Source organism: Lolium rigidum, chromosome 5 (assembly GCF_022539505.1).
Source record: "Lolium rigidum isolate FL_2022 chromosome 5, APGP_CSIRO_Lrig_0.1, whole genome shotgun sequence".
NCBI lineage: Eukaryota > Viridiplantae > Streptophyta > Magnoliopsida > Poales > Poaceae > Lolium > Lolium rigidum.
In genome coordinates, this window is record NC_061512.1 from 143,296,598 (window position 1) to 143,368,686 (window position 72,089).

General features: G+C 45.1%; 2 protein-coding genes and 1 non-coding gene across 3 annotated transcripts; all 3 read left to right on the forward strand.

The window, feature by feature from the left end:
- Positions 1-30,158: 30,158 nt before the first annotated feature.
- LOC124656504 (peptidyl-prolyl cis-trans isomerase FKBP43-like) lies at positions 30,159-34,661 on the forward strand. The gene is made up of 12 exons (XM_047195233.1): positions 30,159-30,211; positions 30,313-30,386; positions 30,827-31,062; positions 31,153-31,340; positions 31,730-31,909; positions 32,356-32,556; positions 32,997-33,324; positions 33,414-33,615; positions 33,866-33,950; positions 34,038-34,079; positions 34,174-34,222; positions 34,312-34,661. Exons 1-12 carry the CDS (start codon positions 30,199-30,201, stop codon positions 34,391-34,393), a joined length of 1,680 nt encoding a protein of 559 aa, XP_047051189.1. The 5' UTR covers positions 30,159-30,198; the 3' UTR covers positions 34,394-34,661.
- A 2,714-nt stretch (positions 34,662-37,375) lies between these two features.
- LOC124656505 (protein NRT1/ PTR FAMILY 6.1-like) lies at positions 37,376-39,322 on the forward strand. Its single transcript, XM_047195234.1, has one exon. It carries the CDS (start codon positions 37,376-37,378, stop codon positions 39,320-39,322), a length of 1,947 nt encoding a protein of 648 aa, XP_047051190.1.
- Positions 39,323-40,361: 1,039 nt separating this feature from the next.
- TRNAR-ACG lies at positions 40,362-40,434 on the forward strand. The gene has a single exon. It is a non-coding gene; the product is annotated as a tRNA-Arg (tRNA).
- The last annotated feature ends 31,655 nt before the right edge of the window (positions 40,435-72,089 follow it).

Consider the following 72,089-nt stretch of genomic DNA (forward strand, 5'->3'; position numbering starts at 1 on the left):
GCCGTGTCAGATGCACTTCTTTCTCGACAGCAATGGAAAAAGACAGTCAGGACACTTGCAAAAGGATTGCCGAAACTTCCAGGCAATGTTAAGATGGGCAGGACATGCAAATGCTCAGGCAGCGCACATAAATCCTCAAGGACCTAGGAGTGAGATTCACTTGCCACCTCCTCCCGCGATTACAGATGAAAATCGACATCAGCTCAGAATAGCGGCAGCACCTGCTCCACCGCCCTATGTTGATCCTAACTCTAACGGAGCGGTGTCGATGATTCAGAAAGGCAGGCCATCCAATAGAGCTCAGAAAGTAATCTCGCGACAGGTGTTTATGGCAGAGAAGATGCCACCACCAACAGTCGAGTACCTTAACTGGTCTGGGCAAGATATTGGCTTTACAATAGCTGATCATCCACGAGCAGGTTCCTCGACCGGGCGGTCAAGCACTTATCTTACCGGCAGTAATTGCGGGATTTGACGTATCTCGAGTGTTTATAGATGGCGGCAGCAGTTTAAACCTTATGTACGCAGATACGCTAAGGAAGATGAATATTTCCCTCGCAAATTTGAAACCAACCGACACACGTTTCCACGGTATCACACAGGAGAAGCCAAGTTATCCGCTGGGGAAGATCAATCTCGACGTTCAGTTCGGGACCCGAGAAAATTACAGGATCGAGAAGCTGGAATTTGAAGTCGTGGATTTCCCGTCACAATATCACGCCCTGTTGGGACGGCCAGCATATGCCAGGTTTATGGCAGTACCACATTACACATACTTGTTGTGGAGGTTACCTGGACCTAAGGGACCAATTACAGTCAAAGGAAGTTTCGCACTAGCCGACAAATGTGACAAGGATTTTCATCGACTGTCAGAAACTTTCGGGATGCAAGCAGAATACATGGAGTCAAGGCTCACGACTGATTACGATGTGCTACCAGATGTAGGGAGACCTAATAAAGAGGCAACCTTTAGTACGGCAAAGGACTCCAAGGAGGTACAGATTCACCCGACAGATCCAAAGAAAACGACGTCCATTGCGGCAAACATGGACCTCGCATAGGAAAGCGCGCTCGTCGAGTTCCTCCGTGAGCACTGGAAAATCTTCGCATGGTGTCCAGCTGACATGCCAGGAGTACCCAGGGAACTTGCCGAGCACCACCTAAACTTGGATCCAATAGCGAGACCAATCAAACAACCGTTGCGGCGTTTTTCGGAACCAAACCGCAAAGCCATGCTGTCAGAAATTAATCGACTGAGAGAAGCGGGTTTCATCAAAGAGATATCTACTGAGGCCACTTGGGTAGCTAACCCAGTGATGGTGCCGAAGAAAAACACGAAAGTCCTTCGCATGTGTGTCGACTTTACGTGCCTCAATAAACATTGTCCAAAGGATCACTTTCCCCTCCCAAGGATCGATCAAATTATCGACTCCACAGCAGGATGTGAACGTCTTTCCTTCTTGGACGCATATTCTGGATACAACCAGATCAGATTAAAAGAAGACGATGAAGCCAAAACAGCGTTCATCACACCGTATGGCGTATTTTGTTACAAAACAATGCCTTTCGGGTTGAAAAACGCGGGAGCAACATATCAACGGATGATGCAGAAGTGCTTAGCAACACAGATTGGGAAAAATGTACAAGTATACATCGACGACGTCGTCATCACATCAAAAAAGGGGGCAACGTTAATCGAGGACTTGAAGGAAACCTTCGACAACCTCGACAAATTTTGCCTCAAACTTAATCCGACGAAGTGTTCTTTCGGCGTCCCTGCAGGAGAACTTCTCGGGTTCCTAGTATCAGCAAGAGGGATCGAAGCTAATCCCGAAAAAATCCAAGCTATCGTAACAATGAGGAAGCCAACAAAGTTGAAAGAAATACAACAGCTAACGGGGCGAGTCGCAGCTTTAAGAAGATTCGTCGCCAGGCTGGGAGAAAAGGCGTTACCATTCTACGCCCTCATTAAACAAGGAGACAAGTTCCAGTGGAACGAAGAAGCAGACAGAGCTTTCGAGGATCTTAAACGGGCAATCTCGACACCACCGATCTTGGTGGCGCCAAGAGAAAAGGAACCTCTCCTGCTGTACATAGCGGCTACGCCTCAGGTGGTCAGCACGGCGCTAGTTGTCGAACGAGAAGAAGAAGGAAAACTCCATGGCGTGCAGAGGCTAGTATATTTCATTAGTGAAGTATTATCGCCTTCAAAATAGAGGTACCCGCAGTACCAAAAGCTAGCATATGGAGTATTCACAACCGCAAGAAAATTGCGGCACTATTTTTCGGCGCATCCGATAATAGTGGTTAATGAGGCGCCTTTATCCAACATACTCAACAATCCAGAAGCTACAGGCCGTGTCTCCCTTTGGGGAATAGAACTTTCTCCTCGGGACATCACGTATGAAAAGAGAAAGGCAATAAAGTCGCAAATTTTACCAGACTTCATCGCAGAATGGATGAAATTGCAAAACACAGGACCTCCGGATTTATCGAGAACCTGGACTATGAACTTCGACGGGTCCAAAAGGTTAGAAGGAGCTGGAGCAGGGGTGATACTCATATCACCTGAAGGCGACAAATTGAAATACGTCCTGCGGATGACGTTCCCAAACGCATCTAATAATGAGGCAGAATATGATGCCCTTATACATGGGATGAAGATGGCGAAAGCCTGCGGCGCGACTCGACTAAAAATCTTTGGCGACTCACAATTGGTAGCACAACAAGTTATGAACCAATGTGACGCAGTCAATGACAGCATGGTGGCATACAAGGAGGTGTACAACGAGCTTGAGAAGCTGTTCGATGGATGCGAAGTAAATCACATTAGTAGGCTGAGCAATGATGAAGCCGACGTTCTCGCAAATATCGGGTCACAGTGCCTCCCAATCCCGCCAGGGGTGTTTTGGGAAGAAATAGCTGAAAGATCTGCAAAGACAAAGGCGCAGAAGAAGACGAAGGAGAAAACTTCGGCGCCTCACAAAGAAGTTCGAGATGAAGAAGAGGATCAGGAGCTGGTGATGATGGTAGGCATTCCATGGATGCAAGCATACATATCGTATATCCTACGGAAAGAAATACCTGACGACCCAATTGAAGCAAGACGAGTTATTCGACGATCCAAAGCCTTCACAGTGGTCAAAGGGGAGTTATACAAGCGCAGTATTTCGGGAGTGCTGCAAAGGTGTGTTACACCCGAAGAAGGAAGAATAATTTTAAAAGATGTACACGAAGGAATATGTGGCCACCACGCAAGCAGTCGAGCTATTGCAGCCAAGGTTTTTTCGAGCTGGATTTTACTAGTTGACAGCAATTGAGGACGCAAAGGAGATAGTGCGAACTTGTGACGCATGTCAGAGATTTGCCGCAAAACCCCACTCTCCGGCAGCAGAATTAATGCCAATACCCTTATCCTGGCCCTTTGCTCAATGGGGTCTCGATATGGTGGGAAAGTTACACAAAGCTTCGCCAGGAGGATACGAGTACATGTTGGTTGCTGTCGACAAATTCACCAAGTGGATAGAAGCAAAGCCGATAAATTCACCAGATGCAGCATCAGCAATAAAGTTCGTGAAGGGTATCGTTTTTCGGTTTGGAGTACCTCACAGCATTGTTACAGACAATGGCAGCAACTTCACGTCGAAGGAGTTCAAGGCATACTGCGCAGAAGTAGGCATCAAATTGCACTTCGCGTCAGTTGGGCACCCGCAAACTAACGGTCAAGTCGAGAAATCCAATGGTATTATCTGCAATGGTATCAAAAAACGCTCGTTAGGACCGCTTGAAAAAGCTCGGCATACCTGGCCAGAAGAGTTGCCAAGTGTTTTGTGGAGTATTCGAACAACACCAAATACGGCGACGCAAGAAACTCCGTTCTTTTTAGTCCATGGAGCTGAAGCAGTATTACCGATCGAAATAGAGCATGACTCCCCAAGAGTCACAGAGTATGACGAAGAAACTTCAAGAAGAGCTTTAGAGGACGACGTAGATGCACTCGATGAAGCTCGGGATGAAGTGCTCTCACGAGTCACCAAGTACCAGCAGGACCTGAAAAACTACCACAGTCGACGGTTGCGGCCAAGGTCTTTCCAAGTGGGAGATTTGGTCTTACGGCTCAATCAGCAAAGTACTGAAAAGCTCGAGTCACCATGGCTGGGCCCTTACGTCGTCACAGAAGTAATCGAAGGAGGAGCATACAGAATCAAGGACAAGAAGACAGGGGTTCCCGAGAAAAACCCCTGGAACGTGGCGCAGCTCAGGCGTTTCTACGCCTAGAGTCGAAATATAGTCCTCCTTTGTAAAAATACAATGTACTGAAACGCCCGCGAGTTTTCAGACGCACTCTTTTCCTTGTCAGGGCACCGAGTGGGGCTGGAAAGGTTTTTAATGAGGCGGGCACGCGGTGCTGCAATATAATAAAATATAGTGATGAGATACACATCTTTTCGTCGACATACTCACGGGCTTACGCCTCGAAGTTACAGCACATACACAACATAGATAAATCCAATGTGCAAGAAATATTTCGCCTTGGTATCAAATACCTCACCAAATAAAAAGAAAATGCAAAATAGCAATCAGCAAAGGAACAAAATACTCGGGGGCTTATACCCGTAAATATAGTATCTTCAATAAAAAGTTGGTTGCCTTGGTTTACAGCCTCGCATATACAACAAAGAGGACCAATCACCGAGACACTCGGGGGCTTGGAGGAAGAAAAATATACAACTTACAATATAAACACAGCAAAGATATAGTCCCTATCGATAAGATACAAACTCAGTGGTGACCCAACAAGTCGTCAATATTTACTCTAGCTTCTTCGGGAGCAGCACCCAAAAAATCAGCATAATGGCCGTCTGAGAAAAAGTCGGCATCCATCCGAAGAAGGTCATCAATTATTTCCTCAGCTACTGGAGTGATCCGCGCATTGATTTTATCAACACCTCTTCGCCGTTCCCTCAGCTTTGTATGAACAGTTTCCACCACCTTTGTCATATCAAGTTTGGGATGATAGATTTGAAGCATGATAAGGGTTACCTTGGCGCCAGCTATCAGTTGAGCTTTTACAAAGCCATGGATTTTCTGCACATCCTTAAATTTCTCCATAATTTCGAGGAGAGATTTTGGCTGAACATTCCGAGGAAACATAGCATTGAAAATCTTGGACAAAGTGCTTGGAACAAAACTCAAGAAATCCTCGAACTTGGCTCGAGCGGTCTTGGAATCTTACAATCTGTCGAGTACGTTCGAGCGTAGCCCAGAAGAGGACACCATGATCAAGACCCAAGTTAACAAGAAAATTTGATCTTGTATCTACTCTTTGATCCTCGGCCTCAGCATCTAAAAAGGGACCTGCTTGGTGACAATACATCAGTTAAAGATAGATAACAGGCACAGTAGAAAAAGGGAGAGAAGGATCAAGTCCAAAAAATATACCCGCCATTTCTGAGCTTGCCTCAATCATTAATTCAAGCAGGAGTTTTCTCGAGAAGCAGCTTTCACGGCTTCATCTAAGGCGGCTTCCTTAGCAGTTATGGCATCGCGAGCCTGTTGAAGTGCCACTGTTTCTCTCTCGGATGATTTTCGAAATTGCTCCATTATCATAAGTGATTGTTTCTTTAGAGACTGGAGCTGTTGGCGAAGTTCTTCCAGATCTTCTGTTGAATGTTTATTCGAGAAGTCTTCAAATCGCTCGACAGCAACAGGTTTCTTCAAACAGGACACATGAAAAGGATCGGAAGGAGGGGTCGCAGTATAGTTGTCAAAAATCAACTGAAAAATAAAGAATCTCGACATCAATCATCAAGCAAAGATAAATTTCCATTAATTCTTCAAATATATACAAGGCTGTTACAAAAGAGGGACTCCTAGTGAACTACTGAAGTAGTTGTCGTCAAATCTAGAAAGGCAACAGCGCCAACAGAGAATTAAAACTAGAAGCAAAAGGAAGGTGGTCTACTTGACCTCCGGCTTCGACGAGCTAGGCGCAGAAGTTGGATCATATCCAAGATAGGCAAGGATCTTCTTCGAGTTAGGCTTGGCAGCCTTAATCAGCGCCTGCCACTTCTTCGTCTCCATCTCCTTTGTGCCGCCAACTTTTGCCCAGTCGACGTCTTGCTGACTGTCGGCAACCAAGGCAATGGTACCTTCAACTCCTACTTTTAAACCCTCTTGGCGAAGTTGGAGTCCAAGGTTGTCTTGAGAACTGAAGCACTTGGCAAGAGCAACAAAAGTTCCAGGCACTTCTTTCTTCTTGAAAAAAAATGGAAAAAGCCGCGACATCCCAATCTTTGCCTCAGTAAGGCCATCGCGAGCCTCATCACAGTGAATTTCCAGAAGAGAGAATGCATCAAGGAGTTGGTCACCTTCGGCACCCTCTAGCTCATACTCTTGACCGGTTCTCCCTGAAGCAAAAATGGAAATTGTCCAAATGAAAAGGAAAAAAAACACGACACAAGGAAACAGCAAGGATCTGAACACTTACTGATAAAACGTCGACATTGCGACTCTAGGCGAGAAAGGATCTCCTGTTCACGCGCAGATTGTTGAGTTATGTTTTCACTCAAAGAAGTTTCTGCGTCGTGAAGTCTTTTTCGGAGTTCTCCGACAATGGCGGCATCCTCCTTAGCCTTCTTGGCATCTTCTTCAGCTTTTTCGCGAGCCTTTTCGCTCTGCTCTAACCTAGCAGCAAGAGCGTCAGCACGCTTGTTGGCATCCGCAAGATCTCCTGGCAAAATAAGCGAAAGTCAGACATCATGACAAAAAATAATGGTACATATGCCATAGAGGAGGAAAATAAAAGAAATACCTTCCAGCTTTTTGGTATGGTCACGGTACCCGATGAATTGAGTACCGAGACGAATAAATTCCTTCATCAAAGGCTAAAGGGACAACCAAGGGAGAATGGAAGTCAATATAGTCAGAATAAATTTGATAACACCTAGCAAAAAATAAAGAGGAGATGGAAGCATTAAAAGGCGTGGAACCTACATCATTCAATGAAGGTGTCGACGAACTACCAGGGAATTGGATAGTTTCCTTGGTTGGCTCGACCCTCGCTCTTTTTGGAAAAGAAGCTCGGGGGCTTTCAACTAGTGGTAGCTGCTCGACGTTTTGTTGAGGAGGCGAAGTTTCGTCCCCATCAGGTCGAGATTCAGAAACAACTAAAGTGCGGGACGTGCTCGTTCGAGCAGTCGCATCAATAGGAGTATCTTCATCTTCCTCGCCACTACAAAAATAAAGCGCCAAGATAAGGAACATAGGAAAGCATTATCAAAAAATAAACAAGTACAGTGCATAAATACTTACGAGCTGATAAGAGCAGCCTCGTAAGGATCAAAGGTTTTCTTTCCAGCATCAAGCGCATGCCCTTTGCCATGAGCAGCACCAGCCTCAGAGGTGCCGGAATCAACAACGTTCTCCTTTTTTCTCTTATTCTTCGGGGAGCAGTCTGGAAGAGAAGAGCGTGTCGATTCGGTGGCTTCAGTTTCAATCTCTTTTTCAGAGGATGCCGCAGATTTTCGAGAACCTGCGACATCACTCTCAAGGCGAGAAGTACCTTGGTTGTCGTCGGTGACAACGGCCCGTTCTTCGACATCTCCACCTTCAGGAAGGGGAGGAAGAGGTGATGAAGTGTCATGATTCTGCACAACATAGAAGTGTTTTCGACATGGATTCGTATCAGTAATAGCAGTTCAAAAACTAGCAATACCAAAGAGGAAAAAGAAGGAGTTTGTAATTAAACATAGGACAAAGATATATCACCTGAGGAAGTGCGTTGGTGGCGCTGAATGGCGTCACACGGCAAGTCGAAGGAACGATATCTTTCTTGTTCAACGACGAGATTTTTCGGACAAGTTTCTCTAAGTCCTTGACTGATAAATCTGTCGACAAGCGATCTATATCTTCGGCGCCAGTATACATCCAAAGGGGATTTTTTCGGGCTTGCAGAGGCTGCACCCTGATCCTAAGGAAGTACGCCGTGATTTGGATACCCGATCACTATTGTCCTCGGGTGTTTTGAAGCTGATGGATGCGTGTCATCAAGGCCTCCGTCGCCGTTTTTTCTTCGTCGGTAACCTCTGCATCCCAGGAACGGCGGCGACAAATTTTCTCGGTGCCATCAAAAGGAGGGATATTATCTTCGACAGAGCCATGATTCTCTTCGTGAATGTACAACCACTTTTTGCGCCACCCTTGTACTGAGTCTGGGAACTTGACATCAAAGTACTCAACATCGGGGCGGACGCAGATAACAACGCCACCGATGTTATAAGAAACATTGGCAGAGCCATTACGGCGACAGAAGAAAATGCGTTTCTAAAGAGTCCAGTTAGGCTGGACTCCCAGGAAAGCCTCGCAAAGTGTGATGAAGATGGAGATATGGAGGATGGAATTGGGAGTAAGGTGGTGAAGTTGCAGTCCATACATAAAAAGCAACCCCCGTAAGAAATTGTGGATGGGGGCAGAAAGACCGCGGATGAGATGGTCGACAAAACTAACCCGGTACTCCATTGGAGGGGTTGGATAGCTTTCCTCACTGGGGAAGCGAAGCGCGTCCTGCTTCTTGCTAATCCCCAGTTTCTTCAGCAGATTGATGTCTTGTGAGGAGATTTTGGATCTCTCCCACTCTGTGTTCGCCAGATCTTCAATCGCCATCTTTGATTCGGGCGTGCTGTGCCTGGTGAGTCTGCGCGGAGGCATCAACAATGGCGCCGGAGTAAGGTGCGAGTATGGTTGAGCTCAAGAGCTTTGCGGCGCAAGGGAGGATTTGTGACAGAGAAGAACAGAGGAGCGGCGCGAGCGAAAGGACTAAAGGAGGAAGACGACGCCCTTATATAGGGGTGCGATGAACCGTCACACCGTTGGATTAACAAGTTACGCGACAGATGGTGTACACGTGGACAAGGGGTAAAAGGTAAATTCATATAGATGAGAAAGTGCAGCAACTACAGTACGTGCGCCAGGAAAAGCGGAGGACGTGTGTCCCCCACTTGCACGACGTGTCAATATGATGTGGAGTTTGGGCCCGCAAGGCAGTAAGAGAGAACATCTCACGATTTCCAGATACAGTGATCATGGCTGTCGTCAGCAATGATGTCACCTAGACAAGAGAAAATTTCGGCTACGAAGGTTTGTAAAGAATGGAGACAGCAGAAGACTGATGGATTATTTCAAGAGCCTTTGATCAAATACAAGTTTTTGCCCAAATGCTGGGGGGCTACTTTGGAAAAAATGAAAAGTTAGAGAAATACAAAATAGAAATGGTGTGAGCCTATGATCAAATATAAAATATTTGCTCATAGCCTCGGGGGCTACTCCCATCGGGAGCGCTATTCGCGCACCCGAGATATTTGAAAATTTCGGGAGAGAAAGAAAATATAGCGGCATAAGGCGTGGAGCCTACACCCAAGCACAAGTCCTTGGCTGTAGCCTCGGGGCCTACTCCCATCGGGAACGCTGTCCGCGTGCCCGATGAAATTATAAAAAAAAAGAGAAGAGAGAAAGATAGAAGAACAAGAGAGTATATTTCGAGTTACAAGTAACTCTACATATACTCCCATCGGGAGAGCAATATAAGTCATCCGTTGACTCAATAAAATGTGCCATTCCAACAGCCGAATAAGCACTCGACAATATATTCTCAGAACGCCAAAGTTGCGAATAATTTCTGAATGCCGCAAAACTTTGCGAAGGTAAGACCCCGGATCCGTTCGAGTGGCGTGGCGCCGTCTCCGACGTCGGTTTGCTACTTTTATCCGTATCAACAGATACGAAGAAAAATCCTAACGGACGCGTTAGGTACCCGATAAATATGACAGGGACTCGACAGAATGGTAAGACCTTAAGCGGCACCTGTCGAAGTTTACACCAGTATCCCGAGATCATGTCCGGGGACGTGATCTTGAAGTAGGTTTTTGCGGATTGCCACTAGAGCAGTTAACTAGTACCTGATCCGTCAAATGAACTAGCCCCAATTACCATTATCCCTGTACAATATAGAAATTCATATGAAGAAATATAGAGAAGTTTAAAGTTGTCGAGTAAATATAAACAGTGGAGATTTTCCCTGACTCTGCGATTCAAGCAAAATCTCGGGGGCTACTGACATAGGCATACCCAATGGGCCTGCAGAATATGGTACCCAGGGTTTACTGAAGGCCCATTACCCGAAGAATAAGAAGATTCGGAAGCCCAAAATACTATTAAGGAAAGCTAGAGTTGTAATAGGAGCCGTCATTTGTAATCTTGCGGGATGGGTTGGAAACCCTCCCGGACTCTGTAAACTTGTGTATTACGAATCCCTCGGCTCCGCCTCCTATATAAGGGGGAGTCGAGGGACAAAGAGAGGATCTAATTTACTGTCAACACAACCCTAGTTTTATATTCGTCGAGTACTTTTCGGCTGAAACCTTCGAGATCTACTTGCCCTCTACATCTAACTAAACCCTAGTCTACAATCCGTAGGCATTGACAAGTTAATCCCTTGTCACCCACAGCCCCCTCTTGCCTCCTTTTCTTCACGTACGTCTTCGTCCCGAAAACCTAAGCCCCAGAGGATAGTCGCGAAGAGACACAGCCGCTTCTGCGGGGCGGAGAACACCAGAGAGAAAAGAGCTCTCCGGCAGGCTGAAATCTGCCGGGGAAATTCCCTCCCGGAGGGGGAAATTGACGCCATCGTCACCGTCATTGAGCTGGACATCATCTCCATCATCATCACCATCATCATCATCATCATCATCACCGCCATCTCCACCGCTGCACCTCGTTACCGCTGTAACAATTTGGGTTTGATCTTGATTGTTTGATAGGGGAAACTCTCCCGGTGTTGATTTCTACTTGTTATTGATGCTATTGAGTGAAACTATTGAACCAAGGTTTATGTTCAGATTGTTATTCATCATCATATCACCTCCGATCATGTTCCATATGATGTCTCGTGAGTAGTTCGTTTAGTTCTTGAGGACATGGGTGAAGTCTAAATGTTAGTAGTGAATTATGTTGGTTAGTATTCAATGTTGTGATATTTAAGTTGTGGTGTTATTCTTCTAGTGGTGTCGTGTGAACGTCGACTACATGACACTTCACCATTTATGGGCCTAGGGGAATGCATCTTGTATTCGTTTGCCAATTGCGGGGTTGCCGGAGTGACAGATACCTAAACCCCGTTGGTATATCGGTGCAGGAGGGATAGCAGGATCTCAGAGTTTAAGGCTGTGGTTAGATTTATCTTAATTACTTTCTTGTAGTTGCGGATGCTTGCAAGGGGTATAATCACAAGTATGTATTAGTCCTAGGAAGGGCGGTACATTAGCATAGGTTCACCCACACAACATTTATCAAAACAATGAAGATTAATCAGCTATATGAAGCGAAAGCACTAGACTAAATTCCCGTGTGTCCTCAAGAACGTTTGGTCATTATAAGTAAACAAACCGGCTTGTCCTTTGTGCTAAAAAGGATTGGGCCACTCGCTGCAATTATTACTCTCACATTTTACTTACTTGTACTTTATTTATCTCGCTATATCAAAACCCCCGAATACTTGTCCGTGAGCATTTACAGTGAATCCTTCATCGAAACCGCTTGTCAACACCTTCTCGCTCCTCGTTGGGTTCGACACTCTTATTTATCGAAAGTACTACGATACACCCCCTATACTTGTGGGTCATCAAGACTATTTTCTGGCGCCGTTGCCGGGGAGTGAAGCGCTATTGGTAAGTGGAATTGGTAAGGGAAACTTTTACTGTACGTGCTGTTTTTATTTCTGCCTGCTGCTATAAATTATTATGGAGAGGTTTCTCTTGAATTACTCTTTGGGAAATCTACTACTACTGCAAAGGTAGTGGATGAGGCGCCAGGTGAGAAAGAGGTTCCATACAAAATACCTATGAAGATTATTGAACGTGTTGTGGATAACCGCTATGAAGGGGATGGAACTGTCCATCCTGGTGATCATTTACTGTTTTTACATGAATTATGCGGGTTATTCAAATGTGCAGGTATTGATATGGATGAAGTTAGGAAGAAACTATTCTCTATATTGCTGTCTGGTAAAGCATCGCACTGGTATAAATTGCTGAAGAATAGGGATTCTCTTGATTGGGATGACATTGTGCCTTTATTTTATTCCAAATTCTATCCTCCAAGTGAAATTCACAAAGATCGGAACCGCATATATAATTTTTGGCCTCATGATGGAGAGAGTATTGCCCAAGCATGGGGGAGATTGAAGTCTTTAATGCTCAAATACCCCATTCATGAGCTTCCTGGTAATATTATTATTGATAATTTCTATGCAAGATTGTCTTTTCAAGATAAGAATTTGCTCGGATACTTCTTGTTCCGGATCATTTACACGCAATAAAGAAGAGTTTAAAAGGGACCTTCTTGATCGGATCCGGGAGAATACCGAAGGATGGGAGAACGACAAAGATAGAGAGTCGGTATAAACTATGATTATAAATGCATTGAAGTTTTTATGGATACTGATAAATTTCGTAATATGAGTGCTACTTATGGTCTTGATTCTCAAGTCGTTGCAAATTTTTATAAAGCTTTTGCCTCTCACTTTGAATTGCCTAGGAAGAATTTTGATAATATCATGAACCGTATAAAGATAAAATTGATTCATCTATAAATAAATGTGCTATAATTGAAACTGTTGATCATATTCTTCCTGAAGCTTATATTGAAAAAACTCCTTTCCCTGCTAAAATGAAGGAGTACTCGTTATATCTAGTGCGGTTAATAAAAGTGCAAAGAAACCTATAGAACCCGAAGAACAAATTAAGGTTGAATCTCGTCGTTGCAATAGTTAAAGATCTTGTGACTGAAAATGTGGAAGATGGCCATATTATTTTCCGCGAAGATGCTTCTAATATTGTTTCGCATCCTAATAAGTCTAGGAAAGCTAGTGTTCCTATGCTCTCTGTTAGAATTGGTGATCATTGTTATTATGGTTTATGTGACATTGGTGCAAGTATTAGCGCCATTCCTTATGAGCTTTATACGGAGATCATGCATGAAATTGGTTCTTGTGAACTTGAAGATATTGATGTGGTTATTCGGCTAGCTAATAGAGAAACTATCTCTCCTATTGGTATTATTCGAGATGTGGAAGTTCTATGTGGTAAGATTAAATATCCTGCCGACTTTCTGGTACTTGGTTCTGCTGCTAGTAAGTATTGTCCTATTATTTTTGATAGACCTTTCCTAAATACTTGTGGAGCTGTTATAGATTGCAAGAAGGAAAAAATTATGACTAAATTTGCTGGTGAATCTTATGAATTTAATTTCTCTAAATTTGCCAAAACTCCTTATAAAGCTGATTTGCCTAATAATGATTTTAGAGTTGAACAGCGCGCGTCTATTGCTCTTGCTCCTAATAATTCATTGCAACAACATTTGGAGAATAGTGAGAGTGAAGTCTTTAGGGAAGAAAGAAATGAGCTTGATGAAATTTTCCTTCGTCAACCTATTCTTAAACATGACTTGCCAGTTGAAGATCTAGGTACAACACCACCACCAAAGGAAGATCCTGTTTTTGATTTAAAACCATTGCCTGATAATCTTAAGTATGCTCATATTGATGATAAGAAAATATATCCTGTTATTATTAGTTCTAAGCTTTCGGATATTGAGGAAGAAAGGTTATTGGAAATATTGAAGAAACACCGAGGAGCTATTGGCTATACTCTTGATGACTTGAAGGGGATTTCTCCCTCTATTTGCCAACATGCTATCAATATGGAAGATGATGCAAAGCTCGTTGTTGAACATCAACGTCGTCTAATTCCGAAGATGAAGGATGTGGTAAGGAATGAGGTATTAAAACTTCTTGAAGCTGGTATTATATATCCTATTGCCGATAGTAGATGGGTTAGTCCTGTGCATTGTGTTCCTAAGAAAGGAGGAATGACTGTTGTGCCTAATGATAATGATGAACTCATCCCTCAAAGAGTAGTTGTAGGGTATAGAATGTGCATTGATTATCGAAAAGTTAATAAGGTTACTAAGAAAGATCATTACCCTTTACCCTTTATTGATCAAATGTTAGAAAGGTTGTCTAAAAACACTCATTTTTGCTTTCTTGATGGTTATTCTGGGTTTTCACAAATTGCTGTTAAAACTAAAGATCAAGAGAAAACCACTTTCACTTGTCCCTGTGGAACTTATGCTTATAGGCGTATGCCTTTTGGTTTATGTAATGCTCCTGCTACTTTTCAAAGATGCATGTCTGCTATTTTTCATGGCTTTCGTGAGAGTACTGTAGAGGTATTCATGGATGATTTTTCTGTCTATGGGAATTATTTTGATAATTGCTTGCGAAACCTTGATAAAGTATTGCAGAGATGTGAAGAAACTAATCTTGTTCTTAATTGGGAGAAATGCCACTTTATGGTTAATGAAGGAATTGTATTGGGACATAAAATTTCTGAGAGGTATTGAAGTTGACAGATCTAAAGTTGAAGGAATTGAGAAGATGCCCTATCCTAGGGATGTTAAAGGTATTCGTAGTGTTCTTGGTCATGCTGGGTTTTATAGGAGATTTATTAAAGACTTCTCCAAGATTTCAAAGCCTCTTACTAATCTTCTTCAAAAAGATGTACCTTTTGTTTTTGATGATGATTGTAAGGAAGCTTTTGAAACTCTAAAGAAGCCTTAACAACTGCTCCTGTAGTTGAACCTCCTGATTGGAATTTGCCTGTTGAAATTATGTGTGATGCTAGTGATTTTGCTGTGGGCGCTGTTCTTGGACAGCGAGTAGATAAGAAATTGAATGTTATTCATTATGCTAGCAAAACTCTTGATGCTGCTCAAAGAAATTATGCTACAACTGAAAAATAATTATTAGTCTGTAGTCTTTGCTTGTGATAAGTTTAGATCCTATATTGTTGATTCAAAAGTTACAATTCATACTGATCATGCTTGCAATTAGATACCTTATGACAAAGAAAGATGCTAAGCCAAGGCTTATTAGGTGGGTACTTCTTTTGCAAGAATTTGATCCGCATATTATAGATAGAAAAGGTGCCGATAATCCCGTTGCTCGATAATTTGTCTAGATTGGAAAATATTACTTATGATCCTGTTCCTGTTAATGATAGTTTTCCAAATGAACAATTGGCTGTAATAAAGGTGAGCTCGCGAGATAGCCCTTGGTACGCTGATTATGCTAACTTTATTGTATCCAAGTACTTGCCTCCAACTTTTTCAGCTCAGCAAAGGAGGAAATTCTTTTATGACTTGAGGCATTATTTTTGGGATGACCCACACTTATATAAAGACAGAGTGGATGGTATTCTGCGAAGATGTGTTCCTGAATATGAACAACAGGAGATATTGAGTAAATGTCATGGTAGTGTTTATGGAGGACATCACGCCGGAGATAGAATCGCGCAAAAGGTTCTACAATCAGGTTTTTATTGGCCAACTCTCTTCAAAGATGCAAGGAAGTTCATTTTATCTTGTGATGAATGTCAAAGGGTTGGTAATATCTCCAGACGCAATGAAATGCCTATGAATTATACTCTTGTTATTGAACCATTCGATTGTTGGGGATTTGACTTCATGGTTCCTTTCCCTTCTTCAGAAGGTAACACTCATATACTTGTCGCTGTTGATTATGTTACTAAATGGGTGGAAGCCATACCTACAAAAAGTGCTGATGGTGAGACCTCTTTAAGAATGCTTTTAGATATTATTTTTCCTAGATTTTGAGTTCCTAGATATATTATGACTGATGGAGGTTCTCATTTTATTCATGGTGGTTTTAGAAAAACTCTTGCTAAATATGGTATTAATCATAGAATTGCTTCTGCTTATCATCCTCAAACTAGTGGACAAGTAGAATTATCAAATAGAGAGATTAAATCTATCTTGCAAAAGACTGTTAATAAATCTAGAAAGAACTGGGCTATTAAATTGAAAGAAGCACTATGGGCTTATAGAACTGCTTATAAAAATCCCATGGGTATGTCACCGTATAAAATGGTTTATGGGAAAGCTTGTAATTTACCTTTAGAACTAGAGCACAAAGCTTACTGGGCTGTGAGAGAACTAAATAAAGATCCTAAACTTGCCGGTAAGAAAAGATTGCTACAATTGAGTTCTCTAGATGAATGGAGAAGTGAAGCGTATGAAAATGCTAAACTCTTTAAAGAGAAAGTTAAGAAATGGCATGATAGAAGAATTATCAAAAGAGAATTTAATGTTGGAGATAAAGTCCTATTGTATCGGTCTCGTCTCAGATTTTTTGCAGGGAAATTACTTTCAAAATGGGAAGGAACATATGTCATTGATGAGGTGTATCGATCGGGAGCAATTAAAATTAGCTCTCCGCAAGGTAATGCCACACAAGTGGTGAATGGACAAAGACTCAAGCATTATATCTCGGGTGATTCTTATAATGAAGATGCCGATGTTATTCAAGTGGTAACTCCGGAAGCTTTCATCAAAGGCCAAGTTGACGAATCCTGCAGAGTTCGACTTTGAATAGGTAACAGTTCTGGTAAGAAAAAGTCCGCGTTTAACTTTCCGAACAATGTTTTTGCAACTTTTGGAAAATATGAAAAATTACGAGATCGAAACAGAGTTGAGGAGACGCACGAGGGCGTGCCCCCACAGGCCGGCGCGGGCCCCAGCCTGGCCGCGCCGCCCTGTGAGGAGGGCCCCTTGTTGCTCCTCTCCGACTCTGGTTCGACCTGGTACTTCCCTTTTGTCGCGAATTTTTTTGCTATATAATCCCCCGGACCCCTGGAGGTCCGTATATCGTTTTCTCGACGTGTTTTGTTTCGAGATGTTTCTGCCAGGATCTACGTTGGATCTAGAGCCACCATGTCTTCATCGGGAACTCCGAAGGACAGCTTCCTTGAAGACGTCGTCAACCCGTACATGAGCGAGTTGAAGATGCACCCCAAGGAATTGTTGCTCGTCAATGGTGAGTTGCAGATTGAAGATGTCCGGGGTCCTAAGGAAGAAGGAAGCTTGGAAGACAGGATGGAGAAGCTAGAACAAGAGGTCTTTAACTACAAGAAGATGGCTGAGCGTGAAGTGGACATCTTCCACAAGATCGTGTCTGAACTCATTGATGAACATGAGAAGGAGACTGCAAAGCTGTGGAACGACATCCTCTCACTTCACGACACCACCAACAAATTCCAAGCTCAACTCTATGATGTTCAGAATCAAAGCGGTGAGTATGAAAACAGGTTTAAACACATAAGCTATGCTGCTAGTTTCAGGATCCCTGAGACCAAGATGTCGTTTGTTGATGGAGAGCCTCTTCCTTGGAAGTCTGATGATGGGAAGAATTCACCACCGATGGAGGAGTAATTCATTATCGGTATTGGCATCCCCTTGGTTTGTTCCAAGCTTGGGGGAGTGCCGCGGTATCACATCATCACTATCTTTTATCTTTTTACTTTCAAGTAGTGTCATATCATGAGTAGGGAAGTTATCATATAAGATGTGTTGCGGTATGGAAGTATCTCTCTTTAGTTGGTTATCTATGTATCCCTTGGTGTGAGTTATCGTTATGGAATATTAATGAGAAGTCTTATCATTTACATATTGCACATCTTATTTTAGTTTGCAATCTCTATTATATGATTAATCTTGTTGTTAGTATTGGTATCACTTTGGGAGCATTGAGTAAATCTATTTGGTTTTGGCAAACTTAGCATTGGTCAATAGCAACAACACTTTGAGTCTTAAGTAGAGAAGAGGAAACACATGTAGATATGTTATTATCTTTCTTGTTAGTTCCTAGCTTAGTATTCTGAAGTTAAAATTGTTTGTGCTTACAAGTAAGATGCATGATTGTTTCTATCACATGTATATTTGTTGTTTCCCTCAACTCTTATGCTTGCTAATCAACCTTGCTAGCCAAAGACCTGTACCGAGAGGGGAATACTTCTCGTGCATCCAAACCCTTAAACCAAACCTATGCCATCAGTGTCCACCATAACTACCTACTACGTGGTATTTCCCTACCATTCCAAGTAAATACTTCATGTGCTACCTTTAAAACAATTCAAACTTTATTACTTCTTATTTGTGTCAATGTTTTATAGCTCATGAGGAAGTATGTGGTGTTTTATCTTTCAATCTTGTTAGGCAGCTTCCACTAATGGACTAGTGGCTTCATCCACTTATCCTATAATTTTGCAAAAAGAGCTGGCAACGGGGTTCCCAGCCCCAATTAATCAACTTTCATTAATAACTCTCTTCACGTGTTTTGCCCTGATTCATCAGTAAGCTTAATTTTGCAATAGACACTCCTCCATGGTATGAGATTGTTGGAAGGCACCCGAGGATTCGGTTAGCCATGGCTTGTGTAAGCAAAGGTTGGGGGGAGTGTCATCCTTAAATAAACTAAAGTACATGTGTAAACAAAAGAGAAGAGGGATGATCTACCTTGCTGGTAGAGATAACGTCCTTCATGGGAGCCGCTCTTTGGAAGTACTGTTTGGCGAGGGGTTAGAGTACCCGCTACCATTCGTTGACAACAACAAACACCTCTCAAAACTTTACTTTTATGATCTCTATATGATTTCAAAACTTAAAAAGCTCTAGCACATGATTTAATCCCTGCTTCCCTCTGCGAAGGGCCTGTCTTTTACTTTATGTTGAGTTAGTAAACCTATTTCCCTCCATCTCAAGCAAGCATTTGAGTTGTTGTGATCAAACCATTTATATTGTGATCTATTTCATTATGCCTTTTACTCTTCCTTGTTTAGTACAAGTTTTATCTGAATGAATATATCTTTGAAAGTTATCAATGATTATGATGAGATTACTATGATTGAGTATGCAAGTTTACCATAAGTTTTAATATGAGAGCGCTGCTCAATAGATGAGTATAATCTGTTAACTGTTCTCTGACCAAGAACAAAGTTTGCCATCACCAATTATGATTCCTTATGCACCTTTATTTGTGATTACCTTCTACTTGTTTCAAGTTGAATTATATGAGGAAGTTGTTCACTAGAATGTCTTGTGTGAATGAATATGATGCTTCTTGTCCGTATTTTATTTACCGACTCTTCACTCCATAAACATGTGGTCTTGTTTACCGAGTTCAGTTTCGCTTGGGGACAAGCGAAGTCTAAGCTTGGGGGGAGTTGATACGTCCATTTTGCATCACTATTTTGTATCATAATTTGCTGTTATTCATTGATATATTTCATATTTGGAGATGATACTTATGTTATTTCATCTATTTTGCATGTTTCATGATTATTGGAGGATCGCGCGCCGGAGTCATGATTCTCGTTGGAAAAGCACCGTCGAATGCGATATTTCGGAAGATCAACGAGTTGACGGAAATTATATGAAAAATCCTATTTTTCCAGAAGACGAAGGGAGCCAGAAGGGGGAGCCGAGGGGACCCGAGGTGGGCCCACCTCATAGGCCGGCGCGGCCCAAGGCCTGGCCGCGCCGCCTTGTGAGGAGGGGGCCCACAGCCCCCTATTGCCTCCTTTTCTTCGCGTACGTATTCGTCCCGAAAACCTAAGCCACAGAGGATAGTCGCGAAGAGACACAGCCGCCTCTGCGGGGCGGAGAACACCAGAGAGAAAAGAGCTCTCCGGCAGGCTGAAATCTGCCGGGGAAATTCCCTCCCGGAGGGGGAAATCGACGCCATCATCGAGCTGGACATCATCTCCATCATCATCACCATCATCATCATCATCATCATCATCATCACCGCCATCTCCACCGCTGCACCTCGTCACCGCTGTAACAATTTGGGTTTTGATAGGGGAAACTCTCCCGGTGTTGATTTCTACTTGTTATTGATGCTATTGAGTGAAACTATTGAACCAAGGTTTATGTTCAGATTGTTATTCATCATCATATCACCTCTGATCATGTTCCATATGATGTCTCGTGAGTAGTTCGTTTAGTTCTTGAGGACATGGGTGAAGTCTAAATGTTAGTAGTGAATTATGTTGGTTAGTATTCAATGTTGTGATATTTAAGTTGTGGTGTTATTCTTCTAGTGGTGTCGTGTGAACGTCGACTACATGACACTTCACCATTTATGGGCCTAGGGGAATGCATCTTGTATTCGTTTGCCAATTGCGGGGTTGCCGGAGTGACGGAAACCTAAACCCTGTTGGTATATCGGTGCAGGGAGGGATAGCGGGATCTCGTAGTTTAAGGTCTGTGGTTAGATTTATCTTAATTACTTTCTTGTAGTTGCGGATGCTTGCAAGGGGTATAATCACAAGTATGTATTAGTCCTAGGAAGGGCGGTACATTAGCATAGGTTCACCCACACAACACTTATCAAAACAATGAAGATTAATCAGCTATATGAAGCGAAAGCACTAGACTAAATTCCCGTGTGTCCTCAAGAACGTTTGGTCATTATAAGTAAACAAACCGGCTTGTCCTTTGTGCTAAAAAGGATTGGGCCACTCGCTGCAATTATTACTCTCGCATTTTACTTACTTGTACTTTATTTATCCGCTATATCAAAACCCCCTGAATACTTGTCTGTGAGCATTTACAGTGAATCCTTCATCGAAACTGCTTGTCAACACCTTCTGTTCCTCGTTGGGTTCGACACTCTTATTTATCAAAAGTACTATGATACACCCCCTATACTTGTGGGTCATCAAAGACCAAGTGATTCCTCGAAGCTATTTTGAGGATATCGAAGCCTGTCGCAAGCAACGAGTTGCCAACACATTGATAAGAAGAGGTCACACCCTTTACAAAGTTGTTGGTGATTTGAGGAAGCAAATGACCACCCGGAGACAACTAGCCAACTTTAGTGATCATCAAGCTTATATCTCCATGGTGGAACCGAAGAAATTCTTTGATGCACTTGACGATCCGGATTGGTTGGATGCTATGCATGAAGAACTCAATAACTTCAAGCGCAACAAAGTGTGGAGATTAGCAGAGAATCCCAAAGATTTTCGCAATGTTATTGGCACGAAGTGGATATTCAAGAACAAGCAAGATGAACATGGTATTGTCATTCGGAACAAGGCAAGATTGGTGGCTCAAGGTTTCTCTCAAGTGGAAGGCACTGACTTCGGTGAAACCTATGCTCTCGCCGCTCGCCTTGAGTCCATCCATATCCTTCTTGCATATGCTTCACACCATAACTTTAAATTGCAACAAATGTTTGTTAAAAGTGCATTTCTTAATGGACATCTAAAAGAGTTGGTCTTTGTTAAGCAACCTCCCGTGTTCGAGGATCTCGAGTTCCCTAACCATATCTATCAACTCGATAAGGCACTCTATGGCCTTAAGCAAGCCCCACGTGCGTGGTATGAGCACCTTAAAGAGTTGTTACTAGACCGTGGATTTCAACTCGGGTTAATCGACCCCACTCTTTTTACTAAGAGGGTTGATGGGGAGATTTTCATTTGCCAAGTATATGTTGATGATATTATCTTTTGCTCTACTAATAAAGCTTTCAGTGAAGAATTTTCAAAGTTTATGACCGACAAGTTTGAGATGTCCATGATGGGTGAAATGAGGTTCTTTCTTGGATTTGAGATCAACCAATTGAGAGAAGGAACATTCATTTGCCAAGGCAAGTACATTCAAGACATGCTCAAGAGATTCAATATGAAGGACTTGAATGGTGCACAGACTGCAATGGCAACCAATTGCCATCTTTCACTTGATCCCGGTGGTAAGGACGTGGATCCAAAGGTATATCGCTCCATGATAGGCTCTTGCTTTACCTTTGCGCATCTAGACCGGATATTGTGTTGAGTGTAGGTGTACGTGCAAGGTATCAAGCCGCTCCTAAAGAAAGCCACTTGGTGACCGTCAAAAGAATCTTTAGATATTTGGTTCATTCCCAAAGATTTGGACCATGGTACCCAAAGGGTTATGGGTTCTCACTTATTGGCTATACGGACTCGGATTGGGCGGGAGATAAGGATGATAGGAAATCAACCTCTGGGGCATGCCAATTTCTTGGTAGGTCCTTGGTGTGTTTGTCTTCTAATAAGCAAAATTGTATAGCTCTCTCTACCGCCGAATCCGAGTACGTGGCGGCCGCTAGTGGGTGCACACAACTCTTATGGATGAAGCAAACTTTAAAGGATTATGGTGTCACTTGTGATAAAGTGCCTCTTTTATGTGACAACCAAAGTGGCATCAAGATTGCATACAAGCCCATACAACACACAAGAACGAAGCATATTGAGATTTGCAATCACTTCATTCGAGATCATGTCTCCCGGGGTGATATTGAGTTGTCATTCATTGATACCCATGACCAACTTGCGGATATATTCACGAAGCCTCTTGATGAAGCAAGATTTTGTTACTTGAGGAATGAGCTAAATATCATAGATTCAAGGAGCTTGGCTTGAACACTTTGCATACATACCTATTCCTCAACTTCTATTTGGTTTAGGTGTGGGCATGGAAATAGGGGGAGTGTGGTTTAAATTATTGAGCTATCCCTCCCCCCATAATGCCAAAATTAAGAAATCATTCTCTTTCTATCATGTTGATATGTGAGCTTCAGTGATGAGTATTGGTTTTGGACCCAAGATATATCTTCGCGGTGCCATACTATAACACTCATATATGGTGGCCTAGGCCACCGACCTCTTATTGTGAGAGTTGATGTTAGTTGGATCTTAATGAGTTTTTTATTTGTCTTACATGTTCTTATGGGAATTGGCTCAATGGTTGGCTTTTCTTGTTTGATCCTTGCAAAGTTGAGTCCATAGTACCATATCCACTCTTAATAGTGTCTATCCTAAGCCATTCGCTCATCTCTAAAACCTTCTATCTATGCACAAGCTCATTTTAAAAAATTCATATCAAAAATTTTGTTGTCAAAGTCCACATTTTTTTAAAAAAAGCAGTTGTATATCCCAAAACCTTTGTTTTTTACAACAAGAAAACAGCCCAATTTAAAAAAAGGGTGAGGGAACGTGGCTGGCCGACCCGGGCCTCTACGGGCCGGTAGTACCGCCGCCACCTGGTCAGTACCTCCGCCCGGCTTGGGCCGGTAGTACCGCCGGGGCCTGGCCGGTACTACCGCCGGCCTCGGGCTGGTACACTTACCACGGGGTGCCCTGGGGGTTGAGCTTAGCCCTTCCTCCCAGTGCCCCCCCAACACGCACGCACGCACACACCCACATCCTTGTCGCATGTTCCGGCCGCCACCGCCGACCGTCGGCCCTCCGGCCACCCTTCCTCCAGATCGGCTCTGTGGGGATCTTCCCATCCCCACCTCCTCCATGGCCTCCGGTATTGGCATCCTTCCCCGCGTATTTTGGTCGTATTTTGAGTTTCTATGTGCATGGTTCTAGTTTATATGTGCTCAGATTTTTGGCTAAATCTTGCAATGGAGCTAGTATAAATTGATGATCTATACCTACACTAGCTTGTTGTACCCTTATAACCTTTAATTTGTGGCCAAAACTTTTATCATCCTCGTGTATTTTAGTTTGGGTCAAGATTCTTTTTGCTTCTCAAATAAATTAGGTTGTGCACTTATCCCATATGTCCCTCTATGCTGCTCTATTAATTCACAGGTGCTAGTGGACCGGGTTCGGCGAGACCGCGCAAGAGAAGAGGGGTTCCGTCTGTTGAGGACGAGTTTGTTGAAAACGATGAAGTTTTGCCCCGTGCCACTACTGCTCGTGGTGTTTCTATGGCCAATAAGAAGAAGGGAAAGAAGACTATTGTGTCCTATGCCAAGATGCGCCTTCATGAGTACATGGCTCTTCGCTCCACCAATCCTTATGAGGGGCCAAGGGCTGCTCGAGTCCGCAATCATCACTTCTACACCGAAGCTCAAGAGAGGATATTCAATGAAGTATACCCTTCCAAGGTCAAAGTGGTTGATCAACGGTATATCGACATTGGCCATATGGAGAAGTAGGCATACTTTTATGAAGCACTCATGATTTGCCAGGAGTTTGGTTTGCTTCCCCTTATGACTCTCCCAACTATGATGTCTATCTTGTGACTCAGTTTTATGCCACAGTCTATTTTCATGATGATAAAGCTCGGTCCATTACTTGGATGACTCGTGATGAGGTACTCACTACCACTTGGAGCAACTTTGGACACATTCTAGGTTATACCATTCCGGAAGAATGTGAGGAGGAAACTAGTAGTTGGAGGTTTCATGAAGAAAGTAATGCAAACACCAAGGACGTACTTGAGCCGCTATATATTCGTGGGAAATGCAAGCTTTGACCAGTATATGATATCATGCTTCGCATCTACCGTGAGACCATTGCCGTCAAAGTAGGTAACATTGATGAGATTCACTCCTTTGTCATTGACTTGATGCTTCATACACACCTCTGGCGGGGCAAAGATGTGCAGATGGATGTGATGGATTGTCAGTGGAACCAGATTTATCAGCGTATGGTTGAAAAGAGGTCTCCTTCATTGGCTCCCTATATCATGAAGCTCATTTATGAATTATGGAATCCGAAATTTGATGGTACATGCCTTGAACCGATTTCACCCCTTACCGAGCATCCTAGCAAGAAGCTCCTTATCAAAGATCATGGGCTCCAAACTCCAGCCACATCAGCCTATATAGCAGCTCCCGCCACGACCACAACAGCACCTACAGCAGGTCCTACAAGTCCTTCCGCTCCTGAGATCGATGGATTTACTGTTCATATGGGACTTGGGACAAATCCCAACTCCATATATGACCCTATACTCGAGCCATCTTGGTGCAAGAAGCTCAAGATAAAGGTGAAGAAGACCTTCTGTCTCCAACTGGATATTCAGGAGCGTATGTATGACTCCTATGTGGCCGACAAGAAGCTTGGCGCCGCCAGAAGAGCATGATGAGCAAGCTTGGTTTGGAAGTGTCTCGTCCAGGATCTGAAGAGAATATCATTTCGAAGCCCCAATGGATCTCTTCTCGCATCTAGTGGTCTGATAGTGAAGCCGGACCCTCCTACAGTGTCGACTCTTCTCACTACGATGATGTCGAGAACCTCCCTTGAGTCTCTCGGGACGCTAGCATCGCTCTTCAATCTTTTTGGTGTCTTGATGTCAAAGGGGAGAAGAGTTCTATTAGGTTGGTACGGGATTTGCATGGGAAGTCACAAGTTTGCGATTTATTTGAATCTTTATGATTGTGACTTATGGGTATTAGTTGTATTGATGTCGTTATGTTTTATGGACCTTATCTATGTGTGTGAGACATAGGCTATCTATTTATGTGTGATACATTTGCTATCTATCTGTCTATCTATGGTAAAGACTAAGTGGACTACTTGTGGTATGATCTCTAAACTCAACACTTGTCTTTACTTACATATGCTTTGTCTCTACTTAAGTGCAAGATACGAATTTGATTGTTTACTCCTTGCATCTTGCACTTGTTGGTTAGCCTATAAAATGTGAGAGTATTGATCCAAGATGGTGTGCTCCCTCTTCAAATGCAATGTTAATTGGATGCACATGTCTAGGGGGAGCTTATATCCATTTTATAAGTTATGCTCAATTTCAATTCTTATGCAAATCTTATGTGGTCATCAAGAAACCAAAAAGGGGGAGATTGAAAGAACATATCTCCTTAAGTAAGTGGTTTTGGTGTTGATGACAAGGTTTCTATTTAACTAATCATTTTGTATAAGAATTGAAGGTGTAGCAATGATCATATTTACCCAAAAGTTGAAGAGCTTGAAGATGTTATGGCGGGTAATGGAATGATCTTCACTTGTGGATTTGGATGGAAGAAAGAAAAGAAATAAAGAAAAGAAAGAAGAAATAAAGAAGAAATCAGAAATAAAGAAGAAGAAATGGAGAAAAGGGGCCTCAGGCCGGAGGTACCGCCGGGTGCGGGCGGTACCACCGCCTGACCGCGGCCGTAGGCTCCGGGGCCGGTACCGCTTACGGTACCGCTAAAGTGTCCAACCTCGTAGTACCCTTCCAGGGAGATTGGAGCGCTCACCGGTACCCCGACCGGTACCGAGGCCGCGGTACCTGGCCGGTACTACCGATCACAGGATTCCAACGACAGGTTCCCCTCCTGGGGGGGGGGGGGTATAAAATACCCCCTTCTTCTCCAATGGACACAATAAACGAAATTGCAAATCTGAGACCACCATTGCTGAGCTCAAAACACCTAGATCTCTCTACTCCTCCACTCAAACTCCACCATACTTGAGGATTTGGTAGAGATGACCTAGATCTACTCCTCCACCAAAGGAATTTGTCTTTCATCAACATTCTTAGTGGATCTTTGTGAGGTGACCTCGAAGATACTCTTCGTGTAAAGCTTCATGGTTACATCTTGGGAGCCTCCAATTTGGTTGCGGATGTGTGCCCCAAGCTTTGTGTAAAGTTGCCGGTGCGACCTCAAGGCAACCGCTTAGTGGAGCGTGGGCTAGTCCTTTGTGGCGTTGCTCACCGGAGAACTGGGGGAGCCTTCGTGGCGTTGGTTGGCCTTCGTGGCACCACACCCCTCCAAACGTAAACGTACTTCCCTTTACAAGGAAGGGACTACGGGAATCATATCATCGCCTCTTTGTGTGCTCCACCTCGGTTACCTCTATCCTCTCACCGTCTTTACTACTTGTATCTTGTATTGTTGCTTGCATCTTGTCATATAGGTAAATTCACATAGTTGCATACCTAGAGAATTTACCTTTGTGTCAAGCCTAAACTGAAAAAGAATTAAAATTTGAGGTTACACCTATTCACCCCCCTCTAGGTGTCGAGGGTACTCCCCGGCAATGCCCTCCGTTTGGGGCTTAGGGTAGATGGAATGATGTAGGATGACACGAGACATCGGTTATCAAACAAGCGGGGAGAGCGATTTACCCAGGTTCGGGGTCCTCGATGAGGTAAACCCTTACGTCCTGCCTGTCTGATCTTGATTACTGAAAATATCGAGTTACAATGGGGTGCCGAAGGTTTCGGCTATGATCTCGTCGAGAGACTAAGTTCTGTGATGACCTAGCTCTAGACTTGCGGTGGTTATGGCTATTATGATTGTGTGTCTCGACAAACCCTCTCATGGCCCTTATATTGGGAGCCAGGTCTCGAGAGGCCTGCTCGAGTACAACTAGGTTACAAAGAGTCCTATGTCTAATCTTTCCTTGCTTTCTTCGTTTTCTTGCCTTGCTTTCCAAGACTCCTTTCTTGGAATTAACGTATCGGCCCACCTTGGTTGATGGATATCCTTTATGGGCCCCTGGTTGGGCCGTAAGAGGTAGCACACGACTAGTTACCCGAAGGGTAATGCCCACATCACTAGGTGTCACAGCAGTGAAGCACTTCTTTGAAACTAGGGTGATGCTGGCAGGGATAAATGCCACGGCTTTGGTTTTTATTCCGAAGCTGGATGATCCTAGGAGGATGTCTGAGTTTAGGCCAATTAGTATGTGTAACATTTACAAGGTTGTTTCCAAATGCCTTGTGAACCTTCTACGACCGATCTTTGGAAATATAATTTCGGAAGAGCAGAGTGCTTTTGTGCCTGGAAGGCTACTTACTGATACGCCTTACTTGCATTTGATTGTCTGCATCATATTCATATTGCGAAAAAATCTGATGATAATTATTGTGCTTATAAGCTTGATCTTTCAAAGGCGTATGATAGAGTTGATTGGGGTTTCTTGAAGCAAATGCTGCAAAAGTTGGCTTTGCTCGCCGGTGGGTTGACTCGATAATGACTTGTGTCACCACGGTGAGGTACTCCATCAAATTAAATGGAGCCCTTTTGGATTCATTTTGCACCGTCGCATGGTCTTCGGCAAGGTGATCTCATGTCTCCTTTTTTGTTCCTCTTTGTGGCTGATGGCCTATCGGCGCTTCTCAAGCGTGCAATGCAGATGAATGAGGTGGTTCCAGTGAAGGTGTGTCCAAGGTCCCCGGGGGTGTCTCACCTCCTTTTTGCCGATGACACTCTATTGTTTTTCAGAGAAGGCCAAGAGTAGGCAGCAAAAATAGTGGATGTGATGGATTCTTATGCCGCGGCAACGGGCCAGCTGATCAATAGAAGTAAATGTTCTATAAGTTTTGGTGATCGCTGTCCGGCTATGATCCAGGAGCAGGTCAAGAGAATCCTCCAATTTACTGTTGATGGAGGTCAGGAGAAGTATCTTGGGCTCCCTACACCAGCCGGTCGCATGCACAAGGGGCGTTTCTCAAACTTGCAGGAACAATTGATGAAAAGAATCATGAGCTGGGACTATCCATCGCAGGGAGGCAAGGGAATATTAATCAAGGCTATAGAACAATCTATTCCAACCTACCTCATGGGAGTTTTTAAATTACCTATGGCGTTTTGTGATGATCTAATTCGTATGGTTAGGAAGTTTTGGTGGGGCTCTAGAGATGGGAAAAGGAGAACTCATTAGAAATCTTGGGATGTTATTACAAGACCAAAAACTCAAGGAGGCTTGGTTTCCGTGACTTCAGGGTTTTCAATCAAGCATTTCTGGCTCGGCAAGCATGGAGGCTAATTTCCACGCTTGAAAGTTTATGTTCTCGTGTTTTAAAGGCAAAATATTATCCAAATGGACAGCTGCAGGATACTGTTTTTACTGGCAACACGTCCTCGACATGGCAAGCTATCCAATATGGCCTAGAACTATTGAAGAAGGGCCTAGTGTGGAGAATTGGAAACGGGAGAAGTGTGAGAATCTGGAGGGACCCTTGGATTCCCAGGCCGGATACCTATATGCCTGTTTCTCGGCAGGGCGACTGCCGAATTCGCAGGGTGTCGGAGCTGCTTGATGAGCGGGGTGCCTGAAATATGGTGTTATTACGACGTCATTTTATGCAGGCGGATATTCAGTATATTTTCAAGATCAAGCCCTCTCCAAGGCTGATGGATGACATTCTTGCATGGGCTCCTATGAAGAATGGAGTGTTTACCGTCAAAAGTGCGTACTGGTTGGCGATGGAGGAATGCCACCGGCCTTTTATAGGCACCAGAAGCAGGGCACCGGATGGCCATCGTGTCATCTGGAAGGCATTATGGGGGTGCCCTATCCCCCACACGGTACACATTTTTGCATGGAAACTTGCTACAAATGCCCTAGCTACTTGGGATAAGAAACAAAAACGCAATATGGAAACATCTAACATTTGTGTACTATGTGGTGTTAAATGGGAGGACAACTAGCACGCCTTCTGCAGATGCCCACTGGCGATAAACCTTTGGCATGCAATGTCAGAGGTGTGGGAGCTGCCAGACCCTTTGACGATCCCAAAGGTGGGGTCCGAGTGGGTGCTGCACCTTCTCCATGGGAAGATGAAGCTGGAGCGCTTACGGAATGAGGTGGTTCATCACAAGCCAGCGTTGCCTGCCGAGGCCTCGAGGCGGTTCCTATGCAGCTACGTCGACTCGCTGCTTACGAGCAAGTATTACCCACATGACAGTGGGGTGAAGGGGAAGGCGCTAGCTGATCAACATGCAATATCGAAGGGGGTGCATAATCATGTGGCGGCAGGTCCTTCTGCTGACAAGGAGAGATGGACACGACCCCTAGCGGGGTGGGGGAAGCTCAACATTGATGGCTCTTATGTGGAGGCGACGAAGGAGGGTGGAGCAGGTATGATTCTGCATGATGAAGCGGGGATCATCGTTTTCTCCTCTTGCCGATATATTCCTTCCTGCTCTTCTGCGCTGGAGGCGGAACTAGCGGCATGCTTGGAGGGTTGCACTCTTGCGTTGGAATGGAGTACTACGCCGTTCAACTTTTCGATAAGGAGTATATATTAATATTAAGAAGATACCAACTATATCTAACCTCTATAACAACGCAATACTCTAATAGCATTATTCTAGGTCATCAACCTAGCATGTTTTATTTTGAAATGTTCGACATGCACGAGCAAAAACTGCCGTCTATTTGAAGCCCGAAGATTCCTTTTCTTGTTTCTGAACCGAAGTGCATGACTATTCCATGATTTTACACTAGTGTGGGCCGCGCTGTGGTGTCACGAGCCCAAGTGAACTGTACAACTGACGGATTTTTAAAGGCCGGCCCAGCGGAGATGAAAAGCCCGGAAATCCGTGGAGCGCCGAGCGGTAACCCAGCGCCTCTCCCCACTTTTTAAGCCCCCAGCGAAGGACGGCGGAGCCGCCGCCCACCACCATCCCCGACCACGCCTCTCCATCCCTGCGACGCTCAGCAGACGGCGGCCGTCCTCTGCGTCGTCGTGTCGCAGGCCGCCTCCTCCTGATTCCGGCAGCCCCTCCTTATGGCGTTCTGGGGTAAGCCAAGCCTCTCTCATATCAATACCTATTTCTGGGCTGTATTGTTCCTGTCAAACGTACATACATCTGCTAATAATACGCTATGATGATCTGCGCAGGCGTGGAGGTGAAGCCCGGGAAGCCCTACACCCACCGCTACCAGTCGTCCCATGGCCGTCTCAGGATTTCCCAGGTTGCTCCCGCTCTGCTTCTTACCTCTTTATCAAGGTCCTGTCGTTAATTCTGAAGGGGGTGCTAAAAATGATACTATTGTGATTTGAATAGATTTGTCCGTCATATCCATTTCGTCTTAATCTAAAATATATATTACAGTGCTTTCTGAAATAGTAGTGTTAGGTTTTTGAGAGTCATCCTCGTGTATGATAAATTCCACTAGATTACTGATTACATTGTGCAGACTTTGAACATTACTGTGATTCTTCTACAGTACACCGCTGTGCCATCTGTGCAGCTATTTTAGCGAGTAAAGAAGGGCCATACATAAAATACAAGAGCCTATCTTTGTCATTCGAGCAACTAATTACTTTTGTTTGCTTCCAAGTTCCAAGCATTAGAATCCTATCTTTGTCATTCGAGCAACTAATGGCATTGACTTTTGTGATGTTTTTTTAGGCTACACTGGGCAGCTGCGATGCCGCTAAAAGGTCGGTGCTGCAATGCGTTGTTGGTAACAAGGCACCCATCATAGTCTGTAGCCTGAATCCTCGATTGGCTGAGATGTGCCATCTTGAGATTGAGTTGGAGGAGGTCGATGAGGTTCTGTTTTCAGTGCTTGGTCCGAGTTCCGTGCATCTCTCTGGGTATTACCTCCGGCCAAGCAGCAGGAGCGGCGCAGGAGACGATGAATCGTATCCTTTTCGAAAGTTGCATTGCGCCATAATGTTTCACTTTTGTGTAGCGTGTCAGACTTAGAGTTCATTCTTAACCCTTGTAACTAGAGAATCTTATGGAGAGGATGTTGGAGAGTCTGATACAGATCGAGACTATGATGAGAGTGAGGACAGTTACGAATCTGACTTTATTGATGATGGTGACGATGAAGTACCTGAGGACAATGATGTTTCTGAATCTATGGATGATGGGGATGTATGCTCCTCCCCTGATAGCCACAAGACAGGTATGTTGTTGAACTAGGAAAAGTAAGATGCTCTTTAAATTGAACTTAATGGTGTTAGTGGAGCCTGGATTTTGATCGTAGACACCTTTGTAGTTCACTATAATGGAAATTTTATTATGTTGCATGACACATTGCCACTAAAGATGACACCGTGTAGAGCATGATTGTTTGAACGCTTCTAGTTCTCTTTTGTAAAAGTTCAACTAACATGCCTGTTCAACCATTTGTAACAAGTCTTTCTACAGTTAGAGTATTGATATTTTTAGTTTCTTATTCTGTTTGCATTGTCTGCTTTTGTGTTAGCAAAATGCTATTTGATGCTGTGGCTGTCTAATACATGTATCACCTCACATTTCCATCCTATTGACTGCTAGTACATTCTTATGTTTATTACATAGCCTCTGAAAAACATGCTGGTAAGGTTAAACGACTGCGACGCTCAAAGAAGAAGCACCAAGTTGATAGCACCGACGACGAGATTGAAGATTCTTCATGCAAGCCAACCGCCAGGCACAATTTCCGTTCAATATTTGATAGTGGCAGTGAAGATGAAGACTTGCCAGCTAACAAAACTAATGGTAAAGTCTCTAAGGAAACTAAACCCGAAAATGTTGCGTCAAACGATGATACCTAAATTACCAAAGAAACTAAAATCTAAACTTAATGATGTTTGTGAAGTCTGGACTTTGATCTTATCACCTTTTGAGTTCATAACTAAGAACCAGAATTGAGATTTTATTACATTTCACAGCACATTGGCACCATAATCTATAGACGACACAGTGTAGTGCACGATTGTTTGAACGCTTCTAATTTTGTTTTGTAAAAGTTCAGTTAACATGCCTTTTTCAACCATTTATAACAAGTCTTTCTACAGCTAGATTAATGCTCTCATCCTGTTTGCATTTCCTGCTGTTGTGTTAACACAATACCATTTGATGCTGTGGCTGTCTGATACGTGCATCGCCTTAAAACAAATTTCCATCCTATTGACCGCTAGCACGTTCTAATATTTATTACGTAGCATCTGAAGAGCATGCTAGTAAGGTTAAACGACGGCAACACTTAAAGAAGAAGCACCAAGTTGACAGCACCGAGGACGAGATTGAAGATTCTTCATGCAAGCCAACCACCAGGCACAATTTCCATTCAATATTTGATAGTTGCAGTGAAGATGAAGACTTTTTGGCCAAAGAGGAAGACTTGCCAGCTAACAAAACTAATGGTAAAGTTTCTAAGGAAACTAAACCCAGAAATGTTGCGTCAAACGATGATACCTAAATTACCAAAGTAACTAAAACCTAACTTAATGATGTTTGTGAAGTCTGGACTTTGATCTTAGCACCTTTTGAGTTCATAACTAAGAATCAGAATTTAGATTTTATTACGTTTTATGGCACATTGGCCCCATAATACTATAGAAAACACAGTGTAGTGCATGATTGTTTGAACGCTTCTAATTTTGTTTTGTAAAAGTTCAGTTAACATGCCTTTTCAACCATTTATAACAAGTCTTTCTACAGCTAGATTAATGCTCTCATCCTGTTTGCATTTCCTGCTGTTGTGTTAACACAATACCATTTGATGCTGTGGCTGTCTAATACGTGCATCGCCTCAAATTTCCATCCTATTGACCACTTGCACATTCTAATAATTATTACATAGCATCTGAAGAGCATGCTGATAAGGTTAAAAGAGGGCGGCGCTTAAACAAGAAGCACCAAGTTGACAGCATCGACGGAAAGATTGAAGATTCTTCATGCAAGCCAGCTTTCAGGCGCAAACCTTGTTCAATATTTGATAGTGGCAGCGAAGATGAAGATTTTTTGGCCAAAGAGGAAGTTTTGCCTTCTCTGTCTGAGAAAACTAATGGTAAAGTTTCCAAGGAAAACAAACCTGGAAATGTTGCCTCAAAGGAGGAGACCAAAAAGAAGAGCAGAAATGACAGGAAAAGAAAAAGTGATACCATCGATCAGGATCCTGCATCCCCAATGTATATCTCTGCTTCATGTTTTAGTTGTATATCTATTTCTGTTGTGCTTGGTAAATACTGATCTGTACCTTGTTGCATGACCTGAGCAGGGACGAAACAGAGGTCAATGGGTCATCAGTTCCAAAACAAGAAGCTGAATTGAAAAAGAAGTCCAAGAAAAAGAAGAGAACTGCATCAGAGGCAGATGATGGAAAGCATTCCAACAACATTAGAACACTTGAAAATGGGCTGGTCATAGAAGATCTGTCAGCAGGGAAACAAGATGCAAAAGTGGCTTCAAATGGCAGCAAGGTATCCCCAAGATTCCTTTTCTGATCTTTCCAGTTTCCACCCAGCATGCTTGTAGTTCATGAATGGAATTTGTATGTTTATCTATGTGCTTGGCCAAGCTCTTCTCGCAATTAGCTATAGGATTAGAAAAAGAGAAACAGTAACCGATGCTGACTGGGTAGTATGCTTTCAGTACTTTCTAATTTATTATATGCCTACTAAGGCACATTGCCCTAAAGAATATATGTAAATATCCCACTTTACTCTGCAGGTTTATATCAATTATGTTGGCAAGCTGCAGAATGGGAAAACCGTTCATCCTAATGCTAAGGAAAAGCCCTACAAGTTTAAGCTCGGTAAATATTGACAAACAACTTCAGTGCTTTGTACCATATTATGGTTGAAGTTAAAAATGCTTAAAATGCATACTCTGTTGACTACAGGTTCTGAGAAAGTGATCCCTGGATGGAATCTTGGTATTGATGGTAATCAATCATCTCGGAGCTCATTGTTTTTTTTAATACGTTTGAGTGAGATATTTTTCTGAGCATGATTAACATTTTGTGATATTCACTGTAGGTATGCACGTCGGCGACAAAAGGAGGCTAACTGTCCCTCCATCCCTGTGGTAAGCATTTCCACACTTTTCATCTTCCACTGGTATATATAGTCTATGAAATACAAATGACGGTTTTGTGCTGCTTGTGCATTCTTCAGTGAGAACGGCGGTAAATTATTTGAACAAGTGCCCAAGAAGAAAACAATCTTCTACGAAGTCGAGCTGGTGAAAGTCAAGTGAAAAGCGAGCTTCTTGTTCCTGTTTTGTGCGGAAGGCAGGAGGATTTTTTTGTCCTAGCTAGGGATGGTGGTTGCATAGTTTGTTGTTCACAGGCCATGCGTTTTTGGTTGACGGAATCATTCTGCAGTCACATCATGCAGAAGTGGAGAGTTTGTTAAGGTTTTCGTGAAGCATTCGAGGTAGCAAATACTAGATCAGTTTGCGTGATGCTGCTACTGCAATCTCCAAATGTGAGGATCTTGTTCCTGTCAGTGTGACATTTCTGTGTTGATTGGGTATGATTCTACTGGTTAATGTTGTTAATGCATCATAATGAAATGGCAACCGTAGTACTGTACTAGTTTCATCAGTAGTTAACAAATGTAGTTGCAGAGGTATGGCTGGAGCGGAATGTTGGCTGGGGGCTAGCAAGCGCTGGACCATGAATAACTTCTTTTGTTGCTAGCGACTAACTAAAGCCGAGTTTGTAGGAGTATAAATGTATAATCAGTAGCGTTTGTTGTGTGATTTCAAGCAGTACCCTTGTGTTTGCAAACATACAGGAGTATAATTTACTAGGAGTAGCTGCCTTCTTGTGGGCAGCTACCTGTCAGGATCAGGTAGTTAGCTTGAGCAATCGTCACACAACTGATTAAGCAAGCATGGACTGCCGTCATAATCAGAAGCTATTTGGCAGAATATGAGTCATGAGCATGCGCACCTGTCAGAATCAGAATCGGCGCTGTTTCGGTTGCAGACGCATGATTAGAATTCAGAACAGAGACGTATTTGTAAGCTAGAGAAATTCAATGCCGTCTCTACTTGCTCCTTCATACATGCAAGGACCGTTGGCCGTTGGTGCAATGGTAGGTGTAGCGCGCGCGCCGACTTGAATCCAATTCAGATTTCAGATCCGATCGCGCCAGCTCCAGTGAGTCGAATTACAGAGAGGGGACGTAGATGGCAAAGGCAGGCTTTGAAGGGCAAGGCTAGGCTGTCCAATTCATTCGATTTCATTCGTGTTGCGATGGCGCCATGATTCAGTACGTTGGACCCATTCATTCTCGTCCCACTCCCACTTGGTGCCGTCCATTCAGTAATTGTAGTACCATGCACCATTCTTGCTGGTCAATTAGGACATAGTACATTTGTTTGTAACGTGTGATTTCGTGCAAGCTTTTGAATTATTAAGCTGGATTAGTCGAATGGGGGCCACTGCCGCGTGTTTGCTATGTTTGGGACGTTCATATTCAGCCGAGTTCCCCAACACCTTGTATGAAAATACTTAAATTCGATATTACTTAAATTTTTATTCAAATTTTGTTATATATTACAATGTTGAATAAAAAAGGGCAAAATTTCAACTAAAACCTAGCTTACTGGATGTCGGTCGGGGCGCATGATGGTCAAACCTCGCTGTCATTCTTCCCCTTGGCTTGCTGCTCCTGCACTCACCTCGTCGTCCGGTTTGCACACGCGCACACCCTATCTTTGTGCATATGTAGATGTTGCATCGTCAGTGTTGGCGGAGCCTCCCCGCGATGCTATCCCTTCAGTTGCACCCGCTTTAGGCGGTACTCCTCGTTCTAGGCGACCCATTGCTTCGTGGGAGGCGACCTCGACTCGGGTCTAAGCGCTAAGCTCGAGGATCCTCCACCACTCGGCCACCATTAGGAGGCAACCAGCCTCCCCAGTTGGTGCCGCATTGTTTGGTACGACGTGACGATAGCCGCCTGCTCTGGGTACATCGGCTCCGGCCCATCGCTTCAATGCGCTTGCTCTTTACCTTCCCGCCTCATGCTCCATGTCCGCCATGAACATCGTCTTCATCTAGTCTAACTCGGCATAGAAGTTGAAGTCATAAGAGCGGTTTGCATCAATGACCGCACCGCGTTGTGAAGGTGCAACGCCCAGAAGACCTCTCGCTTAGCTCCGCCTCGAGAACCGTGGCTGCCAATGGAAAAATTATTTATGGCACGTAACTAGACGCGATTTTCAGGTTTTTTTGGGTGTATCTAGGGCTCAATTAACTGAGAGTTAAGTTAGCTCTAAGTAGACCTTCTTGCCCACCTTTGGCCACCCCCGCAACCACCGCCGATTGACGCGCTGCCACGCACCTCGCCGCCCCGCCCTGCCCCAAGCTCCTCTGCTCAGCCGGTCCACCGCCGCCCCGGCCATCCCTCTAAGTCCCGCCCTCTTCTTCTCTGGCGTCAGCACCCCGCACCCCCACCCCAAACCCTAAGGTCCATCCTCGCCGTCACCGGCTCTGGCTCCGCGGGTGTCCCCCCCCCTACTCATGCTCGTTGTGTGCAAGGTAGAAGATGACCGCATGAATCTTGGCACGATTTCAACGGCTGCAGATTTTACTAAGCTCTAAGGTAAATACTGTTTACTGAGAATTACCAAAACCGTTTTCTCTGTCTGGCGGGCCTTTGAAGAACTCGGTTTGGTCTTAGTACTCAGGTCAAGTCACCAGTGGAGTATCATCAACAAGCAAGCCCGTGAATGATGTCGACTGATCGATCGTGATGAGGCTACCTTGTTAGTGTATTGTTTAGTGGCCATGCCAGGTGGTGATTGAGTGTAGTGCAGTGCGGTGGTTGGAGCACGCGTGCGTGCGAGCGCTCGAGCAACACATCAGCCACCACTCTCTGCCTCCTCTGCGTGTTTTTGTGTGTGTGTCTCAGTGTGACTAGGTAGGTTGATTAACGACCACCGCCTCATGCGTTGGCAGCTTCCATTCATGGCAATGGCGTGAAGTTACTGCAGCTCCAAACCATCCATGAGGCACCAGACACGACGACAACTCCCCGTTTCCATTCATTCATTCACCGCCGTCCTTGTCGCGCTCAATGCCGCCATTAACTCCGTCCTTCCTTTCTCGCTGCTCACCTCTCCACTGCCATAAATTTCCAGCTTCACCAGCTTCCCTGTTCTGTAGTTGCGCTTCTCGCAAAAGAATCATCTTTCCAAACTAGCGGTGGCGTCACCGCCGCTGCCGTGATGGAAAAACCATCGCCACCGCCACCGCCATTCAGCAAGTCCAAGGAGATCAAGTCGCCGCAGCCTATGGCGTCCACCACGTCGCTCCAGCGCAATAAGCTCGGCTCCCACTTCCTCGCCAGCGACGAGCGCCGCTTCGCCGCCGCAGCCGGCGCGCCCAACGCGGTCGGCACCACGCCGCTGGACATCCGCGGCGCGCCGATCCCGGAGCGGGACCTCGCGCGCACGGGCGGCTGGGTGGCGGCCTTCTTCATCTTCGGCAACGAGACGGCCGAGCGGATGGCCTACTACGGCCTCTCCGTCAACATGGTCGTCTTCCTCTTCAAGGTCATGCACCTCCCCTTCGCCGCCTCCGCCGGCGCCGTCAACACCTTCCTCGGCATCTCCCAGGCCTCCTCCGTGCTCGGCGGCTTCCTCGCCGACGCCTACCTCGGCCGCTACTGGACCATCGCGGGGTTCGCCACGCTCTACCTCCTCGGCCTCGTGGGCCTCACCCTCGCCGCCACGCTCCCGGCCCTCGTGCCGTCGCAGCAGGGTTGCGACACGCTCGCCATGCTCCTCGGTGGCTGCCAGCCGGCCGAGCGGTGGCAGATGGCGTACCTCTACGCCGCGCTCTACGTCACGGCGTTCGGCGCCGCGGGCATCCGGCCCTGCGTGTCATCCTTCGGCGCCGACCAGTTCGATGACCGGGACGTGAACTACAAGCGCCGGCTCGACAGATTTTTCAACCTCTTCTACCTCGCCGTCACCGTCGGCGCCATCGCGGCCTTCACCCTCGTCGTCTACATCCAGATGCACCACGGTTGGGCGGCCGCGTTCGGCGCGCTGGCCATCGCCATGGGCGCCTCCAACGCGCTCTTCTTCGCCGGCACGACGCTGTACCGCCACAAGGCGCCCGGCGGCAGCCCGCTCACCAGGGTCGCGCAGGTGCTCGTCGCCGCCTTCCGGAAGCGGCACGCCGGGTTCGACAGCGGCGGCTACGTGGGGCTCCACGAGGTGGCCGGGCCCAAGTCCGCCATCCGCGGCAGCGCCAAGATCGAGCACACCGACGACTTCCGCTGGCTCGACAAGGCCGCGCTCCGGCTCGTCCAAGACGGCCACGAAGATGGGGAGATCGATCCGTGGCGGCTGTGCACGGTGACGCAGGTGGAGGAGGTGAAGATCCTGGTGCGGCTGCTGCCGGTGCCGACGTGCACGATCATGCTCAGCGTCGTCCTCACCGAGTTCCTCACGCTCTCCGTGCAGCAGGCCTACACGCTCAACACCGCGCTCCCGCTCTTGGGCTCCCACCTCCCGGTCACCTGCATGCCCGTCTTCCCCTGCCTCGCCATCTTCCTCCTCCTCGCCCTCTACTACCACACCTTCGTGCCGCTCGCCCGCCGCCTCACGGGACACCCGCACGGCGCCTCGCAGCTGCAGCGCGTCGGCCTCGGCCTCGCATTCTCCATCCTCTCCGTCGTCTGGGCGGGCGTCTTCGAGCGCTACCGCCGCCGCTACGCCGTGGAGCACGGCTACCTGGGGCTCTTCCTCACGCCCATGCCGGGGCTCACCGCATACTGGCTGCTCATCCAGTACTGCCTCATCGGCATCGCCGAGGTGTTCTGCCTCGTCGGACTCATCGAGTTCCTCTACCAGGAGGCGCCCGACGCCATGCGCAGCGTGGGATCAGCCTACGCTGCAGTCGCCGGCGGGCTCGGGTGCTTCGTGGCCACCGCGATCAACAACGCCGTCGACGCGGCCACGGGGAACGTAGTGGAGGGGAGGCCGTCGTGGCTGGCGCAGAACATCAACGTCGGCAGGTTCGATTATCTCTACTGGCTGCTGGCCGTGCTCAGCGCCGTCAACCTCGCCGTATTCCTCTACTTCGCCAGCATCTACAAGTACAGATCATCGCCTCAGGCGACAACCGCCAACAACAACAAGGAGCAGGAGGTCTCCAAAATATAGCAATTTTTTGTAACTACCTTTCACTTGGATTGAGCCGTTGATTCATTTTAGTGAGTACAAATTGATCATCAAATTCACTTCGCTGGCTAATTTATCCCCTCAACTTTAATGGTGGTGGGAGCGCAGAGGGGACACCGAAGCACACCTCCTCGGAAACAAGAAAATGAATGTTCAGGCTTCAAATAGACGACAATAGACGGCATTTTGTTCGTTCATGTCAAACATTTCAAAATACGGTTTTGCTATATCTCAGTCAATTGAGATTTTCTTAAGTCTAAGTCACTTACAAAAAAGTGCTTGAGTTGCACTTTTCTATTAAAAAAGTGCAATTGCACTTTTCTGTTAGAAATGTGCAACTGGACCGAGTTGCACTTTTCTTTGAATTGCAGTTGCACTTTTCTGAGTTGACTGAGACTTAAGAAAATCTCAATCAACTGAGACATAGATACACCCTTCAAAATATGCTAAGTTGATGATCTAGATCAACCCTTCAAGAAAACTTTGGTTTTGACATTTGTTCGTGCATGTCGAGTCACTTATTTTTGGACTCTCATATCATTCCATGCAAGTTTCATGCACAAGACTTAAACTCAAGACGTTGGGATCTGATATCACGTCAAACTTTTATTAACTAGCTAGCCAACTGATCAAAAAAATTAAATTAATGGAAAGAAGCTAGACAGTCCACATATACATTTCAACACTAAGAAAATGTTTGTCTCTGCTACTGGTTTCTCTGGTATTGGCATGTCAGATCTCCGTGGAAATATTTTTGGAACTGATGGTAGATTGCTTTACCCCAGCCTAGTAAGCTAGATTTCGATAGGTATCGTGTGTACATACTCCTTTAAGTATAGAAAAGATTTGAGATTCTGGAGCAAAAAAGAACTTGAACTTGATGTTTCGGGACTGCTTGTTTAACATTCAAGTCACATAAAATCATTCTTTCGTGCTTTCGGCTGGCAACCGTCCTGAATATGGGAAAAAAGGTGAAAGAATCCTACTATAGATATTCTGGATGAAGATATTAAACGTCAAGGACTCCGTGGCCCAATGGATAAGGCGCTGGTCTACGAAACCAGAGATTCTGGGTTCGATCCCCAGCGGAGTCGTCCTTGCTTTTTCGCCTACACTCCATTTTGCTCTTCCTTCGAAATAAAATAAAATAAAGCATGTACGTTTACGACTATATGTTCCTACACTCCATTTTACTCTTCCTTTGAATGATGAGAATATTGCTAGGACATCCAAGGTCCGAAATGGGTTACATGCACCCAAGTTTCAAGAAATCTAAAAAGTTGCATTTCAAAGTTTAAGAAAAAAATTAAATAAATCATGTACGCGTGCATTTTTTTAAAATAATACGATTATATGTGGCCTACATAAATATAAGAATGTAGGACAGTTGAATGTTTGTACAAGTTAATACTTTTGTATTTTAGTTTGAAACTTGACAAGCACATGCATGTATACAGTAGTGCATGCATACATTATCTTTTATTGGTGTCTTTTCAGCTAACGGTTGGAGTAAACACTCAGATCGTCACATGGATTGCAGAACCCTCCCAGGGGTAGGACAAACACGGCCGGATGCTATGTGATGTATCTCCTACAGAGGACTTCCATGAAAAATTCATCCAAAGCTGCTACATTTCAACCAACTTTTAACATCAAGGTTATCTTGTGTTTGTGCTCTACCATGTCTAAAAAGTCACTGTTTCCCTCCTCTAGCTCCTTGAATGGTACATTCCAGTTTCTTAGGTACATAAGAACCATGCTTCATACATGCTTTATGTTTGATCAAATACTAAATACTTCCTCTGTTTTTATTATATAAGGCTACTAACTATTTCGAGTCAAAACTTTGAATAACAATTTGATCGATAAAATTTAAGTTATATGTTATAAGAATATATCTTGAAAACCTTTCAAATATGAATCCAATCATATACTTTTGATGACATATAACTTATATTTTGTTGGTTAAATTATTAGTCAAAACTCTAACTTGAAATACGTGGTGGCCTTATATATAAACACATAAAAAGTACCATATTGTTTCTATTATTCCACACCCCCAAAAGATGGTAGATGTAACCACATTTAAGTGAAGAAAGCGTGGAGTGCATAACCATTTAGAAGCAATATACTCAAAGCTAGCGATAGAAATATCAAAAACCTCAAACATATCCGACGAAAGCAATTTAGTAATACAATGAGTTGTATCTTAGCGCGCTATCCTAGGTAATGATGTATGTTAAGAGATAATGATCCAAATGCATTAGTATATCTTAAGCTTCGTATCTACATTTAATGATTTTGAGGACATGCATGTATGTGATTGGTCTATCAATGTATTTTGCCTATGGTTTCGTGCAAGAGTTGTATCTTAGCTATTCCTTCGGTATACTTTAACAGGTGTGCACGCAGTTTAAGACAAACTTTTACTATCAATGTGATCAACAAAATATAAATTATATGTCTACAAAAATATACCATTAGGGCTCCTTTGATTCATAGAATATGAAAAGTATAGGAATAGGAAAAGCATATGATTGGGATGTCATATCTACGTGAATCATATGGAAAGATGAAATGTGTTTGATTGTAGCAAAGAAAACAATATGACATGTGTTTGATTGAATGACCTAATGTTTTTTTGTAAAGGATTTTCACTACAAAATTCATATATGATTAGTTTTTATAGGATATGTTCCTAGAAATCAAACAACATATGTAGAAATTTTTTCTATAGGATCTAAATCCTACACAATTCCTATGCAAATCCTATGAATCATAGGAGCTCTTAGATTTGTATTCAAAAAAGGTTTCCAATGATATAATTTTAATTTTTTGTGACACATGATTCATGTTTTATTGACCAAAATGATGCTCAAAAAATAAATTACATGCATACCTATTAAATAAATCCTTGACCATTATTTTGGTCAATAAAATATGGAATATATGTCACAAAAATTATATCATTGGAAAACTTTTTTGAATATGAATCTAATGATATAGATTTTGTAGGCATAAAATTTATATTTTGTTGATCAAACTAATGTTACAAGTTTGTTTTAAACTATGTGAGCTCTTGTTAAACTAATACGGAGGGAGTACAACACCATTCTATTTCACCATTTAATATAGTGGCATATAAGCAAAGTGCATATGATACAACGCTAAGAAACCCCCATTGTGAGAGGCCTAAATAATTCTGTATGGAGGGAGTACATAAAAATTAATGACCTCTAATAGAGACAGTATGAAAACTTCCTTTTTTGTGTTGTCATTAATTATAAAGCTAAGATGTAGACTTATATGGAACATAATTTTAGTCTAAGATGTAGATTAAAAAAGAATAGATGGAGTATGTCTAGCCCAATTGGAGAGAGTTTTGTGCCTGACACTAACAGTGAAGTCTCAAGTAACCCCACTCCTCTATCATTGGTTAACATAAAGATGCCCAATGGGAGGAAAGAAAATGAGAGGAGGAGGGAGAACGCATGAGACAATGTCAGTTACAAAGAGTCATTGGACAACATGATGGCGATAAAGAAGGACACTGGTTCTCAAAGGAAGGACTTGAAGACCCGAGAAACGAATGACATGAGGACCGATATCGAGAAGAGGCGGGTGGAAACGAGGAATTTCTCAAGAGGTTGGACAATGAGCAAAAGATCATGACCCTGTACCCAAATGGTCTAGATGATATTGGCTGAACATATTTTGAGCTTTGCGATGATCAGATCTTGACGACAGGAGGGTCCATGGGTAACCATGGAGACAAGGGTGTCATGAGAGGCAATGGTGGTGATGCCAACGAACAGTGGTAGTGCCAGGAGTTCAACTCTATGTTGTTATTTTAAATCTGTGATGTCAAACGTACGTGAGGATTTGGTCCTAACGTGGCTTTATCACTGCCAATGAAGGTGATGGTGTCATTTGGGAGGTTTATGCATTGATTATGTTTTTATTATCTTCACTTTTGTTTTGTATTGACGATGCACGCTCTTGGCGGTTTTAGGCTTAAGTTGAACTTTAATTTTAAATATTGTGAATTTGTAATGTTGATACTTATGTGGCATGATGATGAAATATTAATTATCACGTGTACAATTTTTTGTTACCGTTGTTGCTATAATGCAATATGTGTAGTAGAGAAGGAAATGCTCATAATATGGGTATCCAGTATGCTTCAAATACAGTTTTTGTTTTTGCTACCCACACGGTCATACCCTCCATCTCATATATAGTACAAAAATTGGTTTGAATAGAACGATGGTATGCGTACGATATTTTTTGTCTGAATTTTGTACCTCTTTGGAGCCATCCATCACGCCCGCTTGGAGCAGCCTCGTTGGATCAACATTCATAGTTTCGGTTTGAACAAGCAATAATTTGACAACTCTCTTAGGACCAGTTTTTTTTGGGCTTCTGCTTCTGTTTTTTGGGCTTTTAGAGCATTTTCAGCCGTGTCCCTAAACCGTCCCCCAAAGGGATTTGGCGCGCGTCGGACGAAAAAAATGTTCCCAGCCAAGTGCCCTAAAGCTTCTTTTTATCCGGCTCGGCCTAATACGGTGTCCGGCGTCCCGAGCCCGTCCCGCTATAGGAGACGCTCCGGGAACGCCGGACACAACGAAATGCGAGGCGTGGAGCGCGGGCCCGACGCGTCAGCGGGTCGGGAGCCTAAAACCCCGTCGCCTACCTTTGGTCAAGCGACGTTAATGACGTCCTAGATTTTCCAGGCGGCGCAGGGACGCGTCTCGTCGTGCATGGTCGCGTGGCCATCCGTGCCGACGTTTATTGCGTCCAACGACCCGATGCCGCTTCGCATGCCGCCGATGTACATTAAGAGCGCCCCTGCTTCCTTTCCCATCCCAATCTCTTGCCGCTCCAACCTCTCGCCGCTCCCAAATCTCCTCTCCCTAGCCAATGTCGCCATCCTCCCGCAAGATCGCCGCGGCGAACGGCTTCGGCCGCGGCAGCCTCACCGTGGCGGAGGTGTGGGCGCTGTACCGCGCGGGATATCCCGTCCCACCGGACATGCGCCTGCCAAGCAGTGGCGGGTGGAGGATGGCCGTCAACGGAATAGGCATCCCGCCGCCGCCGTCGCCGGGCACGGAGCGCTGGAGGGACGCGATCAGGGCCCGCCAGTCCCGCCTCACCATCAAGGAACGGGCGGATCCAACTTGGGCGGCCACCAGCAACGACGACTGGTGGGTCTCCTAATTCCAGGCGCATCATGACATCAAGATGAACAGCACCGCCGCCCTCATCGGCTGGTGGAACAGCCAGAAAAAGGACTGGTGCGTCTTCTTCTGGGGTGTTCCGGGGCGCACCCTGGAGAACGTCATCGACGGCATCCACAACGGCGCTCCAAGGTTGGAGAAGCCGCCACCATCTCCCGCAACGCGCTGGCAGTCGAGGAGGACTACTCGTCCTCCTCCAACTCTTCCTCGTCAGGGCCGGCGCCGTCGACGCCGTCCTCGTCGCACCGCACCGCGCCCTACACCGTCCCCAAGCGCGAGGTGCAGGAGGAGCCGGAGTTCGCGACGCCTCCCGTCAATCCAAGGCGCGGTGGCAGCGGTAGCCGGCAGCAGCAAAGGCGCGGCTGTGGCGCCCTCCTCATCCCGAAGCCGGAGGTGAAGGAGGAGTAGGATGACGAGGCAGCCGGGAAGGCGGCGCTGCTGGCGGAGTACAAGCGGCAGCAGCGACTCATCGCGAGCAGCGACAACCCCGAGGACTGCCCAGGGCTGCACGAGGCGTTCGCGGCGTTTCTAATCGACAAGGATGCCTGGAGGGGCGACCTCGATAGGACGATCGCCATGTCCATCCGCGACACCGGCAAGCTGCTTGTGGACCTCACCAACGATGGTGAGGCTGGGCCAAGCGGCCTGGTGAAGGACGATCAATCGACGAGCCCGACGAGCGCGTCAAGCAGGAGGTCGTCACCGACGACATGTACAACTTCCACCAGTACTACGACGCCTCTGGCCGCCGCAATTACTTCTAGATTAGGGTTTAGTTTAAATTTCATCGAATTTCATTCGAATCTATGTAATACTAGCACAATACCCGCGCGTTGCTGCGAATTTCCAGTGGTTCTATAATTCTATTCCAACTCACATCAGCATAAAAAATAATAACTTTCAAAAATAAGTTCAATAAACATTACCGAAGGTGAGTTTAGAGATGTGTTTTCTTGCAACTTTATGTGACACACAGAAATAACATCTCTTCATGACAATCGGGATCCTAAAGTTGGAATCCTAAATACTCTAAAATGCTTTGACCATAAATGAATTTTAAAGTGGTTAATTTGCATCATTTAGGAAGCAATTTAAACTCAAGAAAAATATATCCTCTGAATGGAATTCTAGATATGATGCAGATTGCCTCTCGTGTCCTACAACAAAACTACCACTGAAATACGAAAACCGATTTGTTTAGAAGAATTGCATGCTTATGTTCAATAGAGCAGCGGCTTAAGAAAATGAGGAAAATGATTTCGCTAGTTCTAACCCACACTCACCTCCTCCTCTTAACACCAGAAGCGCACGTAAATATGAGAAGCCGATCCAACCTCCCTTTCCTACATGGCATGGAGCAAGCTTATGATCGCTGTCTGACAGACGATCTTCTTCCTCAGACTAAACAGTGGCCTCTTGATCTTTCCCGTGGATGCCTGGCTGCAGAACGTGTCCGTCGACGTGTCCGATGAGGCGATGAGCAGGATGCGTCAAGAGAGATCCCTGAGCGCAGGAACAGTACTCGCCGGCACGCGAACGACGGCAACAATGTAGGCACATCAGCCTAGGCAAGCACCGGCCTGAAGACCCTTCGTCGCATTACATACGATCCCCGGCTCTGTCTTTGCACAAAGAGAGGAGCAAAATCCTAGCAATCGACGCCCAAGATCTACGGCCGGAAACGTCGGCGGCATCAGAGAAAACAACTCCCGGCGGGCCTATTCGGATCAAGGAGCAGCAGAAGTAGTTCCTCAAATCCTGGCGACAGCAACACGGCGCGCGAGCAGCCCGGAGGAACCCAAGGGGCAGTCGCGCTTGAAGTACTACGGCAGAGCGTTGTAGTTCGATGCGCCTGCCCTTCCCGGGAGCCTGTGGTCGGCGTGCCGTGACCAAGAGGAGTCAGCTGAGCGTCGTCCTCATCCGGCTCCAATCTCTCCTCTTCCTCGGCTTTGTCGTAGTTGTAGCAGGCCATGGCGACTTGGCGAGCCACCGACGGCGTGGCCTCCTCGACTCGTGCAGCTCCGTTTCGATAGATTGGCTACATGGTGTAGTTGAACTGGGGGCATCGTGTGGTTTGTTATTTGAGGACACGATCAATCGGTTTGGAGCTGGACTCGGAGGCGGCACATCGCGGGATTGGGGTGTGCACGAAGACAGTCGAAGGACCAAAGAAGGAAATCGTCCTCTCGAGACCAATCACGACTCTGTACCGAGATCGACCGGGACTCCGTCTGTGGGGCGGTTCCGTTTAGCGGGGAGACGTACAAAAGCTACACGCAATGAGGAACGTGAGAAGCCCGACGGACCAAACGAACGGACGACCAAACCACGGATTAGATTGGGCCTAGGATTTCCAGCACACATTGGGCCTAGAGAAAAAAACTTTGATCCATTTGTGACACCAGGCAGCCACCTATTGCAATTTAATAGTAAAGATATAGCAAGTTTGAATGAATTCGCTCAAGTTTTAAATTTCTGAAATTTTATTTGGGGGACGCGGCTGGGGAGCGACGTCCCCCAAACGCGACACGAACAAAACACGTCCCCCAGACGGTCGATTCGACGCCGTTTGGGAGACGCGGCTGGAGATGCTCTTAGGGGTCTAAAACGGAAGCCCAAACAAACAATAAGAAAAGGAAAATCGTTGTGAAGAAGCGCTTGGGCAAAATGAACTGAGCGAGAAGCCGAACAAAAGGCTAGCCCAGGGGTGCTTTCCCCGCTTTTGCTCCCGAGTTGCAGCGGACAGAATTTCCCTCTATACTTCACTATTTGCAAAGAAACCGCCCTTCCGACCCACCCGACCTGCCCCGTTTCTTTCCCTTCTTTCTAATCTTGTCCTCTTGTTCTATTTCCCCTGTCCTCCTCCTGTCCGTCAAAGGGCTTCGCCCCCACCCCGCAGCTATCCTCCGACCTCGCCACCGTCCTCTCCTCTCTCGCCCCGTTCCTGGCCGCCGTCGTCCAAGGTCACCTTCCCCACCGCGCCACCGTTCCCGACATCAACTCCCGCCGTCCGGTTGATCCAGCCCTGTCCCCGGCCGCCGCAGTCCAAGAACCCGCTCCCCGCCGCCGACCGCACTGTTTCCTATCGCCGGCGTGCAAGACCACCGCCCGCCTCCTCCGCCATGTTCCCGACCTCCTCCGTCTCCCGCCATCCCCGATTCGACCGGTCCACCGACGTTGAAAGGACATTGATGCCGGCTAGAGGGGGGTGAATAGGCAGTTTAAAACTTTTACGATTATGGCTTAAGAGCATCTCTAATAGAGCCCTTATTCGAGCGAACTAAAAAAGCGAAGTTCAGTCTCTTGAAAATCAATTTTCGAGTGGATTAGGAGGTGGCGCAGAACAACACTCGTATTCGGAGCCGAAAAAACGTAAATTCAAATTTGGCGGTAACTGATCATCGCAAACAAAATTCAGAAAACTGAAATTCAAACCGCACAGTTGCATGGTTGCATAGTTGGGATCGCAAAACAGATTTCATATAGTCTGGCCGTCGGCGACCAACTCCTAACTTAGCTAAATTTTGCCTGTCGGCGACCTACTCTACGCGCGGCGGAGGACAACGCCGTCAGTGCCATACTCCAGTTCAGGTCGATGACATCCTGCTTCACGCGGTGGACAGCCGCCTCCTTCTGCGCTGCCTCGTACGCGTGCACGGCACGGACGGCCTCCGCCTCCTCGCCGCAGAAGCGTGCGCGCACCTCTGCCTCCGAGATGACGTCTATTGGACCACCGTCACCTCCTCCTCGTTGAGGACGTAATCCACCGACTGGACGACGTTGCGCGCGCGCCGCCTCCTCCTCCTCACTGCTACTGTCGGCGGCGGGCGGCGCAAGCGCATGACCTGACGCGCCAGTGGAAGACACCTCACCACTATTGGCGTAGCGGGCGAGTTTCCCCGGCGGCGTCAGGCCCGAGTTGGTCCAGCGGCGCGCCCTCTGAGCGGTTCCATTTTTGCCGCTCGGCCTCGGAATGGAAGACGGGGCGGGGGGGGGGGGGGGGCGAAGGTGAGTTGCTCCCACCAATACGCCCGCCTCCCCTCCCGCTGCTGCCGGCGCCAGCCATGCGGTCGCGGTGGAGGTCGCGGAAGTGGAGATGAGGCGGCGGCAAGAGCGCGATTTCTCGCCAGAAGTGGAAGCGCGCGCGGCGAAGGAAGCAGGCGCGGCGGAACTCTGCGTCCTGTATATATACGGGGCGAGCCTCGCGTTTCTCGCGTCCTTATACGGGATGAGCCACCAATTCGGGCTCTGTTCTACGATGCTTTCGGCCCGAAAACCCCGTAAATCCGCCAGAAAAATTCAGTTTCGGCGACATTTATGGGTTCTACGATGCTCTAACAAATGCAGAATAAAACTAGCGTTTAATTTGCTAAGCACAAAACCTATATAACTAGAGTTCACCTTTGTGCACTAATAACTTATGCTAAGAAATACAAGCAACCATGTGATAACAATATATATAATTTCAATTACGAAGGCTATCACAAAGTAAAATGAATAAGTAAAGAGCTAAGGTATAGGAATAACCGAGTTGACGCGAAGACAACGATGTATCCCGAAGTTCACACTCTTGCGAGTGCTAGTCTCCGTTGGAGCGGTGTGGAGGTGATGCATGAAAAATGCATACATGAATTTTGTCCTTTATTACAATGAATTTCCACATATTTTCAACATATATGATGATATTTACATGTTTTATGATATTTTAGGGGATTTTCTAAACAATCTCGTTAGCCGGTTCTAATTCAGTTTGGCAGAAAATGCCTTTTTTTTAGTGTTTTTAACTTTCCAGGAGCTACAATACTCCAAAAAGAGCAAGGTCAGGGGACACGCTTCGGAAATTTCGAGACGAACAAAATGAGCTAAAATGGGCCACTAGGAGGTCAAGGGGATGCAAATGGGGCCCAGTGGCGCGCCGTTCCCAACGCCCACCGACTTGTTTTGACCTAAAGAACACTATATATACGACCCCCAGGGTTTCGTCGAGGCTACGGAGGTGAAGATAGAAAACACATAAATAGAGAGTCAGCTAGCCACGGCTGGAGGAAGATTGGAGGGGGAACCGCTGCCGGAATCGACTCCGGTGGCCTCTCCCCCTTTGCCAACGCCTCCTCATCAACCTCCATGATGAGGGGGGAGTAGTTCACCCCTTGGACATTGGGTTTGTGGTGGTAACTTGATCCAATCTCTCTATGTATGATCATGGTTGAATTCCATATGACGTGCCTTGTATGTCTATGGATCTATCTATGTATTATTATGGTGGATATTATGGTGTAAGATGATATTTGTTATGCATCTAAGGTTGTGTTGGAATTCTTATGATTTGTTATGCTTTGGAGATGCTTCTATGATACATGTTATGATTTCTATTCTTAATGCCTTGTTTATGTTGTCATGAGGCGCTTGACATCACCAATTGTAGGTAGATGGGAGAGATGTGATTTGTTTCACACAACACATAAATCATTGCATCCATGTCTAAAAGTGATTACCATAAATTAGTATGATGTATTTAGGTATTGGATGGCCAAGTGACAGATGGCATAAGCATTGAGTGTCACAAACATTGCAGCACCACATCCTTTATCTGGGGGTAAAAAGGGAGAAATATGATGTGTGGTGTGACAATAACCACTGCTGGGGTGACAACATCAACACAAAGGATTATTTCTTTCACCTATGTATCCTTGGACATGTAGCCATCATAAGTATTACCATTAAAACATGACTATGCTGCATTAAATATGACTATGTTGTGTACTTTTATTATATATAACATCATAACCACCATAGATTAAGAGGGGGGGATTGATTGAACCCATGAACCCATGTCCATTGTTCCTATAAGAGAAAACCTTTGATCTTGTCCTCTTGTGTGAAGAGGATTGGGACAGTTTATATTGTTATTTTTGCTGCATTTTATTTTGTCGCATCAAAATCACCCTCCACAACTCAATTAAATTGGTTAGGGCATAATCAACTAAAACTTGTGACAATTTAGTTGTAGGAATATTCCTTCTTGCTCCTACGGATCGATTCCCCACTTCCACATTGAACTGTACTACGATGATCCCCTGTACTTGGGGGTTTTTCAGGAGGACAAAACACTCCAAACACCACGAAGGCCTCATTGTATTCTCCTGGACCCTTCGCACCAAAGACTTCGCACCAAAGGGGAAGACCTCGATCCACTATGGAACATTAACGGTTGTCACCGAACCACACAAAGCTTAGGGCTATCTCCACAACTTAATTGGAGGCTCCTAATAAATCACCACAAAGGCCTTTCCCTTAAAGAATCTCCACAACTTAATTGAAGTCTCCAAAAACACCACAAAGACCACGAAACCGTCTAGGGTCCAAAGGCCAAAGAGAAACAAGCTCCGGGAACAAGCTCCCGAAGTAATACACTCACGAAATTTCACCTCCACGTATCACGCGGAGAAGTCAAGTCGATGCACCAAATGCAATGGCAAGAACATCACAAAGATGCTCAAATCCTTGTTTCTCAAATTCCAACAAAGCTACAAAATCTATTAGGGAAATAGGAGAGGAAGAACAAAAAGGAGAACACCAAATTCTCCAAGATCTAGATCCCAAAGATACTCATAAAAAGGTGATTTTGTTTGGTCAAAGTATGGATCTAGATCTCTCCTATCTTTCTCTTAAAATGATTGAAGAAGTATTGGAAGAGGAGAAAGATAGCAAGCTCTCAAGAAATCAACAATGGAGGAGAGGAAAACGTAGAGTCAAGAGCTGTACGAAAGAGAGGAGGAAGAAGGCATAAAAAGGTTTCCAGATTTCTATCCGTTGGGCTCGTTCAAGGAAGGGCCGGTAGTACCTGCCATGTAGGTTTAAGTTTGAGCTTTTGTTACGGAGAAAAAATTTAGGAGCGAAAAAAGAAGATGATTTTACGTTTTTCTTGTTTGTGGGTTTTTTCCGTTGCAACGCACGAGTATTTTTCCTAGTTTCATCTCATAAAATTCCACGCTCATAATTTGTTCAAGAAAGTTAGACCTAATCCAACAAACAAGACAATGATTAATTACAAATCTTGATACTTCAAAGAATGTTTTCCTTATTTTATACCAGATTATCTACTATATCTATATTTCTACTTATTAGATATTATGCTAACTAATGAAAAATCTTTAACTTTAAAAGGAAAAATTGGATTGGAAGAAAACTTTTAACTAAAAAAGAAAGATTTCACATATACTTGTCCTTATATTGTGTCAATATGAGAATATCCTTCCTAAATTCTTTATACAAACCTTTTGATCATTTTATATCTTCGTATCCGATAATCCACGAATTCTACTCCGCATTTTTGGCAAAAATTTCCATCTTCGTTCTCAGCTCAGCTCGCTCGAGAATTGCCACAAGCGCAAATTCCGCTTTTTATGGGTTCAAAGATTTTTTCGCAAACAATCCATCTTTTATGGTTAATCGGTTTTATGATGATAAATAGAGGGCGTTGTGACTTCTCCAATGACTTCTTCATTAGGTAGGTTTTTGTTAGCCCAAGCCTTTATTTGTTGAGGGGAAACAAGTCCAATTTGAAGTTGTTGATTTTTATGTTGGTCAATCATAAAACATAAATAAGAAAAGAATTTATATTTTCCTAGTAACCTGGAAGTTCTTCTCAGATACAATTCATAAACATAATAATATAGAGTTGGTACACATACAAGCAAAGAAACACACAGAAGATACAAGCGATAGTAGTGCTCCACTGATATCGCCAGAACTACTAAGCACACACGTCCTTCACGGTTGTCAGAGAAGAAGAGCACTAGCAGTAGGTCCACTCTTTGGCGGTGAAGAAACCCCTAGCTAGGAGGCGTTAACGAGTCGCAAACTCGCAATAGCTACCCGCCCCATAAGACTAGATCTAATCCGATAAGGAACATTGGCCGGAGGAGCTCTCTGAGACTCTCCAATGCTGGATCCGAGGCCAACGTCACCCCTCGTCGTCTTTCGTAAACATCCAATAGTCAAGACCGCCGCACTATGTGCCAGCATGCCATAACGCAACGGAAGAGTGAAGCCACTCAAATAGTTTGGACTCCACAAGCCTCTCGCCGTCGTCAGCAACACCTTCGACGAGAAGGGCATGGATTGGGAGGCCATTTATTCCTAGAAGCACCATCAGCATCTACCCCAGCTGTTGAGATACATATCCTTGTATATCTGGATGTGTATCTTCTGTAGTTATGTATAGAGATACATATCTTTGTACTTATTATTGGGCCCGCCTCCTTCCTTGTATAGTCGAAGACCTGGCCTATATATGTAATGCCATATGCACCCAATCAATTCATTGTGAGTTGCATCCCTTTCTACATGGTATCAGACACCTACCGTTCCTAACCTAGCCGCCGCGCCCCCCTCTCCCCGTGCGCGCCGCCCCACCCTCCAACCCTAGCGTCGCCGCCCTTGTGCCACCGCCGCGTGTGCTCCTCCTCACGCCGCCGCCGCACCTGCAGCCGCCGCCGCACCTGCAGCCGCCGCCGCACCTGCAGCCACCGCCGCGCCTCCCTCCCCAACCCCGCGCCGTCGCCATCCCCCGCGCGCGCGTCGTCATGTCGTCGGTCTCCAACGGCAGCAACCCCTTCGCCTACAACCCATGGACGGGGGTCATCCACGCCTACAGCATGCCGGTGCCGCGCCCGCCGACTCACCAGGCGCACTTCACCGCGACACCTCCCTATGCCCCGGCCTTCACCGCCACGCCGTTGTTGACGTGGGCATTACCCTTCGGGTAACCGACATTGCTCTATCCTGTACAATCTAGTTGGAGGCCCATGAAGGCACTTGAAGGCAAGGCGGGCCACTTGGATGGCGCACCAGAAGGTTCCTTGGCGGGCAAGACAAGGAAGGAGCCGAACAAGGAAAGTTTGGATTTAGAACTACTGTAAATCTAGTCGTACTCGGTTAGACCTCTTGAGACCTGGCCTCCTATATAAAGGCCAGGAGAGGGGCTGCCGAGGGACACGATCAATCTTAGCAATCTTAGCCACCAAAAGTCTAGAGCTAGGTCATCATAGCACTTAGCCTCTCGACGAGAACACAGCCGAACCCTTCGGCACCCCATTGTAACCCAATATCTTCATAATCAAGATCAGACAGGCAGGACGTAAGGGTTTTACCTCATCGAGGGCCCCGAACCTGGGTAAATCGCTCTCCCCGCTTGTCTGTGAACCGATGTCTCGTGTCAGCTTACATGATTCCATCAACCCTAAGCCCCAATCGGAGGGCATTGCCGAGGAGTACCCTCGACAATTGGCGCCGTCTATGGGAAGCCTGTCGGCACCAGGCAAGTCATCGGCAGTACCAGTCACATCTGCGGCGTTCTTACTCGAGTCACCAACGCCATCAGATCCAAGAGGTTCGATCCGCTGCGGGTCCTTCGAGTTCGTGCCGCACCCTGAAGCGCCGCACCTGATCCCTGCAGGATCGTCAGGCGACATGGATACTACTTTCGGTGGTGTTCACTTCGTCATCGACTCCGGGGGCTTCCTTCGCCTCCCTAGGACCAGCGCATCCGGCCCAAAGACCGCAGTCTCGGAAGGTGTCACTCCAATGACAACCCTAAAAATTCCATCCAGGAAAATACAAGAGAGCAACCGAGGAAGTTTCGACGTTATGACAGGGGGAAGGAAAAGACGAAGGGACTCTCACCGCGAGGAGGAAGAACGAACAGCAGCTCACCTTCGTCAATTTGAACGAGGATGCCACGACACGTTATCAATCAAGGGTCGCACTCGCTCACCATATCTATCGGCTACAGAGCAGCTCGAGGCACCATGTTACCTCCACTCTTACATCGATCCGAAGGATGGTCGAGAGAAATCCAGTCACCTATTAAGGAACTGTCGACATTTTCTGGAAATTCGGCAGTTCTGCGATGACCTCAGAGCCGAGGCCATGTCCGCACAATGGAGAGAAGGGCAGGATCTTACAGTTATCCAGCAGAACCATACGTACCGGAGCCGTACGTACCAGCAGGAGGAGGCAGGCATGAACAAACCGAGGTGTTTCCGGAACCATGCGGGCAAGTCAACATGATCCATAAAACCAACTTTTCAAAGAGAGAAACCAAAAAATTCTCCCGAGAAGTAAAGTATGCGGAAGTTTCCATGATCGATACACCCGAATTCATCGACTAGTCAGATCAGAGTATCTCCTTCAGTAGGGCGGATCACCCGAAAGCTGTTCCGAGGCCTGGTCACGCAGCCCTTGTTCTTGAAGCACAGATTGGAGGGTACAGTATGAGCAAAGTATTCATGGATGGAGGAAGTGGCCTAAACCTGTTATTCGCTGATACGTCTCCAACGTATCTATAATTTCTGATGTTCCATGCTTGTTTTATGACAATACCAACATGTTTTGTTCACACTTTATATCATTTTTATGCGTTTTTCGGAACTAACCTATTGACGAGATGCCACAGTGCCAGTTCCTGTTTTCTGCTGTTTTTGGTTCCAGAAAGGCTGTTCGGGCAATATTCTCGGAATTCGACGAAACGAAGACCAAACCTCCTATTTTTCCCGGAAGGCTCCGAACACCGAAGAAGAGTCGGAGAGGGGCCAGAGGGCCACCACACCATAGGGCGGCGCGGCCTGGCCTGGGCCCGCGCCGGCCTGTGGTGGGGAGCCCCCAGGCACCCCCCTGCGCCGCCTCTTCGCCTATTAAAGCCGTCTCGACCTAAAAACGCGATAACTCTTGACGAAACTCCAGAAAGACTCCAGGGGCGCCGCCACATCGCGAAACTCCAATTCGGGGGACAGAAGTCTCTGTTCCGGCACCCTGCCGGGACGGGGAATTGCCCCCGGAGCCATCTCCACCGCCGTCTCCACCGCCATCTTCACCGCCATCGCTGCCTCCATGATGAGGAGGGAGTAATTCACCCCTGGGGCTGAGGGCTCTACCGTAGCTATGTGGTTAATCTCTCTCTCTGTACTCCAATACAATGATCTCGTGAATTGCTTTGCATGATTGAGATCCATATGATGAGCTTTGTATCGCTACTAGTTTATGTGCTACTCATGTGATGTTATTAAAGTAGTCTATTCCTCCTACTTGGTGTAAAGGTGACTAGTGTGTGCACCGTGTGGTTCTTGTCATAGACTATGATCATGATCTCTTGTAGATTGTGGAGTTAATTATCATTATGATAGTATTGATGTGACCTATTCCTCCTTCATAGTGTAATGTGGACGAGTGTGCGCACTATGTTAGTTCTTGGTTTATTTTGCAATGATCTATTATGCTCTAAGGTTATTTAAATATGAACATTGAATTGTGGAGCTTGTTAACTCCGGCATTGAGGGTTCGTGTAATCCTACGCAATGTGTTCATCATCCAACAAAAGAGTGTATGTAGCACATAAGAGAAAGAGTTATTTATTATGCGATCAATGTTGAGAGTGTCCACTAGTGAAAGTATGATCCCTAGGCCTTGTTTCCAAACATCGAATCTCCGTTTATTTACTGTTACGTTGCATGTTTACACGCTGCCATATTTTATTCAGATTGCTATTACCACTCATATACATCCATACTACTTGTATTTCACTATCTCTTCGCCGAACTAGCGCACCTATACATCTGACAAGTGTATTAGGTGTGTTGGGGACACAAGAGACTTCTTGTATCGTGATTGCAGGGTTGCTTGAGAGGGATATCTTTGACCTCTTCCTCCCCGAGTTCGATAAACCTTGGGTGATTCACTTAAGGGAAATTTGCTCGCTGTTCTACAAACCTCTGCTCTTGGAGGCCCAACACTGTCTACAAGAATAGAAGCTCCCGTAGACATCAAGCACTTTTACAGCGCCGTTGTCGGGGAGGTAAGGTAAAAGGTATTCACATCCTCCGACTACTAAGCTATTTCCTAGCACTGTTGCCGGTGTGTGAGTGCTCGAAGCTATTTCCTTTAGATCCTGCAATTGCATCTTTTTGTTTCTTGTTTTTATTTTCACTAGTTAGGCATAATGGAAAACAACAAAAAAATTGGTGAGCTTTTTAATCTTTTTCCTGATTTAGAATTGTTTGGTGCGAACATTAAAAAACCAATGGAACCTTATTCGCATGCTAGTAGCGATGTTATTAGTATGAATGCAATTACTGCTAATGCTATGGAGAAGTCTAAGCTTGGGGAAGCTAGTTTTTGTGATCTTTTTAGCTTCCCATCTTTAGGGGAGAAAATTTGCTCTGATAATACTTTATCTCCCATATGCGATAATTCTAATGATGTTTGTGATATTTTAAATGCACCTACTGAAAGTATTCCATATAAAATACCTATGAAAATTATTGAACGTGTTATGGATAACCGCTATGAAGGGGATGGAACTGTGCATCCTGGAGATCATTTACTGTTTTTGCATGAATTATGCGGGTTATTCAAGTGTGCGGGTATCTCTATGGATGAAGTGAAGAAGAAATTATTCTCTATGTCATTGTCTGGTAAAGCGGCGCATTGGCATAAACTGCTGAAGGATGAGCATTCTCTTAATTGGAAGGATATTGTGCCTCTATTTTATTCTAAATTCTATCCTCCAAGTGAAATTCACAAAGACCGAAACCGAATATATAATTTCTGGCCTCATGATGGAGAGAGTATTGCCCAAGCATGGGAGAGATTGAAGTCTATAATGCTCAAATGCCCCAATCATGAGCTTCCAGGTAATATCATCATTGATAATTTCTATGCAAGACTTTCTTTTCAAGATAAGACCTTGCTGGATACTACTTGTTCCGGATCATTCACGCGCAACAAAGAAGAGTTTAAAAGGGACCTTCTTGATCGGATTAAGGAGAACGCCGAAGATTGGGAGAACGACAAAGGTAAAGAGTCAGGTATAAATTATGATTATGAATGCATTGAAACTTTTATGGATACCGATAAATTTCGAAATATGAGTGCTACTTATGGTCTTGACTCTCAAGTTGCTGCAAATCTTTATAAAGCCTTTGCTTCTCATTTTGAATTGCCTAAAAAGAATTTTGATAAGTATCATGAACCTTTTAAAGAGGCTTGCATGAAGAATGAAATTGTTGTTAATTATTGTAATAAGCATGCTCAAACTCCTAAGAATGCTATTTCCTATAAGCATGTTAATTTTTGTGGAATACATAGACCTTGTGGAATTAATCAAATCAAAGATGAATATTGTATCCATCATGATAATGAAAAAACTAGAAAGTGGTTTAGGGCTCTAGATGATCTTGGTAAAAAAGTTTGTGCCCTCTATCCTTTTATTTGTGAAGTTTGCCATGAAGTGGGTCATTTTAATTTTCAATGCTCCTCCAATGATAATTTGAACCCAATGAGTGCTGCAAATTTGTATTGTGATGATGAAATTACTCCTAATCAGCATGATGAACTTACTTTATTTTTGGGGTGTGAGGAACTGTCAAGAAAAATCTCTTTGTTACATATGAGTGATCTTGATATTGATGATGTCCTGCATGGGTGTTTTTCTTATTGCATTGATAATAGCCATACAAATACTTACATACAAAATATTTTAGAAGATGACACCTTGCCAAAATATGATAGGACCGCTGTGTGTTTTCAACTAATTAATGAAAAGGAGGGATCCTCCCAAGTTTCTTCTATTGTTTCGAAAGTAAATCAGGTTATGCGGACAAGCCACCCTTCAAGTCTCTTCCTCCTAAAGAAGGGAACAAGAAGAAGGGAACGAAGAAGAAGAAGAAGAAGAAGAAGAAGAAGAAGAAGAAGAAGAAGAAGAAGAAGAAGAAGAAGAAGGAGAATAAAAAGAAAGAGGTAACGGCGTATCCCCGCGTGAATGAGATAACGCTAGGTAACCGTAAGTATGTTGCTCCTAATGATTATTATGACAATGAATCTGAATAGGATGATCTTCCTATGCCCTTTACATACATTAGCGATCATGATTTGAATGAGCACACTACTTTTGATATTACAAATCTCTGGGAAACTAATTATGAAAATGATGATAATAATTGCCATAGTGTTAGTGCTATCCATGCTTCCTCCCATAATGATATAGAAAGCTCTAAGCTTGGGGAAGAGGTGTTTGAAAATCCTTTAGCTACTGGTCATTATGTTCTTGATACATCTCCTTCTAATAACAATGATGGTGTGGACACAGATAAACCGACTGTGAAAGATAACTATTCTATTTCCTATGATGACACTGTGCCCCCGATCTCTGATGATTATTATAAAGAATGCTATGATATAGGTTCTAACTATCCTTATGAAACTTGTCATAGTCATGATTGGATTACCAAAAACAATTCCCTTAATATGCAATTTGTTTACCATGTTCAAATTCTTGATAATAATCTTACTCCAATTACTATTAATGAGAATAACTCTTCTTATGCCAAATTTAATGATACTTCTATGCATATGAATCATGATAAGAATGTTTTAAGTGATGGGTATATTGTGGATTTCATCAATGATGCTACTGAAAGTTATTATAAGAGAGGGAAATATGGTTATATGCATTTCAATAATATTAAGTTTCCCCTCTTTATGTCGAGAATCTTGAAGTTACTTGTGTTTTATCCTCTTATGCTTGTCATTTTGTTCTTCATGAATTCATTTGTGTACAAGACTCCTCTTCATAGGAAGCATGTTAGACTTAAATGTGTTTTGGATTTGCTTCTTGATGCTCTCTTTTTGCTCCAAATATTATTTCCTGCGAGCGCAACATTAAAACTGCTGAGCCCATCTTAATGGCTATAAAGAAAGAACTTCTTGGGAGATAACCCATGTGTTATTTTGCTACAGTACTTTGTTTTATATTTGTGTCTTGGAAGTTGTTTACTACTGTAGCAACCTCTCCTTATCTTAGTTTTGTGTTTTGTTGTGCCAAGTAAAGTCTTTGATAGTAAAGTGAATACTAGATTTGGATGCGCAGAAACAGATTTCTTTGCTGTCACGAATCTGGGTCTAATTCTCTGTAGGTAACTCAGAAAATTAAGCCAATTTACGTGAGTGATCCTCAGATATGTACTCAACTTTCATTCAATTTTAGCATTTTCATTTGAGCAAGTCTGGTGCCCTTTTAAAATTCGTCTTTACGGACTGTTCTGTTTTGACAGATTCTGCCTTTTATTTCGCATTGCTTCTTCCACTGTGTTGGGTGGATTTCTTTGTTCCATTACCTTCCAGTAGCTTTGAGCAATGTCCAGAAGTGTTAAGAATGATTGTGTCACCTCTGAACATGTGAATTTTTAATTATGCACTAACCCTCTAATGAGTTTGTTTCGAGTTTTGTGTGGAGGAAGTTTTCAAGGGTCAAGAGAGGAGGATGATATACTATGATCAAGGAGAGTGAAAGCTCTAAGCTTGGGGATGCCCCGGTGGTTCACCCCTGCATATTTCAAGAAGACTCAAGCATCTAAGCTTGGGGATGCCCAAGGCATCCCCTTCTTCATCGACAAATTATCAGGTTCCTTCTCTTGAAACTATATTTTTATTCGGCCACATCTTATGTACTTTACTTGGAGCGTCTGTTTGTTTTTGTTTTTGTTTTTGTTTGAATAAATGCTTGTGTAGGAGAGATACACGCTCCGCTGGTTCATATGAACACATGTGTTCTTAGCTTTTAATGTTCATGGCGAAGGTTAAAACTGCTTCGTTCATTTTTATATGGTTGGAAACGGAAAATGCTACATGTAGTAATTGGTATGATGTCTTTAATAATGTGATACTTGGCAATTGTTGTGCTCTTGTTTAAGCTCTTGCATCATATACTTTGCACCTATTAGTGAAGAAATACATAGAGCTTGTTAAAATTTGGTTTGCATGAGTGGTTTCTCTAGAGTCTAGATATTTTCTAGTGAGGTGTTTGAACAACGGGGAAGACAATGTATAGTCTTATAATGCTTGTAATATGTCTTTTATGTAAGTTTTGATGTACTAGTTTATGCTTGTGTTTGCTTCAAACAACCTTGCTAGCCTAAGCCTTGTATCGAGAGGGAGTACTTCTCATGCATCCAAAATCCTTGAGCCAACCACTATGCCATTTGTGTCCACCATACCTACCTACTACATGGTATTTCTCCGCCATTCCAAAGTAAATTGCTTGAAGTGCTACCTTTAAATTTCTATCCTCTACCTTTACAATATATAGCTCATGGGACAAATAGCTTAAAAACTATTGTGGTATTGAATATGTACTTATGCACTTTATCTCTTATTAAGTTGCTTGTTGTGCGATAACCATGTTTACGGGGACGCCATCAACTATTCTTTGTTGAATATCATGTGAGTTGCTATGCATGTCCGTCTTGTCTGAAGTAAGAGAGATCTACCACCTTAATGGTTGGAGCATGCATATTGTTAGAGAATAACATTGGGCCGCTAACTAAAGCCATGATTCATGGTGGAAGTTTCAGTTTTGGACATATATCCTCCATCTCATATGAGAATAATAATTGTTGCCACATGCTTATGCATTAAAGAGGAGTCCATTATCTGTTGTCCATGTTGTCCCGGTATGGATGTCTAAGTTGAGAATAATCAAAAGCGAGAAATCCAAAATGCGAGCTTTCTCCTTAGACCTTTGTACAGGCGGCATGGAGGTACCCCATTGTGACACTTGGTTAAAACATGTGTATTGCGATGATTCGGTAGTCCAAGCTAATTAGGACAAGGTGCGGGCACTATTAGTATACTATGCATGAGGCTTGCAACTTGTAAGATATAATTTACATAACTCATATGCTTTATTACTACCGTTGACAAAATTGTTTTCTTGCTTTCAAAACCAAAGCTCTAGCACAAATATAGCAATCAATGCTTCCCTCTGCGAAGGGCCATTCTTTTACTTTTATGTTGAGTCAGTTTACCCATTTTCTCTATCATAGAAGCAAACACTTGTGATTAACTGTGCATTGATTCTTACATACTTGCATATTATACTTGTTATATTGCTTTGCATTGACAATTATCCATGAGATATACATGTTACAAGTTGAAAGCAAGCTCGCTGAAACTTAATCTTCCATTGTGTTGCTTCAATGTCTTTACTTTGAATTTATTGCTTTATGAGTAACTCTTATGCAAGACTTATTGATACTTGTCTTGAAAGTACTATTCATGAAAAGTCTTTGCTATATGATTCAATTGTTTACTCATTGCATTAATATTGTTTTGAATCGCTGCATTCATCTCATATGCTTTACAATAGTATGATTAAGATTATGTTGGTAGCATGTCACCTCAGAAATTATCTTTTATCGTTTACCTACTCGAGGACGAGTAGGAACTAAGCTTAGGGATGCTGATACGTCTCCAACGTATCTATAATTTCGATGTTCCATGCTTGTTTTATGACAATACCAACATGTTTTGTTCACACTTTATATCATTTTTATGCGTTTTTCGGAACTAACCTATTGACGAGATGCCACGGTGCCAGTTCTCGTTTTCTCGCTGTTTTTGGTTCCGAGAAAGGCTGTTCGGGCAATATTCTCGGAATTCGACGAAACGAAGACCAAACCTCCTATTTTTCCCGGAAGGCTCCGAACACCGAAGAAGAGTCGGAGAGGGGCCAGAGGGCCACCACACCATAGGGCGGCGCGGCCTGGCCTGGGCCCGCGCCGGCCTGTGGTGGGGAGCCCCCAGGCACCCCCCTGCGCCGCCTCTTCGCCTATTAAAGCCGTCTCGACCTAAAAACGCGATAACTCTTGACGAAACTCCAGAAAGACTCCAGGGGCGCCGCCACATCGCGAAACTCCAATTCCGGGGACAGAAGTCTCTGTTCCGGCACCCTGCCGGGACGGGGAATTGCCCCCGGAGCCATCTCAACCGCCGTCTCCACCGCCATCTTCACCGTCATCGCTGCCTCCATGATGAGGAGGGAGTAATTCACCCCTGGGGCTGAGGGCTCTACCGTAGCTATGTGGTTAATCGCTCTCTCTGTACTCCAATACAATGATCTCGTGAATTGCTTTGCATGATTGAGATCCATATGATGAGCTTTGTATCGCTACTAGTTTATGTGCTACTCATGTGATGTTATTAAAGTAGTCTATTCCTCCTACTTGGTGTAAAGGTGACTAGTGTGTGCACCGTGTGGTTCTTGTCATAGACTATGATCATGATCTCTTGTAGATTGTGGAGTTAATTATCATTATGATAGTATTGATGTGACCTATTCCTCCTTCATAGTGTAATGTGGACAGTGTGTGCACTATGTTAGTTCTTGGTTTATTTTGCAATGATCTATTATGCTCTAAGGTTATTTAAATATGAACATTGAATTGTGGAGCTTGTTAACTCCGGCATTGAGGGTTCGTGTAATCCTACGCAATGTGTTCATCATCCAACAAAAGAGTGTATGTAGCACATAAGAGAAAGAGTTATTTATTATGCGATCAATGTTGAGAGTGTCCACTAGTGAAATTATGATCCCTAGGCCTTGTTTCCAAACATCGAATCTCCGTTTATTTACTGTTCTGTTGCATGTTTACACGCTGCCATATTTTATTCAGATTGCTATTACCACTCATATACATCCATACTACTTGTATTTCACTATCTCTTCGCCGAACTAGTGCACCTATACATCTGACAAGTGTATTAGGTGTGTTGGGGACACACGAGACTTCTTGTATCGTGATTGCAGGGTTGCTTGAGAGGGATATCTTTGACCTCTTCCTCCCTGAGTTCGATAAACCTTGGGTGATTCACTTAAGGGAAATTTGCTGCTGTTCTACAAACCTCTGCTCTTGGAGGCCCAACACTGTCTACAAGAATAGAAGCTCCCGTAGACATCATTCGCCAGCACAATGAGAGCAATGGGTTTAACAGTCGATATGCTAAGAGAGTCCGACACCGGATTCCACGGCATTATACCGACTCGACCCGCCTATTTTATTGGTAAAACATCATTGGATGTGGTCTTCGGCACGCCTAACAATTTCAGGAAGGAAAAGATCGAGTTTGAAGTAGTTGACTGGGAATCTCAGCATCACGCCATCCTCGGCAGGCCTGCGTTTGCCAAGTTTATGGCCGTACCCCATTATGCATACCTAAAACTGAAAATGCTAGGCAACAACGGGACCCCGATAACCATTCATGGAAGCTTTACCCGATCAGACAACTGCGACATGGACTTCCAGAAGATCGCCTCGAAGTTCGGAGCCAAGGAAGAACTCAACGCAGTCGACGCCGTTACAGATCACACGCAGCCACCAGCCGACAATCGAAACATAAGATCCGACGAGTTTGACGCTGCGAAGGAAGCCAAGACGCTGCAGGTGCACCCCACTGACCCGAAGAAGACGGTCAATACGTCGGCTGACCTTACTGACGCATAGGAAGGCGCGCTCATCGAGTGCCTCCGTGAGCGTTGGGAGATATTTGCATGGGAACCATCCGACATGCCAGATATCCCCAGGGAACTCGCTGAGCACGCCCTTAATGTTGACCCAACAGCCAAACCAGTACAGCAGTCAATGCGCCGATTTTCCGAACCAAAGAGAAGAGCAATTGGCGAAGAAATCAGTCGACTCCGTAAAGCAGGATTCATTCGAGAGCTCAAGGAAGCCGAGTGGGTAGCCAACCCTGTCATGGTGCCCAAAAAGGACACAACCGCTCTGCGCATGTGTATCGATTACACCAGTCTTAATAAACACTGTCCGAAAGACCACTTTCCGTTGCCTCGTATTGACTAGATAGTCGACTCCACGGCTGGATGCGATCACATCTCCTTCCTCGATGCATACTCCGGGTATAATCAGATCAAGCTGAAGAAAGAAGACCAGGAGCTAACTGTGTTCATCACCCCACACGGCGTTTTCTGCTACAACGTCATGACCTTCGGGCTGAAAAACGCAGGGGCAACTTACCAACGGTGCATGCAAGCTTGCCTCGGAGAGCAGATTGGGAGGAACATCGAAGTCTACATCGACGATATCGTGGTGAAGATGAAGCACGCTGCCACTCTCATCGACGATTTGCGGGAAACCTTCGATAACCTAGACAAGTACAAAATCAAGCTGAATCCAAAGAAATGCTTCTTCGGAGTGCCAGGGGGACAAGTACTCGGGTACTTCATCTCAGCTAGAAGAATTGAAGCCAACCCTTTGAAGATCAAAGCTATTCTCGACATGGAGCCGCCAAAGAATCTGCACCAAGTGCAGCAATTGGCAGGACGATTAGCAGCGCTTAGCAGATTCATCGCCAAGCTAGGAGAAAAAGCTTTGCCTTTCTATAACTTGATGGAAAAGTCAGAAAAGTTCGAGTGGACGAAGGAGGCGCAAGAGTCCTTCGACAATCTGAAGAAAATCTTGTCGACGTCCCCAGTCCTCGTAACCCCACGCGAGAAAGAAACGCTGCTTATGTACATAGCCGCAACAGCACAAGTGTTCAGCAGCGTTCTGGTCGTTGAGCGAGAAGAAGCAGGAAAAGTCCACGGTGTTCAGAGGCCTGTTTACTACCTCAGCGAAGTACTCACACCCGCAAAGCAGAGATACCCTCATCATCAGAAGCTGGCGTATGCAGTATGGAGGTCGGCTCGCAAGCTGCGACATTATTTCACGGAGCACCCGATTGTCGTCGTAAGCGAGGCGCCATTGAAGACCATAATGACTAACCCAGAAGCCACGGGTCGAGTGTCCCAATGGGCCATCGAAATAGCGCCACACGACATAACTTACGTTAATCGAACGGCAATAAAATCCCAAATCCTTCCAGATTTCGTGGCAGATTGGATCCAGTCACAGACGCCAGCAACACCCGACATGTCGGGGTCATGGACAATGTATTTCGAAGGGTCAAAACGAAGCACGGGCGCGGGAGCAGGAGTGATACTGATATCGCCACAGGGAGATAAGATGAAGTACATACTACGTATGAATTTCTCCCTGCCAACAAACAATGAAGCAGAATACGAAGCGCTGCTGCACGGAATGAAGATGGCAAAGGCATGTGGGGCAACTCGCTTGGAAATTTATGGAGACTCAAACCTGGTGGTACAGCAGTCGATGAACCTATGTGACGCGGTCAGTGACAACATGATCGCCTACTATCAATTGTATCAAAATATGGATGCCAAATTCGAAGGGTGCGAGCTCAAACATATCTGCAGAGCCAGCAACGAGGAAGCCAACACTCTGGCGAATATCGGGTCCATGTGCTCCCCCATTCCAGACGGAGTGTTCTACGAAGTCATCACTCAACGATCGAAAAAAGAGAAAGCATCGACACCCCTAAAACCGTCGGCTGATGAATTGGAAGCAAGCCAGCAACAAACTGCCGAAGAATCTCCACCTCCATCATTGGAACAAGTTCTCCTCCTCGAGCCATTATGGACCAAACCATTCCTAGCGTACCTGACGAAGCAGGAGCTGCCGGAGGATTCGGTGGAAGCAAGGCGAATCGTCAGACGATCAAAAGCCTTCACAGTGGTAAATGGTGAACTTTAAAAGCGTAGCATCTCGGGTATCTTCCAAAGATGTATTGCCATTGACGATGGAAAAGCGCTGTTGCGCGAGATACACGAGGGAACTTGCAGACATCACGCAGGAAGCAGGGCCCTTGTGGCGAAAGCCTTCAGGGCAGGATTCTACTGGCCAACGGCGGCATCGGATGCTAGAGATCTAGTCATGAAATGTGACCCCTGCCAGCGCTTTTCACCAAAACCGCACGCCCCTGCGACGGATCTAATGACAATACCTCTGGCGTGGCCCTTTTCTCAATGGGGACTCGACCAAGTTGGACCACTGCCGAGGTCGTCGCCTGGAGGACACACGTACTTACTGGTCGTAGTCGACAAGTTCACCAAGTGGATTGAGGCGGTACCCGTTCGAAACCAGAAAGCCAAAACAGCAGTGCAGTTCTTCAGGGGAATAACCTGTCGATTCGGTATGCCCCACAGTATCGTTACAGACAACGGATCTAACTTTGACTCCAAAGAGTTTCGAAAATTTTGTGATGACGGAGGAATCAAATTGAAATTTGCATCAGTGGCCCACGCACAGACCAACGGCCAGGTGGAAAGGATCAATGGTTTGATAGGGGATGGCCTCAAGAAACGCCTTACAGGTGCGGCCGGAGCCTGGGTCGAGGGGTTACCATACGTACTCTGGAGCTTGCGTACTACACCTAACAGGTCGACTCAGTACACCCCGTTCTTCTTGGTACATGGAGCCGAAGCAGTTCTACCAGCCGACATTCGGTTTGAAGCTCCTCGGGTGACAGCATACACAGAATCCTCTTCTAACATTGCGCTGCAGGATGCTGTGGACCTCCTTGACGAAGCGCGAGATATTGCTTTGGCAAGAACGACGGTATACCAGCAGGCGTTGAGAAATTATCACAGTCGACGAATACGCAGTCGAAGCTTTAATCTTGGAGATATGGTACTTCGGCTGAAGCAAGAAAGACCCTTGAAACTAGAATCTCCATGGGAAGGACCATACATCATCACTGAAGTGATACCAGGAGGAGCATATCGGCTCAAAAACCCAACTTCGGGAAAAGACGTTGCGAATCCATGGAACGTCGCACAGTTGCGACGGTTCTATACATAGGATACAATTGTTTTTATTCACTTAACAGCCCTTAAGGTCGCTTTTACATTATGAATAAAATTCTAATCAGATTTTCTACCTTTTTCCTTGATCCAGGCCTCATCGTCCGAACAAATCGTTCGGGGCCTCTGTCGTTGGCTCTTACTCCCATCGGGAGCGTTGGCCAAAAACACAATCGCACGGTGTCATTAATTAAATACTCTCAACGAGAGCTAAGGTTAATGACACACAAAAAACAACCAATCCAAGCCTCGAGAAAATACGCGAGTGCTGCAGTCGATGGTTATACTATCACAAAAAGAGGCTCAAACCGGTGCACCGTGCGACAAATCCAAGCGTTTAATTCCCTCGATTAAGTCGATGGGTATCGCTCCTACAAAACTTACATATCGACTTCGCAATAAAATTTGCAAACTACAATGAAGTCGTCGGGAGAGCAGGCTGAATTGATCACTCAGCCACCCTCGACAATAAATTATCAATCGAATTAACAAATTCGACAGAACTACATGACGTGCAAAGCACGTGTTGAATTTACACAAAACAATCTTATGCAGGTACAAGATTATTACATTCACGACGGGGCTCCCTAGTTTCCTCGGGCCCTCAGATCTCTTTCGATACCTGTCTCCATCCTTGAAATGATGGTATACGCAGGACCTCTAGCGATATCGTAATATTGGTCTAAATTTCTCTCAGTGTTTGCTATGGCCTTCAAGTCTAAAGATGGATGACACGCCAATACTGAAGCAAAGGCAAGTTCAGCACTAGCTAGGAGCTCTTTCCGCACCAGCAGTCGAATCCTCTCAGGAGATTTGAATCGGGTAAACAAAGCAGACAGAGTTTCGGGTGCTTGATCCAGAGGGAACAAAGTCTTCCAAACCATCGTGAGATGAGCGTGGAATTTGTCAAAGTAGTAGTGCACCTTCTCTGCCCGATGCTCGAACTTCGCTACGATAACAGCTTTCGGACGATGCAACCATAAATCGTGTTTCGGGTGAGCAACGTCGGTCATCGCCTCGACCTTTTCATGAATCTTCTTGTTCTCCTCAGATTTATCTGAAGATACGACTGTAAAGGAACGAGTATCAGTCAAAGAGAACATCCAAGCTCCGTCAAGAATCAAGGGATGGGTTAACACTTACAGCCCAAACTTTTGGTAGCAATATGAAGACGATCGAGAGCGTGTTGTTCAATGGCGGTTGCTATCTCACTCTTCTTTTTCAACAACGCTGCCATCGCGTGAAGGGAGGTAGTATCTTTGTTCAAACGAGACACTTGATCACGTAAACAACGAACAGGGCCAGACTCATCGCTAGCCGAAGAATTTGGAAAAGGTTCGGCACGGGAAGAAGATGAAGGAATCTGCAGTACAACTCTCAGATCAGAACATCACTAGCATAAATCTCCCATCGGGAGCGCTGGAGTCTATATGTTACATCAAAAGATTGTTTGGACTAGGCTACAGAGCCAAAACAAAACAGAATCAAGTCCAATTGCATCAGGTCTTAGTTACAAATTAACAGAGCAAGCAGTCAAGGAAGTGCCGACGATGAGCCAGGGGCAGCTTCAGGTGCAGATTTGGTCTTTGCTTCATCGACCAATTTGAGGAGCTGATTAGCATATGTCACTGCTGATCGCTTGAAGGGTTCAAGGTCGATTAGATGATTTTCGTCGTCCACAGGCAATGCCTTAGACAACTTCTCTAATTCAGACCCCATTCCATGGCCCATCAGCAGCTGGAAAGTAAGAACCGCCCCAAACAAGCGGGAACGGCATTTCAGTACCTCTACAGGCTCAGAAGGGTCGACGAGGAAAGCATCAGCCATCTCGCCAAGAGTCTTGTCCTGCTTCACCTTTGGGAAGATCATCGAGTGTAACCTCGACAATGCTCCTTTAGTCTTCTGCAGAAGTCCAAGAACTTGGACGTTCGACTCAACGGCGAGAGAAAGGGCGTCAGATGTAGAGTCCTCCCGAAGCATGCGCTCCCGAGTAATGGTTATATCGGCAACCTCTGAAAGAGGACAGATCAACAACCAGAAAGGAAATGCAAAAATAGGAGCTATGTGCCAAGAACTGTACCCAATAAATTCGTGATGGATTCACGGAGGACGCCTTCCTTCTTGTCGGTTGCGGCTGCAGCTTCGCGCCTGGCGTCTTGCTCATCCTTCATTTGTCGCTTCAGCTTCTTCAACTCCTCCTTCAGCAAGATGTTTTCGTTCTTAGCATCGGCGGCAAGCCTGTTGGCCTCCAGCACCTGATCAGCCGAAGTTTTGATGGTCTTCCGAAGCTGGGCATTTTTAGATTCCAGTCGGGTGAACTGCTCGCCAAAATCTACCACAGCATCGACTGTGGCATAAATTGGCTGCAACGAAGAAAGCCAAGAAGATTTAGTTGAAAGGAAAAAAGCTTGGCGAAGCAAGAAAGAAATCAAGACAAATAAAAACACTTACATGGTCACGAGCAGCCGACGAAGTGGGAGCATCGCCAGGAGGAATAACCTTCGACATTGGAATCTTTTCTACGGTCGTTCGCGAGGGCGGCGTCGACCTAGAGGGAGAAGGATTCAGCTCCTTAGCTGATGCCCTTCTCTCAAAAGATAATTTGGCCCTCTTTGCGAGAGGAACTTCGTCATCATCAGAGCTACTTAAGAAGAATAGACAATTAGCACACAAAACAACAGAGGATAAGTCACAAAGGAGTATAGATGCTCACAGGTCCAGGTCATCTTCGGCAGCGAAAAAGCCTGTCGAACTTTTCTTAGCAGGGGAAGGCGGAGCAGTTCCAATGGCATCATTATCTTGTCCGCTAGGACTTGATTCAGCCGTTGTAATAAAATCCTCGTTTATCTGCATGCGTCGCCTGCTCCTGATGAAGGCATCATCCTCGGCAGCTTCATCCTCTTGGACATCGCTGTCCTCAAGGGCGCGTTGGACGTCTTCGGTCTCCTCGGAGTCGTCATCGTCATCCTCTGGTTCCACACCGCGTTCGGGCGTAGGAGGATAGCATTGAGCAATGACGGAGGCCTATCAAGAGAAGAAAGTTTGTAAAGCGCAATGAAGAAAGAAACAACAACAACAACAAGCAAGAAACGGGGAAAATTACCTCAGTCGGGAGGTGGTCCAGATCATAAGGGGGACGAGCCGATGTTAGGACAATATTGTCCTTCATACTGAGGCACGTAAAGCGACGGACTTCATCTCGGAGTTCATCAGCCGACAGGTCGGCAGAGTTGACCCTAGATTTGTCGTCCTTGCCAGTATAAAGCCACAATTGATGACGTCGAGACATCAGCGGCTGCACTCGACGTTGTAGGAACACTGAGACTACTTCAGTGCCGCACATCGTCAAGCCTCCCGTATTCTTCTGGACGACGACCTGGTCGAACAGCCTGTCAGCTATCACCCTCTCTTCGGGAGAAAGGGCGTTTCGCCAGGACTTCTTCGGCTGAGCAATCAAGACATCTTCAAAGGGAGGGAGATTCGAGCGCCGCCCATGCACCAAAGGGTCTCGCAGATAAAACCATTTGTTGCGCCAGCCCTGGACGGACTCCTTCATCGGGTAGTCGCAGTAGTCGACCTCCTTCCTGACAACAAAACCAACGCCACCGACGACGGGGGGGGGGGGGCATTGCTGTCGTTATGACGCTTCACATAAAAGATCTTCCTCCAAAGACCCCAGTGGGAATCAATGCCAAGGAAGGCCTCGCAGACAGTGATGAAGATGGAAAGGTGGAGAATGGAGTTTGGGTCAGCTGCCAGAGCTGAATCCCGTAGAAAAAAAGAAGGGAGCGGAGAAACTCGTGGGCAGGAAGAGAGAAACCACGGAACAAGAAAGCAGCAAACATAACAGTGAAGCCCTTCGGAGGCCTTGGGCGAGAAACGGCACCTGGAAGACGAATGTCATCGTCAGATGCGGAGATTGTGGTGACCCTGCATACCACTGCATGTTGTAGTATGCCAGTCATTGATATAACATTCACGAAGTACCATTCCGGAAATATTACATCCCTCAGAGTAGTACAACAGAACATAGCAGGGTCCATAACTCATTCATTTATTATTACATCTATCATACACATGTCATCTTGGAGCTCCTCTTGGGTCCTAAGAGGAATACTCCTGGGTTCGAGGCGAACCCAACTTAATTTACAATACAAGAGTCTCATTAAACTAAACATTTATTTCATCGAGCAGCTAAATACTAGAGTTCGGGCTGCTCGGTTACTACTACTATCGGATATCTCTAAGCTTGTTCTCCTCCGGAAGCTTCCCGGATCCGTAGACTATGAGATAGTCTACGCCTTCAACACCTCCCGAGAGGTCAGGTTCATCATAGCCGATGATCTCGGCTCCTTCATTGTTGTCGTAGTCCTCCTCCGGACGATTCGGACAATCTAAGCATGGGATTTAAGAGTGGTATGAGTACGAGCGTACTCAACAAGTTCATTATAGATAAGAGGTGTTTAATGCACTAGCTACGATATTAGACCGAGAAAGTCTAATACCAATGCAAGTTTTGGTAAACATTTCTTCAAGAGATTGCTTTTATTCCAAAGAGCTATGTCCGTCACCCTTCACCGGTTTACTAGAACTTCATGGAGCTCCTTTCCGGCCGCGTTCGCAGTTCCTTATCCCGGAACAGGGAGTGACAGGTCACAGTTTTTTACACTCTGCAGAGGTGTGTTGCTTTACCCATAAGAGATCTTAACCTTGGTGCCAACCGGGCAGCTTTCCCGTCCACACTTCCTTCGGTGTGAGGCCCGGTATAAGGTCTAGCCAATCATGTTCCTCCGCTACCTCGAACACCCACCCTTTGTTGCATACCCCGACCATGGGTCCTCGTCGGTCCCATTATTCCCGTAATTTCAGGGTGGACCCCGACCACGACAACAGTTTGGGACTCGTTAACCAAACTCCTTCGCCGGTAGCTGCAACCCATCATAGACCACATTACCGT

Bases quoted from the DNA above. Each gene is read 5' to 3' on its own strand.
- LOC124656504 (XM_047195233.1), top strand. The intron at 33,325-33,413 runs GTATATCTCTGC...TGACCTGAGCAG, and splicing joins CAGGATCCTGCATCCCCAAT to GGACGAAACAGAGGTCAATG. The intron at 33,951-34,037 runs GTAAATATTGAC...TGTTGACTACAG, and splicing joins GCCCTACAAGTTTAAGCTCG to GTTCTGAGAAAGTGATCCCT.
- LOC124656505 (XM_047195234.1), top strand. From the start codon at position 37,376: ATGGAAAAACCATCGCCACCGCCACCGCCATTCAGCAAGTCCAAGGAG.